Raw genomic sequence first — 72089 nt, forward strand, 5'->3', positions numbered from 1 at the left:
GACATACATTATCTGGAGCAGCAGTTTTTATCCTAACTTCACTGAGATAACAAGGAAGCAGCACACACTGAAGTGTAAGGACTTACTTGGAGATGGGTTCTGAAAGAAATTTGTTCCCATTTTCAAGTGGATTTATCTAGCAGTGAAAAGCAGTTTCATTTTGAACTTCCAAAGATAAGAGGTATATCTACTGATTCAAGTAGAAGACACTCAACTGAGAGATGTTATAATTGGAGTTGAATTCAATTTAGTACTAAAGATTTTTTTCCCCCAATACTGTAATACTTTCTATTACACCATGATATTAGATTTATTTCCTTTTGGTTGCTGTCTAGTAGAGGCCCATTCCTGAAAACCCTTACTCTGAAGGACCTGGCACTGGCCACTGTCAAAAGACAGGATACTGGGCTAGATGGAACTTTAGTCTGATCCAGTATGGCCATTCTTATGTAACCTTTACTTGCCTGAGTAGTCAGTCACTTCACAAAGGGAGGTCAATCTCATTATCTCCATTTTACAGATGGAGAAACTGAGGCACAGCACGGTGAAATGACTTTCCTGAGATCACCCAGCAGGTCAATGACACAGGCAGGAATGGATCCCACTTCCTGTCACTCTCAAGTCCAGTGTTCTAGCCATCCAAGAACATGGCTTCCCATGTAATCTAGCATCTCTGCATATGCTAAACTGACTGTGTAACTCAGGGCTAGCCCTAGACATGTATGGCTGCACTCACTCTACCCTTCTCCAATGAGCTGCATCTCCCAGATTTTGTGGCCTTTCATGACAGTCACAACTCACCATCTGTGATGCAGCACAGGACTATCTGGTCCAGAACGGGGCTGTTTGAAAAAGCGATAGTTTATTGCAGTGCCATAGCTGAAAGTGAAAGATATTTACATCTGCGGTGCTAATCCCAGCAAAAATATCAAATTTACAGTTAGTTATAGGATTTGGGGTTTGTTTGGTGGTTTTGGGTTTTTTTTTTCAGCCTCTACCAGTGCAGGTGAAAATACAGCAAATGAAGTGGAAGCAAGGTTTATTTCAATGCATTAATTTTTGGGCCCAATTCTCATCTACACTGAGACCTACCCTAGCAGTGTAAAAAGGCCATAAAGTTGATATAAATGTAATTGACACTTTCAGTTGCAGTGAAGGGGTTTAGTATATACACCGCTTGTGGGGGATTTCTGCACCACTGCGCGCATGCAGAATTCATCTCCCCTGAAGATTTCTTCATTTCCCCACAGAAAATCACAGGGAAGCTACAAGAGAGATCACGTGCTCCTCCCGAGCACTGTGGGTGCATGGTTTCTGGCGCCTGGAGCAGCTGGCGGAGGAGTAAATCATTGGGTGGGGGGCTGGGGATGTCCGTGGGTGCAGGAGGGGCACTGTCCCACCTCAAACAAAAATGAGGCATGTGGGGGCATGCAGAGTCATATGCCACTGTTCACCTCCACCCATTTCTGCAAGCACAGAGCTACGTAAGAGAGGGAGGGTGCCGCTTTGGCTAGCTGACTCTGCAGCTGGATGCTGCCTCCTGGGTCCTAGTGCCGCTTGTGCTCTCCTTCTGTGTGTGCTGGGAACCAGCCTGTTTTTACCAGGGATGGGGTAGGGCAAGGAGGGTGGGGGCATTAGGGGAAGAAGCAGTGGAGAAGGAAGGGGCATGAGATAAGGCAGGGGAAGTGGAATGTAGGAGTGAGAAGAGGGGGATGGGGCAGAGGGAGGGGGATGTGGGAGTGAGGAGAGGGGGTCTGGGCAGGGGACAGTGATTAGAGGAAGGGGGTGGGGCAGGATGGCGATGGGGAACAGGAGGGGATAGGAGAATGGGGGGAGCAGGAGCCCAGAATGTGGTGTCCCTTTGGCAGCAGCTGGAGCTCCCCCATTAAGTAGGTCCATTGAACCTCCACGCCAATGAGCCCCCCCACACTGGACCACCCTGATGAGCCCCCCCAACCCAGAACTCCACCCTACTGAGCCCCAACCAGCTGTACCCGGACCTCCACCCCACCAAGCCCAGTCCCCCCCAAACCAGATCACCCAACGCCAAGCCTCATCCCCCCACAGCCAGACCCCACACACACACTGAGACCCAACCACCTTCAACTGGACTCCCTGAAGGGTCCCGTTGCCCTTGGGCCTGGAACCCCACAATGAGTCCATGTGCATCCAGATCCTGCACTGAGCCACCTGCACCCAGACTGCCCCACACAGAAACCTCTCACCCCACACCTGGATCCCCCACACTAAGCCCCTCCATGCTTGGCTCCTGCTAGGCTGAGCCTGCCTGCCCACACCTGGTGTGCCGGGAACAGAGGGGCAGGGCCCCGGGGTGGTTCTGTGGCAGGCCCATCCCTTGTGCTGTGTCAGGGTTGGGTGCAGCCCCACCGCCAAGTCCGTCCCGGTGGAGGGGGGGTCTGCAGAGTGATCTCCTACCTCTGTGCAGCCAATGGCCTGTGCTCCCAAGTGCCATGCTAGAGCTACTTATTTATTGACAAATAAAATTTGCAGAATTTTAAAATATTGTGCACAGAATTTTTTATTGTATGTATTTATTTATTTATTTTTGGCACAGAATTCTCTCAGGAGTAATATGCCTACCCAGCCCTTATTGTCAGTTTCACAGAAACTGTCTTATCAGACTTTTGGCAGAATATCTACTTCTCTCCCATTGTCAACACAAGTGCTCCACTGCTGAAGGTGCACCTCAGGCAAATATCATTTAGAGTGAGCATCCTATACAGGAACTAAAATTAACAGAACATATCATATATCTTCATTAGAAAGCCACAGATTCTATTAAATGCAGAGATTCACCAAAACCAGAACCTTTGCTCTGAATCCTCTTTCTTCCTGAACTTCACTAGCTGAAATAAAACGGAATCCAAGACCCAAATCTTACCAGGTTTTGGTTTAGGTTTTGCAAAACCAAAACCTGACTGGCAAGGTTTTTCAAAACCAAAACTCATCCTCCTCAGCCCATTTCTAATTAAATGTAATTACATCCCCTGCAGCTTGAAATGAAGGGTTGCTCAAAATGAAAGCAGCTTCTGTTAAATGGAATTACTTTCCCCTCCAGCTTGTATGGTAAAAGTGCAGGGAATCAAGGGAAGCTTCTAAACAAACACAAAGGTAGTTTGTTTTATACTTTGCACTTCTGTAGTGTTTTTCATCCAACATTCCTAAAGAGCAGTACAAATACCAATTAATCAAGGCTCTTGACACACCCATGATGGAGGTAGTATTAATTATTATGCTACAGCTGAAGAACCTGAGGCATAGGGAAGTTGAGGCCAACACTTTCAAAAATGGCCATTGAGTTTAGCTGCCTCTGTTTATGGTTGCCCGTCTTGTTCCCTCTGGCACCTGATTTTCAGAAGTGCTGAACACCTGCAATTCCAGGTAAGTTAGCGGAAGCTTCAGGTATTCAGCATGTCTAAAAAACTAGGACCAAGATATCACAGCTGAGCACCCAGATCCAAATTTAGAAGCTACATTTGAAAGTGTTGTGTGACCTTGACCAAGTTGCTTAGGCAAACAATTTTGTGATAGAGTCAGGAAAAGCCTGCAGTCCTCTGGACTTCATCGTATGCTTTAATCATGTGACTAGGACATGTTTTCTCTCTTGTAGGTTTCTGTTTTAATCTACCGTACTTTCATCATGCAGGGAACATTCTTCATGCCAAAAGGGCCAAATCTCAGTCCCATTGAATTAAATGGGAGTTTTGTCATGGACTACAATGAGGTTAAGACTTAGGCCTCAATGAAGAAAACAAACTGGCTTTTTTTTACTATTCTTCAGGTAATGTAATAGTATTTGTCAGATTTCCCTGCAAGGCATCACCCGTATATATAAGTAATTTTATAACGAATGCTGCATCGTTGTTGAGCTGGACAGGGATAGTGATTAGTGGTTTTGTAAGTGTTTTGTTTAAGATTTGTGTCACACACACTCAGCTTCTTTTAGGTGTGAGGGACCGTTCTGGAGATCCCTTAATTGTATCTAGAAAAGTAGGAAATACATTAAACCACAAAAACTTTTATAACCTAACACACAGGTTCTAACTTCAGCCCACAAGAACTTGGAAATGGATTTCGCTATGGAAAAATATTCTGGATTGACAAAACACTATGTTCTGAAACTTATAGATCACTGGCAGTTCTTTAAAAATAATACCAGGACAGCGAGTGCAGCATGAGATCCAACTGGGAATTTTAGCCTCAACTCTAAATTCCTGACTTTTGTGAGATGACATGAAAATCTTGTTTCTTGCTTTAAACTCTTTCATAGTTTAAATCTCCCTTTTGGTATGGTTTAAGCAGAGGTCTTCTGGAGGTATGTTAACTCATCTAGGTATTTGTTTAGTTTTACATCAGGCTACATGAAAAGCACTAGTGAAGTCAGTACAAACTAAAATTTCATACAGACAATGACTTGTTTATCCTGCTCTATATACTATATTATAGGGTAACGTAACGTGTGTGTGTGTGTATATACACACGGTATTAGACATGCTTTTTATGTAATTTATTGATGCATGCAAGCATGTTAATGAGATTGAAGTTGTCATGGTATGTATGCGGTTGCGATTAAAAATGGATAGGTTTTTAAAACAAGAAGTTGGAAGCGGCAGTAACGGCGACAGTGAAAATTGTAAGAAATTCAGAATGACTGGCAAAAAAGCCATCATCGGTTCTGTGAGGAATATATTGCTTTTGGATTCACATCTATAAATAGCGATCCACCCCAAGCTGTGTGTTTCCTTTGCGGAGAAACTGTCGAATAACAGTATGAAACCAGAGCATTTGCAATGATATTTGAAGACAAAACAACTTGTGCATGCGAGTAAGCCAGTAGACTTTTTTCAAAGAAAGCTTTGCGTTCCAGACTTGCTAGTTTAAAATGAAAAAAAAAAACTTTTGTAAGCACTATACCATCTGCAAGTAGTTTTTAAGTGAAGTGAACCTTGCGGTACACAAGACAAATCAGACTCCTGAAAGGGGTACAATAGTCTGGAAAGGTTGAGAACCACTGCTTTAAGCAACCTGTCATCAGAACCTGTGCTATATAACCAGAGTTGTGAGACAGCCCTGGATTATGTGGAAAACTAATGAGGGTTGATCACTCCTTTCCCACTGGTTGCAACCCTCTTTTGTTTCCAAATTACTGATATTGACCTCCCACCCTCTTGCCCAGAGTGCATTGCTACCACACTTGCAGCAAAAATCATGTTTCAGTTGATTCTTCCCATTGGCAGTTTTGACAGAATTTCTGCAGCATTTGTCCTTTCTGGATTGTATAATTTGGGGAACTACTACAGGTCTTCCCTGAACTCATGGTTTTTGTGAAAGCAGCCATTTCAATTGCTAGTTATCAGATTGCTTCATTGTTCTGTTCCACCTGAGTAACAGACAAATTTGGCCTTGGCAGTTTATGGCTGACAGTGATGAGATCTTTCATTTCTCCTTCTTTCAAAACAGATTGCAAAGCATTTATTTGTAATGGTCTTGGATGCCCTGAGGCTCTTAATTTTTGCTTGTGCTCCATTTGAATGCTACAGGCAGTATTCAATTTTTCCCAACAAAATTTCATCAGCTACATTTAAATCCTCTAAGTACAGATTTTAGGTCAGTTTTAATATTCTCATTGTGCAACCCAGTCCCGATAGACTATAGAAACTGACTTTGGACCAATTCAGGATGATATTTTAATGCAGACTGTCTTCTCTGCCACAAAGATAATTTTTTGATGAAGGTCTACTGCACACACGAGGAACTCTGCCTTAGTTAATTTTTGATAGAGATCAATGGCATTTGCTTCAAAATAATGTGTTTGTGGGATCTGCCTTAGTTTGGGCAATGTGAGATCACTCTTGCCCTCCAGGTAACTTCAGAGTTTTAATCCTGGGCTGCCTGCACCAATCACACGGTCTATAATGTTTTTCTCCGGCTAACTCTTCTTTAATCCATTTTCAGCTTTGTGTTCCAGATTACTACATTTAACTTGTTCTTTTGTGTGACATCACCAGTTTGCTCGCTAATTGTGACATCTTTCCTAACTACTGATAGCAGGTGTGGATGGAGCTGAGGCAGTGTTCCATTATTACTTTCAGTCATTGCTCTGATTCCTTTTTCAGCAGCTTAGCTCTAAATTGCCCTTTTTTTTGTTGTTGTTGTTGTTGCTGCAGCACTATCAATTCCATGTTCTTACAAAGTAGCAAAGCTTGTGTTCACGCCAGAGTGAGGTTTTCCTGTTTAGCCTTTTCTGTCTCTGGTTTGACCTTCCCTTTCTGAATCAGATCCTAGATTTGATCATTCAGATGGAGTAATAGGCACATGCCTTCATCCTCCATTGAACAGATATATTCTCTAAATGCTGCAGAATATACTTGATCAACCCTCTGCTGCTTGTGCGCCTTACATTTGCTTGATTGTACTCTGCAATTTGCATCCATTCTGTCCCGCTCAGGAGATCCTGCTCTGCTAGGAGGCACAGACAGCTTTCAGTCTCACACAGTAAATTTTCACTCTCTGCTATTTTGTAGCCAGCTCAACAGCACTCCTGCAAAAGGGCTCTGAACAAACCGATTCAGAAGGACCTTCTAATCTGTTCCACCCTTCATCATGAGCCTCAGCGTTTCAAAAAGACCATTGGTTATACTGGGATTCAAACCTCTGGCTTTAGGAGCTTCTTGCGGACAGAGACCTCCTTGGTGCACAGCTGCAGGCCAACCTTTACCTGCAGCAGCCGCCTCACTTTAAACACCCTACCCCCTGCAATGGCTCACTCACTGGGCCCCCACCCTATTCTTAAAGGGGAAGCTCCCATTTCTTTTATTACGGCATTTTTTCTGGGAAAGTCCCCTTCTTCACCTCTGTCCTGGACGTCACAACTTTTTTGGCAAAACTGGGCATTTGTCCCATTTGCTCTAGCCCTAGGGGGGCACAGAGGAATGTTCAGGCAAGAGCAAATGGGACAAATGCCCAGTTTTGCCAAAAAAAAGTTGTGATGTCCATGACGTCAGCTCAGACAAGCTGCAACGCCAGGTGTCGCTGACTGTCAGCCCCACACCGCAGGGCTCGAGCAAGCAGCCATGCCCGACCCACCTGAGATCGCTGCTTAACCAGTGTCCTGTTTTCAATGTAGAGAAATACGGTTACCCTATTTATATCTTTAACAACAACAGATACAATAAACAAATATTCAAAATTACTACTAAATATAAACAATATGAATCTACTTCTGCAATGCCTATTTCAAGGACCTCCCATTTACACAGCTCTTTGACTGTCTTCATGATACTATGACACACGTGTCCCTTTGAAAGAGCACTAGTAGTTAATTTTTATAAGACAAACAGGGCCAGCTTTACGAGCCAGCATGCCTAGCTGTGTAAATCTAATCACCCATCACATCCTTTGTATGTACTTTTATTTAAACTGTTTTTAAATATGCACTGTGTACTCCACAGATTATAAAAGTGGTTTGAAACTAATGGACCCTGACTACCAATTATTCGGAGTGAATTTCATTGCAAGTGTTATGAGGGTGAAAGAGCTGTTATGGCTCAGGAAGCAGGTGTGCACGTAAGACAAACAATCCTGAGTTACAAAATCTGGATGTAGATTTCTCCAGGGATAGCGTTGGATGTGGGTGAGGTTGGCTCAGGCCTGTTGCTAATATAGGCACATAAAAATCATTAGGCAATATCTACCTTTGTAGAAACCAGTGTTTATATTTCATTATTGATGACATTAATAAATTATTCAGCAAACCCACCAATTAAACAATAGTATGGATTTATTTTCTCTGTGAATGTAGTAGCACTTATGAAAGATACTGGACTGATGGCCCTGGAGAATGAAGTCCTCTGTGATAGATATGGCATGAGTAGCAAGGTTGCTTCTCCAGGCCCACCAACACACATCAGCCCTTATTCTCAGAGCCTAGGGGATGGCTCAGGATTATGGTTCTTCAGTACTTGGTCTCTCTGCTGAGACTGCTAACACAGGTGTCAATTGGAGCCAAGTGTGATAGTAATTTTGTGGAGTGGATACCTGTCCAATAGGAAGAGGAATGACATGACAAACTCATTCCACTGCATAGCTGTGAGCTAATAATGATGTTCACACTGACCTGTGACTTGAACCACATTGGAACCAGTGACTTAGAGCTCCATATTCCATTAGTTTATCTATCCATTACCTTTATCTATTATTCCATCCTTGACTTGAGCCCAGCATTTTATTTCACATAGATCAGTAAACAGACGGTTAGATGGTACTTTCTGTTGATATGTGCTAGATTTGAACTGGTAAATGGATTAAGTTTCTGGAAAGGTGGAAAAAGTAAATGGTAGGACACTTACCTCCAGAAGGCAAAAACATGACCATGAAGCGAGCACTAGATAGAAGCCAACTTCCCCAGCAACTGCACTGGAATATACAGACAAGCAACCATAGGTCCAGTCTCCAGGGTGAATTCCCAAAACTCTCCTTCTTGCAGGACAAATATTGTGGAAACTCCATGTGGACTCATGTGCACTTTATCCCCAACAGGAGATCACGGAGTCTCAATTTATGGATCAGATAAACATTATTTAGATGAATGCCATGTGTAAGGCAGGAAAAGATTGTACCGAATTGTTACCCAACTGCTAAGAATTTATTGTTGTGACACTCTCCCTCCCACCTTTCGATAAATGACCAAATGTCTTTTGTAACTGCTCTATTAAAATTAAGAGCCTGAGTCAAAGTCTATTGAAGGGAATGAAAAGAATCCCATTGGACTTTAATCGGCTTCGGATCGGGCCCTTAGTGTCAGAGGGATTGAGGGCTTGCATGCCAAATTCCAGCCTCAAGCTCTTTGTTCAAGTTGAGTCATTCTAATCATGTCACTGATAATAACAGGTTTCTAGAGCTGTGAGAAAAATGGAGCCCCGTCAGCAACACCACAAGGACTTATTTTGAATGGCTTCACAAAAAGCAAAGTATTTTACAGCTTCTGTTCAAGGATTCAACCCTGCAGCCCTTATGCTTAGCAGTGCTTACCCACAGGAGTCAATGGAGCTAATCACATAACTGAGACTGAGCAGGAAGGAGGCCCCTCCTGCAGAGGCAGGTCCCAAATGGTTTGCTGCTTTTCCACACCCAGGAGCTCTTACGTTGTAGTCATTCACATTGCAGGGTTTAACTATAACAGTTAGATCTCTACTGTCAGAGACCAAAATACACAGTAAGGAGTCTGAATACTCAAAAGTGACCAGAACATTTATGAGTTCTAGAAGAGATACTGGATCAAGATACAATTGTATTTAGCAAGAATAACTAATATGTCATCCACATTTTATTATATTATCTAAAATGTATTTCATGAAAAAAACAGATACCAAATGACTAACATGCAATATCTGTTTTATTGAAGCCAACATAATGGCATATTTGAGAACATTGTTCGAAGTGTTCACTCCGGAACAAGATCATCTCTGAAGCTGTGCAGTGAAGCTGTGAGCATATAGGTTTCAATCCTCTTCCTACTGGTTTAGCCTGCTGTGGCTGGCATTTCTGGACCAATTTTGTATTTGTCCATGTGGAAAAGGAGATGGAATTAAGGAAATGTGTTCTGATCCCCCTTCCTTATATTTAAATAGCCTCTTTTAAAGTGCAAAGAACATTTTGTTCAATTTCTTTTTGAGTATCATTGCTTTACTAATTCTAAGAAGGTTATGCGAGGAGATGGGGATGCTTTTAAGTACTGTTTTGCAGAATCCACTGTTGTGCACCTTGTCATTTTCTGTTCTCTCTTAGGACTAGGACTTTGTACTGCCCCCCTGAGGTCTTGCACAGAGTACAGCTAGGACAGGTTGGCCATTGACTTCAGTGGAACTTCTCACAGCAATAGGTGCTTAGGGCCAGACCTGCAGTCAGATCAGAGTGAGTGGACCTACACCCCCATGCAAATCACATGGAAATCAATGGAGCTCAGCGGGGATGCAAAGGATTTGATTATAAAACTGGGATCTAAACCAAAGATAAAAAGTTTGCAGGCTCAGGCCAGGTGTACAGGTATTGCAGTTAATGGATTTGGGTGCAGCTTCAAAATTACTATAGATTATTTTCTTCTTTAAATTAAATGGGAATTCCAATAGGGGTGTTAAGGATATTAACATTAGGGCCTGATCTAAAGGAATTACAAACCAGTTAGTTGAACTTCAGTACCCGGAAAGATAATGGAGCAAATAGTCAAGCAATCATTTTGCAAACACCTAGAAGATAAGGTGATAAGTAACAGTCAACATGGATTTGTCAAGAACAAATCATGTTAAATCAACCTAATAGCTTTCTTTGACAGGATAACAAGCCTGGTGGATAGGGAGGAAGCCATAGATGTGGTTTATTTTAACTTTAGTAAAGGCTTTCGATACTGTCTTACATGACCTTATCATAAACTAACTAAGGAAATGTAGCCACCCTAGATGGAGCTACTATAAGGTGAGTGCATTACTGGTTGGAAAACCATTCGCAGAGAGTAATTATCAGTGATTCACAGTCAAGCTGGAAGGGCATATTGAGTGGGGTCCTGCAGGGGTCGGTCCTGGGTCCAGTTGTGTTCAATATCTTCAGAAGTGATTTAGCTACTGGCATAGAGAGTACAGTTACAAAGTTTGTGGATGATACCAAGCTGTGAGGGGTTGCAAGTGCTTTGGAGGATAGAATTAAAATTCAAAATGTTCTGGACAAGGTGGAGAAATGGTCTGAAGGAAATAAGATGAAATTCAATAAAGACAAATGCAAAGTACTATACTTAGGAAGGAACAATCAGTTGCACACATACAAAATGGGAAATGACTGCCTAGGAAGGAGTACTGTGGAAAGGGATCTGGGGCTTACAGTGGATCACAAGCTAAATATGACTCAACATTGTGACACTGTTGCAAAAAAGCAAACATCATTCTGGGATGTATCAGCAGGAGTGTTGTAAACTGGACACAACAAGTAATTCTTCCAATCCGTTCTGATAAGGCCTCAACTGGAGTATTGTGTCCAGTTCTGGTCGCCATATTTCAGGAAAGATGTGGACAAATTCGAGACAGTCTAGAGGAGAGCAACAAAAATGATTAAAGGTCTCGAAAACATGGCCTATGAGGGAAGATTGAAAAAAAATGGGCTTGTTTAGTCTGCAGAAGGAAAGACTGAGTGGGGACATAATTTTCAAGCACATAAAAGGTTGTTACAAGGAGGAGGGAAAAAATTGTTCTCTTTAACCTCTGAGGATAGCACAAGAAACAATGGGCTTAAACTGCAGCAAGGAAGGTTTAGACTGGACATTAGGATAAAATTTCCTAACTGTCAGAGTGGTTAAGCACGGGAATAAATTACCTTGGGAGGTTGTGGAATCACCATCATTGTCTAACCTGCTCTTAAAAATCACCAAACACCTGTCAGGGATGGTCTACTTACTCCTACCTTGAGTGCAGGGGACTGGACTAGATGACCTATTGAGGTCCCTTCCAGTCCTATAATTCTATGATAAGTGTGTTTGAAATATTCATAGATTGCTTGTACCAGACATGTATTCCTTTTACTGTTTTTCTGATGATTTTTTTCCATGAAAAGCTCTAACATGATACTGCCAAATTATGCCTTCATTCCAAACCTGTTTTCTCTCTGGATTCTATGATCAATTTTAAATCATGGAGTTGGACAAACTCAAAGTTAATTAACTGATTTGGAAAACTGACCTGGACCAGGAACCAAATTTGATCCTTGAGAAGAAAGTGCCTTTTGTCCATATGGAAGGAAAATACCATCATTAATTAGAGCTACAATCAAGGTGAATTGCATGTACCTGTTTACAGATGACCCACACAAGTATTTGAAAACCCTATCCCAGACTTTTAAAGCTCTTGTGAGTACATAATAGGCATCTGGTATACCTGAAGTAAAAGTGGCCCCAAAAAGTCTTGAGCTTTTCAGAGACTTTAACAAGCTGCTTGTACTTTTTACTGACTTACTGAAGGAAATAGAATGTAGAGGAAAATTCCAGTAAAACTGTATGTAAACCAAAGGTTTGTTTTTGTTTGTGTGGATTAGCATTCACACACTTCCTGATACGAGACTTCCTATTAGTGATGTCTAACTTTAACCACAGATCCAGAGTTGAGGAATAACTCCCAAAGTCAATTTCCTGATTAAGCTGGGAAAGATCAAAGGTTAATTTCACAGCCTTATGGTTAGAAAGCCAACAGCTACCACATAGCCATGTTTTAACTGTAACATATAAATTTATTACAAATATTAGTTAAGGGAGACAGTGTGGTCTAGCAATTACACCAAAATGTTGGAAAACAAGGTCTGTGGGGTTCAAATGTGGCTTCAGTTGCCTACTCACGCTGGGTAAAATGCATCTACATATAGCCTGTGTGAATAGACAGGATCACCCACTAGTGTGGTATATGGCAGCCTTGAAGCCAGGGTCCCTGACATCTCCTTACACAAGGGTTTGTGACCACTGGTTTTGCATAGTCACAAGCCAAATATCCAGGACACCCTCCTCTACACCCGATATCCTGTTGTAGACCTCTCCTGTGCACTCACTCCATGGGAATAGGAGCAGGCAGTGAGACAGACAGGTAAGACTACATGTACTAGAAAACCCACTGTCTCAAACTCAAAATATTTTTGAACATATTGTTTGGCTCATTCTTTTAGTTGGTAGTTAACATGGAGGATGGATGAATATGCAAATAGTACTGAACTAGATACTACTACAGTACCACAATCAGCATACATAGACAGCTCTGTCTTTCCATTTAGCTGTCATAAAGGACAATCCTCAGGACCGATGCTGTATTGTAAATAAAATAATAGATAGCTGAAAGGTATCAGTGGGCTTGTTGTTAGGAGGAGTATTTGTTTTTAAAAGTAAAAAATAATGTAAACAAGAGTGACACATACCAAAAATTGCTAGGAAACCCAAACTTAAGGCTGACACTCCATGTTCAATTTACACTACTCTACCTTTTCCTCCCTACCATCAAGCCTTGTCTACACTTTCAGGTTGCACTGATTAATTTCAGCTAAACTAACTAATTCAGAAACTGGATTCCCTAAATCAGTGCAACCCTGTAGTATGGCTCTTCTTAAATCGGTTCAAGAATAGAGCTGGTTGGAACCAGCTAAAGTTTGGGTATTTTTGAAATTGCTTTTATTCTATTCGGATTTACCAACATTTCTCAGCAAAACTAAGAATCCTCAAATGTTTCTGAAATGAAATGGAAATTGACATTCTTGTCAATTGCTATTCAGTGATTAGCAACTGTGAAACTGACAAGAATGTCAGTTGCAAAGTTATTGCCACTGTGTTGGTCCCCGTATAAGAGAGAGATGAGGTAGGTGAGTTATATTTTATTGGACCAACTTCCTTCTGTTGGTGGAAGATACAAGCTTTCAAACTGTGTATCTCGAGGTGTGTAGCTCGAAAGCTTATACCATCCACCACCAGAAGCTGGTCCAGTAAAAGATTCCTCACCTATCCTGTCTCTCTCAAAAATATCAATAGCACTTAGCTGCTCTACAGCAGGGAGCCTACCAGCTCCAGGAGAACCAGCTCCAGCCAGGATTCCCAGGGCTGCTGCTGTGGTGTGGGGAGCATGGTAGCCAACACAACCCCAGATAATGGCTTGTGTAAGTAGAGAAGGAGAACAGATGATTAGAGAGAATTCTGCTTAGGATGAAAATATTCTTTTTATTACTCTTCAGGCTTGTCTACAATTGCCAATTTATACTTTGGAGTTGACCCTTGCTTCTGTTCTGCAAAGAGGTGATGATTTCATGTGAGCATTATTCATACTTGTTTAATGAATAGTGTTTACAAACATATTTGAGACAGATGATCATCAACTGTTTATCATGTGTTCATTTGAATACCTGATAGTTGGAATTCACTTTTCAGCCTCTGTGATTGGTCACTGTCACAGGGTGCTCCACTCACCACTTGTCTGGCACCTCCTCCTGGTCACTCTGGGAATTCTCTGAAGACTGACACCCCTTCCTGGGGTCGCACGCCATCACACCATCTTTCTCAGGCAGGGGTAGGCAACCTATGGCACGTGTACTGAAGGTGGCACACGAGCTGATTTTCAGTGGCACTCACACTGCCTGGGTCCTGGCCATCAGTCCGGAGGGCTCTGCATTTTAATTTAATTTTAAATGAAGCTTCTTAAACATTTTAAAAACCTTATTTACTTTACATACAACAATAGTTTAGTTATATATTATAGACTTATAGAAAGAGACCTTCCAAAAACATTAAAATGTATGACTGGCACGCGAAACCTTAAATTAGAGTGAATAAATGAAGACTTGGCACACCACTTCTGAAAGGTTGCCGACCCCTGCTCTCAGGTCTCCAGCTCCTCTCTCATTCCAGGAACCACAGCATCTTCTTTGTGACTCAGCCCTCCAGCTAGGTCACTCAGTGTTCCCACCACTTCTGGGGTATATCCAAGTCTTTCCATTCAGAACCACTCCTTCAGGGCTGGTAGGGGAACCCAGGCCCATCCTCCACTTCCAGTCTAGGGACCCTCACCCCAGAAGCTCTTGACTTTACTGTCCTGGCCCTCACTACTCCTTCCCCAGACTGCTTCCTACTCTTCTAGCTTCCCCCTCTCTGGGAGTACCAGCTCCAAACCCTCTTCCCAGGGAGCGAGTGCTGCCCCAGTCTGTGGCCAGCTTCCTTGCTTTATAGGCCCTGCCTCTTCCTTCCCAGCTGAGCCTGCTTGCAATCAATCCTTACTCCCTGGCTCTTTCTCCAGGTGCATAGGGTTACCATACATCCGGATTTTCCCGGACATGCCCGGCTTTTTGGTAATCAAACACCCGTCTGGGGGAAATTGCCAAAAAGCCGAACATGTCCGGGAAAATGCCAGCATTACTGAAGCGGCTGGGGAGGGGAGTGTTTGTTCCTTCATTCCCCAGGGGACATGTTTGTGTGTCTGCATTTTCAGAGGAGTTGCGGGAGGATCGGAACTTTCAACAGGATGCAGGTCTGGGGAGGTGGCATATGATCATGGGAAAGCCAGGCGTGGGCAAAGGCAGAGATCGTGTATGCTCTGCTCGCCGGGACCTGGCTTGTCCAATTCCTCTGCACCTTTGGCACCAGCGGAGCCAAGATAATGTGCCGCGCCTGCCTGGCCCCAGGGAAGCCGCCTCAGCCGCAGTGGGGATTATTATGCCCGGGTGACCGGGCCGCGGGGGAAGAGGCGAGGTGGTTCCTGGCGGGGAAGTTCTCTCCCCGGCTGCTCCCAGCCAGGAGAAACCGACCAGCCAGCCTGACCCCAGCGCATCCCCAGCATGCTCCCCTGGCCCCGGCCTGCCCCGAGCTCCCCCCCCCGGGGGACTGTGCCCGCCCTGCTGGGCCGACGAGGCAAAAAGCGGACCCCGGCTGGGCATGTGCCCCGTGGCAGCCGGCTGAGAAGGAGCCAGGCGGAGCGGAGGAGAGCCAGGGGGGTCCCGGCGGAGCGGGACCAGCAGGGCAGGGAGGCGGCAGGAGCATCCCCCGAGCAGCCGCAGGGCAAAGCCACCCGCTTCATGCTGGAGGAGCCGAAGATAAGCAGCAGCACTTTTGCGCTGACCGGGGACTCGGCGCACAACCAAGCCATGGTGCACTGGTCGGGCCACAACAGCAGCATGAGTAGACCCAACACCGCGACGGGGGGCGGGATGCAGACCGGGGGGTGCTGCAGTGCCGGGTCTTGGACAACATGCAGGAAGCGGGGCTGGGCTGGTGGATCTGGCTGGTCTCTGGCCCTTCACATCGGGTGTCACTCGGCAGTTTGCAGCCAGCCGAAAGTGCTCCCAGTGCCTTTCTGCTGCAGCAAAAGTTTTCTTCCCCCAGCCCCAACAGCCACCTGCGTTGCACTCTTGTTGCTCTTAACTGGGTGAGGCCACCGGGAGGTTTGGAGAGAGGGCAGGGGTGTGACTGGAGAGGAGAGAGCAGTATCCTCCGGGCTCCGGCTGCGCTGGGGAAGCGCCCGGCCGGGGGCGCAGGGTCTGGAGGTCTGGGGGCTGCCCGGCCAACCGTGAAGCTGGTAGCACTCAGGCAGCTGTTTCGCATGGCTGGGAGGGAGGAGGAGGAATGCGGGGTGCTCAGGGGAGGGGGCGGAGTTGGGGCGGGGACTTTGGGGAAGGGGCGGAGTTGGGGTGGGGTTGGGTGGGGAAGGGGCAGAGCCGGGGCGGGGGAAGGAGCAGGGCCAGGACCCGTGGATGTCCTCTTTTTGTAATGCTTAAATATAGTAACCCTACAGGTGCAGCCTGTGGAGTTAATAGGCCTACCTGTCCACCTTAACCCCTTTCAGTCATGTGTGGGGTGGACACCCCATCACCGTTATCCAAGCTACATTCTGTTCCCTGATTTGATGCTCTAACCTTTATAAATAGGTGCAATGTTTGAAAAACTCACCAAGGCATTGAATCCCTCAGACCACTTCAGGCAGAGAAATGCACTAGGATACAAAAAAAAGAGTCTAATCAATTTTCAGACATTTAAAAATCTCTTCCTTTACTCTTTTTCCACAGAAAGATATTTGTATTTGATTATGGTTGTGGACCCCTGGTTTAAAAATACTTTGTTTCCTTCCTGCCTCAGGAAGAGAGGAAGATATCAAACAGATTGATGGGCTGCTAGCAGGCTTTACATTTAGTTTTCTCTTGTCACATTCATGGCCTATGCCTGTGCAATGTGTAGTGATGGCTCAATAAGGCAGTTATCCCCTGGTGCTCATCCTCATGCCTTGGCATCTGGCTGCACAGCAGATATCTTCCTCCATGTTCTAGAGCTGGAAGATTATCAAAGTGTCTCCTTTCTGCTGCTGAAGTATCCCTCCTCCTATGTGCTTTTGCCCTCTCTTTCATCTCTGCTGCTAATGCTGATGATCAGGTATCAGACAATGCTGTTGTATTTTTGAAAATCACTCAATTTCTCATGCTCTTTCTGCCTTACTGCTCCCGAAACCCACACACAAAACCAGTATATATAGGGGGCTGGATGAATACTTCTGATACAAATACACAAATCTGGGCACAATAAAGTGTAACACACTAATAGAGCGTGTGTGTGCCAAATCTCCCTCTAGCGCGCCACAGAGAGGATTACAGCCTACTACCACGATCCGCTAACGGAGTTGCTCCTATAGCCCAAGTGATATCACTCTATGCTTTGCTCATGAAGGTCCTGGATTTGAGTCATGCCAACGTTCTGGGCTGGGAGGTCACAGCATGTGCTCATTCATGTGTAAGCCAGTGGTGTAAGGGCTGGAGGTGAACACACCTGAATGTGCCTGTGGATTCTGGGACTTTGCTGATCTCTAAAAATAAACCGTGAGTAGGGCGCGGCCAGGGGAGGAGTGTGAAGGGACATTTGTCCATTAGACTTTCACACTGCAAGTTGGGAAAACAAGGCAAAGGACACTAGTCAAGATACTGTGGGATGGGTGTCTTACTTATGGGTGTCTTACCCCCCGACACTTTACTTATTATTTGCATGTTTTTGAGTTATTACTGTGGTCCCAAATTAATGCTGTGGTCCCTCTCCCCTCAATAAAAAAAAGTTTTTTCTTCTGTTATAAACAGAGTCAGTGCTTGAGAGTGGAGAATCGTTGCCTATTACGAACATTCAGGGGAGGTATTTTGTTTTCCTAGGTTTCTGAGTGGGTGTTCGAGACGGTTTTGTTTTGAGGAACCCTTAGATATTGAATCTGGCTTTTACTTCTGCAGGCATCAGCTGGCAGAAGAGTTACACATGCATATCTGAGTGCTTCCCTAAATATTCATGCAAACAAAATCCTGTCATCAGAGTACTCACCAGAGAGCAAATGAGTATGAACACGGTCAGATCATATCACAATTTGGAATTCCCTAACAGGTTTGTTTGATCAGATCAGAATTCCCTAATGTGTTTGTGCATCATTTTCCCCACTGTTTCTCCATCTCTAGCTACACCTGGATAAACCCAGAGTTACTCCAGGGAAGCCAGTGACATTATTCCACATTTACAGTAGGGCATTGATAGAAAATATCTGGCCAAGTTTTGCTAATGAGTGGCTATTTTATCTGTTTAGTGCATGCTGTCCTTTTAATGAGAATAAAACAGAAAAACAAAAGTCCTCCTAAAGAGACTAAAAAAAAACATATGTATTTCTTTCTAAGCATTATGAATATTTTTGATCTATGGATTTCCATAGTGCTTATTTACTTCGTTCAATATTTTGAGTTGCTAGATTACACAATAAACAGTGCAACAAAAAGAAATGGAAAGTAAGTTATCAGTGAATATAGCTTTTGTCATTTTCCCCATACAACACAGAGCCTATGACTATACCTACTATCAATTCGCTGCAAAGAAATTTGGTCCTCAGCACCATAATGTCCATTTGGATTGATCCCAAAGCCAAGGTTTCAGACAGTACGAGCTTGATATGAATTCAGAGAGAAAAAACAACAGCGAGACCCAACATTCATGGTCAACAGCTAGCCACATTGTGGATATTCCTGGACTAAGAAGTAAATAGTCTGTATTCAGTAAACTCAGCTCATCTAACTAGCATGTATGTTAAGGGGATCACATTGCTGGCACCGCCTAGTGCTCATGCATGGCATAGCAGGCTCTCTTCCTTCCTGGTGGCCCCTGTTGACAGCTGCTCTAGTCCTGCAACAGTCGGCACTTTCCTGCGACTCAGACTCTGGCCAGGCCATGAATCGCATCCACCCTTTTCAGGGTATACAGAGAATCCAAGAAAGGAAAACCCTGCTGTCAGGCAAGGGGTCCCAGGCCTCACCAGGCCAAGGTGCCAGAGGCATGGCCCTCCAAATTATATGATCTTCCAATCCAGATTCCCCTGTATCTGAGGAAGGTTTTCACCTTCAGCCCCATCCAGATATTGTAGGAGAATCTTGGCTCACCCTCTCTGCTAGGTGCCAATCCAAGGCTCTGTGGTGGGCAGCAAGTTTCTGCACCCCCAAAGAGTGCTGCGTCTCTGCTCCTCTAGATTGCTTTCCCCCAGTCTCCTTACAGAAAAGGGCAAAAACATAGAAACAAAATAAATCAAAGGACAGCCCCCAGACCATGCAAGCATACAGAGTCCTTCTTCCCCTGAGCAGATCAGGTCAATTCTCAATAGTCAGGAACCCAAGGCAGCTGAAACTCCCGTAAAGCTCCCTCTGAATCAGGAGGCCCATCGGTCTATTCACCTTCACAGGCTGCCTGCTAGTGAGCTCCTCCTCCAGCCCATGTATGCTTTTCAGATGTGCTGGGGTGGGGTTGCCTTGGCCCAAAGTATCTCTTTAACCCCTTCCTTTCCAGGATGGGGTTTGTACTCCCCATCGCAAGGTGGGTTTCTTTTTTCTAGTGTCTGAAGTCACTGCATTATTAATACAGTCTCTTTAAGTTCTAAGGTTTTTTTTTAACCCTCCATATTAATATTTAGCATGGAATCTTGACATGTCACCTCCCTGTTTTTTCTTCTTGGTTCAACAGTGCTAGATTTTTATTTGCATTTAGGTTATTTGTTGTTTACCAATACCAGTCTTCTTCTTTCAGATGCCGGTAGACTAGGAGATACACTGAGCAGCACAGCACGGGGAGGAGGTGACCAGCCCTCTGTGGAGAAAGAAGTGGTTCAGGACTATTTAGAAAAACTGGACAAGCACAAGTTCATGGGGCCAGATGTGCTGCATCCGAGAGTGCTAAAGGAGTTGGCGGATGTGATTGCAGAGCCATTGGCCATTATCTTTGAAAACTCATGGTGATCGGAGGAGGTCCCAGATGACTGGGAAAAGGCTAATGTAGTGCCCGTCTTTAAAAAAGGGAAGAAGGAGGATCCGGGGAACTACAGGCCAGTCAGCCTCACCTCAGTCCCCAGAAAAATAATGGAGCAGGTCCTCAAGGAATCAATTCTGAAGCACTTAGAGGAGAGGAAAGTGATCAGGAACAGTCAGCATGGATTCACCAAGGGCAAGTCATGCCTGACTAACCTAATTGCCTTCTATGAGGAGATAACTGGGTCTGTGGATGAGGGGAAAGCAGTGGATGTGTTATTCCTTGACTTTAGCAAAGCTTCTGATACAGTCTCCCACAGTATTCTTGCCAGCAAGTTAAAGAAGTATGGGCTGGATGAATGGACTATAAGGTGGATAGAAAGCTGGCTAGATCATCGGGCTCAACGGGTAGTGATCAACGGCTCCATGTCTAGTTGGCAGCCGGTTTCAAGCAGAGTGCCCCAAGGGTCAGTCCTGGGGCCGGTTTTGTTCAATACCTTCATTAATGATCTGGAGCAGGAGTCGGCAACGTTCGGCACGCGGCTCGCCAGGGTAAGCACCCTGGCGGGCCAGGCCAGTTTATTTACCTGCTGACATGGCAGGTTCGGCCGATCGCAGCCCCCACTGGCCACGGTTCACCGTCCCGGGCCAATGGGGGCGGCGGGAAGCCGTGGTCAGCACATCGCTCACCCGCGCCACTTCTCGCCGCCCCCATTGGCCCGGGACAGCGAACCGCGGCAAGTGGGGGCCGTGATTGGCCGAACCTGCCGCATCAGCAAGTAAATAAACTAGCCCAGCCCGCTAGGGTGCTTACCCTGGTGAGCCGCATGCCGAACGTTGCCGACCCCTGATCTGGAGGATGGTGTGGACTGCACTCTCAGCAAGTTTGCAGATGACACTAAACTGGGAGGAGTGGTAGATACGCTGGAGGGTAGGGATAGGATACAGAGGGACAAATTAGAGGATTGGGCCAAAAGAAACCCAATGAGGTTCAACAAGGTCAAGTGCAGTGTCCTGCACTTAGGATGGAAGAATCCCATTCACTGTTACAGACTAGGGACTGAATGGCTAGGAAGCAGTTCTGCAGAAAAGGACCTAGGGGTTACAGTGGATGAGAAGCTGGATGTGAGTCAACAGTGTGCCCTTGTTGCCAAGAAGGCTAATGGTATTTTGGGCTGTATAAGTAGGGGCATTGCCAGCAGATCGAGGGACATGGTCATTCCCCTCTATTCGACATTGGAGTACTCATCTGGAGTACTGTGTCCAGTTTTGGGCCCCACACTACAAGAAGGATGTGGAAAAATTGGAAAGAGTCCAGCGGAGGGCAACAAAATGATTAGGGGGCTGGAACACATGACTTATGAGGAGAGGGTGAAGGAACTGGGATTGTTTAATCTGCAGAAGAGAAGAATGAGGGGGGATTTGATAGCTGCTTTCAACTACCTGAAAGGGGGTTCCAAAGAGGATGGATCTACTCTGTTCTCAGTGATACCTGATGACAGAACAAGGAGTAATGGTCTCAAGTTGCAGTGGGGGAGGTTTAGGTTGGATATTAGAAAAAACTTTTTTACTAGGAGGGTGATGAAGCACTGGAATGGGTTACCTAGGGAGCTGGTGGAGTCTCCTTCCTTAGAGGTTTTTAAGGTGAGGCTTGACAAAGCCCTGGCTGGGATGATTTAGTTGGGAATTGGTCCTGCTTTGAGCAGGGGGTTGGACTAGATGACCTCCTGAGGTCCCTTCCAACCCTGATATTCTATGATTCTATTGGTGATGAGCCGTTTGCTTAGGAAAGGTGTAGCGTGCTTGACTGTTCCCTCATCAATCTCTGTTGTGCTCTTCAGCACAAAATAAACAGGAGTATAAATCATATTACTCTGGAGGCCATGCCTAAACGCTTCTGGTGGGCCTGCTCTCCACTTTCAATGGGCCTCCGTAATAAGGCAAAGTGAAAGCTCTCTTTGTTACCATAGTCTATGGGACCCGAATAGTGACCAAAAAAACCCAACAGATTATTGATTTGGAGCACTTGAGGAATGGAATTCTTCCTCAGACTTCTCCATGCCATCCAACAATGAAAAATAAAGTTCTTTTTATCAGTCTTCACTAACAGCTAAGACAAGATTTCACACACACCCCTAATTTGCATTCAGGCAATTTCCATGTTTTCCCCTAAACTTCTGAGTTTTTTTGTTTCAACATGAAACCTCACCACTTTCCATTTGATTTCTCAGAGTTGTTAATTGCCTCCAGGGGGGTGTTACCTCTTAAGGTCTTAAGTGGCTTTACTTGGTATCCTTATCATTCAGCAACTCAAGACTGGGCCAAAATGTGTTATCTAATAATGCAGTGGTTTTAAAATTTACAAATACTTATTTCCGAGGGAAATATAATTTCTCTTTTTACTACAACAACCACATAAACTCATCAGGAAGATTTTGAGTTTAGGATATTCATTATACACTAAATATTTTACACTTTTCCAAAAGACTTTGCAAACATTAGGAGCCAGATCCTGCCGCCTTTGCTCACAATGAATGGTACTGAATAGTGAAGTAAATGGAACTACTCAGAGAGCAAGTTATTACTCAACACAAATAAGGGTAGGAAAATCTGGTTCTAAGTCATTAACCGTCACAACATCTCATCAAAGCTGTTTTCATATATATTTTACAGATGGAGAAACCAAAGCACAACCATTAAGAAACTTCTCCAAGGTCACACAACAAAATGGCAGGGCCAAGACAAAAAGCCCAAGAGTCCTGGTCCCCCTGATCCCTCATTAGTTAGAGATTTTCAGTGGCACAAAGGGCTTTCAGCCACCAAGCAACCATTGAAAAATCAATGGGAGTTGGGCACTTAACTCCTATTTTTTCCTTTGAAAAATTTCCCTTTTACCCTCTTAGGAATAGTTTGGACAGGACAGTGTTTTATTCATGCATTGGTCAAATATCTGAGGACACACTTGTCTGCAGAAGACACAAAAATTAGTTAAGAACGAATGCATTCGCAACATCCAAAAGCTTGAAATATTTCAGCTGTACCCTTCACACAGCAAAAGAGCTCGGTATTTACTCAAACTACGCACTTTGCAAAGGCATCAAATAGCACTCAATGTAATTAGTCTCTTCTATATTAAACTTTTACCCTACAGAAGAGCAGATACTGAATATGGTACATCTACTTAAATTAGCTAAAGTATTTGCAGAAATACTAGCCAAGCCGCTGTGACTGTAGACTTAAGGTTGAGTTGTAAACTCAAAATGCATTAGCTGTTTACAGAAACTACATACTCACCAAAGCAGTGATCAAATATAAAAACTCAAAATATATTTTGATTCCATTCAGAAACCCTCAGTTAGGTTGTTGGAATAGTGTCAAATCATATTTTAGTAGTTTTGAAAGAACAGCATAGATTCATGATTTCCACAAACTAAGCAAGTGCTTAAAATATTGGTCTTGCCTGAATTTCCACAGGAAAGTAATTCTCAGAGGAAATGATTTGTCATGTTACTTCCAATCTGGAGATCTAAACAAAGTCTTTCCTCTAGCCTATGGCACAACCCATAGTAATTGGACCATAGGAGAGAGCAATAAAAAAAAGTGAAAAAGATGCATGCCAAACATCACTGTTTGCTATATGACTTGCTTTATCATACTCTCCCCTCAGGTAAAAAACACCAGGTATAACCAGCATCCTAAGTATAAGATGACATGTGTATAAAGGTACAAATGTGTATTTGGTCTCCCAATGACTAGAATAGTCATGCAGATGCACTGTAATAAGAAGGAGCCACCCACCTGCATGCACTCATTATGATTCAGATTATAGTTATTGATCATGCCCTCGGAGAAGATGACAACCAGATCTAGCTAATAATAACTTGGAAATATTTCATGCAACCTGGAACTTTTATGAATATCTTACTTCAGAACCTTCTAAGTGCAATCAGTCTGGGTTGGGTTTTGACCCACTGTAGGATAAGCATGATATAGGTCTTGAGAGTAACTGCTTTATTTTAGATGTGCAAGCTTGATTGCTATTGATTATCTACTCTCATCTATGATAATTTCCCTTTAACAGTAACACTCTGTATGGTTTTCTGATGGGCTGCAGCTTTTGAGAGTTGTTTTTCTGTTTTGAGAGATGAGGATGTATTCCAATTACCCTGCATCATTAGGGCAGAGGAATGGATGCATGCCTGATATTGGGGCAGAGGATTCATTCCAAAACTCATTACACTAGAGTAACCATGAAGCAAATTCTTCTTGAAAAGCCTATGGGGAGGGGGTTTTAATTGAGGGAGTTATTGTTTTCACCTATGAAGGGAAAAAAATATTTAAAATAAATAGATAAAATACTACCATCTATTGATATCCTGTCTGGCTAGTGTCAGGCTAGAGTGAATTTTTATGGTTCAATTACTAGCTGCTAAAAAAATGAATTTAGAACCAAAATATCACCAGTTCAGCCTTAAATATGATGACATGGTGTAGCTGACCTTACAAATAGTAAAGCCATGTTTCTTCAGTGTAGTGTTGTCATTAGCAATATTGTCTGACTTTTAAAAGTGCCTTTCTAATGAAGTTTAACCCCACATAAAAACCCTGTTCCCTTTTTATGTTTTCATTGAACAATGAATGGCAGGTTTATTGCATTATTATGCATGAACTCTGCAATAGCTTCACAACTAGCTCTGGTGAAAAAAATTCCATCAAAACTGGTTTCCAATGGAAAATTGGGTTTTTGATTAATATTTTTCACAAAAACTGTCTGCTTTCTGCAGAAAATATTGCCTATTCAGTGGAAAAACCAATACCTAAAAAATAAAAATTGGAAATATTAACACTGACTCATGGAAGCTGTAGTTTGGATGCTTCATGCCCATGTTTCCAATATGGATCAGGTTCTCCAGCCAGACTATATCTCCCATGATGCATCACAGCAGTTCAGCAAGAGGGGCGATCATGGAAGATGTAGTCCTGCCAACAAACTCAGTTTATAAATGAGAATGGAGGCGTGAGGCACCTGAACTATAGTTCCCATGGGGCACCACAGCAGCAGTTCAAAATCAAAATGTTCCATTTTACAATTTTCCCAGAAAGGTCAGAATTTCTGCAGAAAATTTTTTTCCAACTAGCTTAGGGTGACCAGATAGCAAGTGTGAAAAATCAGGACAGAGGATGGAGGGTAATAGGCGCCTATATGAGAAAAAGCCCTGAATATCGGGACTGTCCCTATAAAATCAGGACATCTGGTCACTCTAAACTAGCTGTATTCACAGTGTTCCTTTGAAGTCCCAGACACCACGGGGCTCATGCTAGTCATAATCAAGACAGAAACCAACACACCAAACCAGTGTCCATGAATGATTTAATCCATCAGATACTGAGCATTTTGTAAAGTTACTACAATAGCTTCTCCTGGAAAATGGCCACAGTTAAGATCTAACGTTTTGTTTTGTTTTAAATGGAGAAGTCCTTTGGTTGGATTTGTGTATCTCTCTTGTATTATATTAAAATAGATTATAAAACATTTTTTCTTAAGGCAAAGTACCCTAATTCTCCAAAGAGAAGATGAAGCTTTTGTTTTATTTTCTTGACAGTAAATTTCTTAACAGCCAAATAGCAAAAACAAAGAAATCTTCAGTCAAAATGAATTATGTAGCAGCAGGTTAATGTTATATTAATTACAGAATGGAAATAAGAGCAGAACTAATGATTTCAAAACTCTACACCAATCTGTTGCCCACGGATGTTTTCAAAATAGAGATGGCTAATTTTGGATTTCTTGGTATTAGAGAATGAAGTGGTCTTTTAAAAAAAAAAAAAGAAAGAAAAGAACTGAATGTAGTGATTTTGATAGGTGCTATATAGGCAGTCCTGGAAACTAAGGCCAAACTGGAGTGCCTTATGTTAGGCTGCAAAACCCATATTTATGTCCACTTAATAACAGGCCTCATTTTCACAGGTGATGAGCTCCTATGATTGCCCTTGAAGTTAATGGAAGCTGCAGGTGCTCTGTACCTTTTTAAAAAAATCAGGCCATTTATTTAGGGTGCCTAATTAGAGATGACGGGAACTAACTCTAGGAACTCACATTTGAAAAGATTTTGTAGAGGTTTTAATTATTTTTAAAAATGTATTTTTTATAATTAAACTCTTTCTGTCCTTTGTCACCCGACTGATTTAAATGCATCTATGACCCATAGTTCCCATGTCACAACTGGAGTCTGATACTCATCTTTACCTATTTCATTTTAATGCACAAGTTTTCAGCATGCTTTTGTGGGGCTCGCCTCCTACATGGAAAGAAGGAAATGCCAGAGATACTCTTGCAGATCACAGCTGTACTAGCTTTAAAGCAGCCATTTCATGGACCAAACAAACAAAGTCATATTCTGCCCTCAGTTACCCCCATGCATCAGTGGAGCTGCATGTCCATGAATCAAAGGATAATTTGACCTCCTACTAGGGTGACCAGACAGCAAGTGTTAAAAATCGGGACAGGGGTGGGGGGGTAATAGGAGCCTATATAAGAAAAAGCCCCAAATATCGGGACTGTCCTTATAAAATCAGGACATCTGGTCACCCTACCTCCTACTGCTTGAGCATTAATGCTAAAATGTTAGTTTTGGTCAGTTATTCTAGTATTTTGGTAGCTTTTTTGTTAAATCTCAGTTGATCCACAGGGCATTGTCATTATGTTGCTGTCTCACCTTTCAGTTGATAGACACACTTCCTGCTGGAGAGACATAATTATTTAACCGGATCCACTCATCCTGCCACTGATTTGTTTTACTTTTGTTCTTGGCAACAAGCAGCAACTTCAGGTAATTGTTTCTTTTCTCATTTGGCTAATTCTTTCAAAACACTTTAGCAAATTAACCCATGTAGTTCACTTCTAGTAAACACAGGATCTCCTGAAAGGATTTACAAAACCAAAGTACCTCAGATTTTTCAGACAACCTTTGTTTTGCTTTGGTTTTGTCCTGTGCACACTTATAGAAAAGGCTCAGGAAACAAGCTGGATTTTGTAATTTCTCATCAGCCAGGAATTGTAAGCAGATAATGAGAGAATCAAAGTTGAGGGGTTTCTTTTGTACAAGACACAGATTAAGACAAACAATATTGTACCTCTGTCTCTGGACTACATAATAAAAGTAAAATGTGTCAGGCAATGACCTATTTTTACTACAACTGTCTCCTCGCATTAAAGGTTTCCTGTTGGACACTGATCCATCTGGAAATTGTCTCCCCTCTGACAGACTCCATTTTAGCTCTAACTGGGTTAGTTTAAACTATCTTTATTTAAACCACAGTATCACCTGCACCGTGGGATTTCAATAGTATACCTTAGACTAGAGCCCTCTCCACAATAGCACTAGTTGAGTTTATACTAAGGTACACTACACGACATGCTATTGTTCAAGCAGAAGTTATGAGCTTGAGGCAGGAATCACTGGGTAAAAACCTATGGCCTTTGTTATGCAGGTCATCAGATTAGATGATCACAAGGGTTCCTTCTGAACTTAAAATCTATGATTGAAGTGTATTCAACAAGAAAGAGTTCAAGGGATACCTTCCCTCAGTTAAGCAGGATTCAAAAACTACCCTGTAAAGTGGCAGTAAAACAGCTTTAAAACTCTGTGAGACCCAAACCACATTAATCAATTTGATATTGCATTAAGGGCCCAGTCTAAAGTTCCTTGTAATCAGTGGACAGACTCTCATTGATTTCAATGGGTTTTTGATCAGGCTCTAAATTGTAGAGTGACAAGTCAGCTAATAACTCTCTTCACAAATACATATTTTCAGTGTTCTAACTGGAACTGAAACTTATTTTTTTCCAATTATTTCTATGCTCCACATACAATATGGGTTGGGTTATCTACTAATGTGCTAAACAATCTGTTCTACCTTGTATTTAGCTGTGACACTCTGACTACCTTTCCCAGACCTGAAAAGATCTCTGTGTAGCTGAAAAGTTTGTCTCTCTCACCAACAGAAGCAGGTCTAATAAAAGATATTACCTCCCCACTTTGGCCCCGTCTACACTGGCAAGTTTCTGCGCAGTAAAGCAGCTTTCTGCGCTGTAACTCCCGAGGTGTCTCTCTATGTGTCTCTGTATGTTCCACATGAGAAATCTTTGTTACCCTTTAATAAGATGTGCCAATTGTATCTCCATAATACAATCAAGTCGGTAGGATATCATTACATACAACACAACATCCTTCCAATGGTAAAGAAATAACTACATCTGTGTGAATACTGCAATAACTAACTATTTGTGATTATTCACTCAAATAAAAATTACAGATATCCTTCTAAACTGTGATTCTTTTTATTCATTTTCTGCAATCATTTTTACAAATATGTTCATGGAACTAAAAGTCACACAAAGTTTCATGCTGGAAGTGTTTGCACAACCATCTTGAATTTCCTTTGGTTTCCTGTGTATAGATATTTCAGTCATCTTGAGAGAAAGAAGAAATAATACCATATGCTTTAGGCGGGTAATCATAGAATCATAGAACTGGAAGAGACCTCGAGAGGTCATCTAGTCCAATCTCCTGCATTCATGGCAGGACTAATTATCTAGACCAGGGGTTGGCAACGTTTGGCACGCGGCTCGCCAGGGTAAGCACCCTGGCGGGCTGGGCCAATTTATTTACCTGCTGACGCGGCAGGTTCGGCCAATCGCGGCCCCCACTGGCCGCAGTTCGCCGTCCCGGGCCAATGGGGGTGGCGGGAAGCCGCGGCCAGCACATCGCTCGCCAGCGCTGCTTCTCGCCGCCCCCATTGGCCCGGGACGGCAAACCGCAGCCAGTGGGGGCCGCGATTGGCCGAACCTGTCGCGTCAGCAGGTAAATAAACTGGCCCGCCCCACCAGGGTGCTTACCCTGGCGAGCTGCGTGCCAAACGTTGCCGACCCCTGATCTAGACCATTCCTGACAGGTGTTTGTCTAACCTGCTCTTAAAAATCTCCAATGATGGAAATTCCACAACCTCAGTAGGCAATTTATTCCAATGCTTAACCACCCTGACAGTTAGGAAGTTTTTCCTAATGTTCAACCTATACTGCCCTTGCTGCAATTTAAGCCCATTGCTTCTTGTCCTATCCTTAGAGGTTAAGAAAAATAATTTTTCTTCCTCCTCCTTGTAACCATCTTTTATGTACTTGAAAACTGTTATCATGTCCCCTCTCAGTCTTCTCTTTTCCAGACTAAACAACCCCATTTTTTTCAATCTTTCCTCACAAGTCATGTTTTCTAGATGTTTAATCATTTTTGTTGCTCTCCTCTGGACTCTCTCCAATTTGTCCACATGCCTCCTGAAATGTGGCGCCCAGAACTGAACACAATACTCCAGTTGAGGCCTAATCGGAGTGGAGTAGAGTAGAAAAATTACTTCTCATGTCTTACATACAACATTCCTGCTAATACATCCCAGAATGATGTTTGCTTTTTTTACAACAGCATTACACTGTTGACTCATATTTAGCTTGTGATCCACTATGACCCCCAGATCCCTTTCCACAGTACACCTTCCTAGGCAGTCATTTCCGATTTTGTATGTGTGCAACTGATTGTTCCTTCCTAAATGGAGTACTTTGCATTTGTCCTTATTGAATTTCATCTTATTTACTTCAGACCATTTCTCCAGTTTGTCCAGATCATTTTGAATTTTAATCCTATCCTCCAAAGCACTTGCAACCCCTCACAGCTTGGTATCGTCCGCAAACTTTATAAGTGTACTCTCTATGCCATTATCTAAATCACTGATGAAGATATTGAACAGAACCGGACCCAGAACTGATCTTTGCAGGACCCCACTCTTTATGCCCTTCCAGCCTGACTGTGAACTACTGATAACTACTCTCTGGGAATGGTTTTCCAACCAGTTTTGCACCCACCTTATAGTAGCTCCATCTAGTTTTTATTTCCCTAGTTTGTTTATGAGAAGGTCATGTGAGACAATATCAAAAGCTTTATTAAAGTCAAGATAAACCACGTCTACCACTTCCCCCCTATCCACAAGGCTTATTACCCTATCAAAGAAAGCTATCAGGTTGGTTTGACACAATTTGTTTTTGACAAATCCATGCTGACTGTAACTTATCACCTTATTATCTTCTAGATGTTTGCAAATTGCTTAATTATTTGCTCCATTATCTTTCTGGGTACAGAAGTTAAGCTGACTGGTCTGTAATTCCCTGGGTTGTCTTTATTTCCCTTTTTATAGTTGGCACTATATTTGCCCTTTTCCAGTCTTCTGGAATCTCTCCCGTTTCCCGTGACTTCTCAAAGATAATCGCTAATGGCTCAGATATCTCCTCAGTCAGCTCCTTGAGTATTCTAGGATGCATTTCATCAGGCCCTGGTGACTTGAAAACATCTAATTTGTCCAAGTAATTTTTAACTTGTTCTTTCCCTAATTTAGCCTCTTCTGATCCTACCTCATTTTCACTGGCATTCGCTATGTTAGATGTCCAAATACCACCAACCTTTTTGGTGAAATCAGAAACAAAGAAGTTATTAACCACCTCTGCCATTTCCACATTTTCTGTTATTATTTCCTTCCCCCTCCTCCCCATTGAGTAACAGGCCTACTACCCTGTCCTTGGTCTTCCTCTTGCTTCTAGTGTATTTGTAGAATGTTTTCTTGTTACCCTTTATGTCTCTGGCTAGTTTGATCTCATTTTGTGCCTTGGCCTTTCTAATTTTGTCCCTACATATTGTGTTATTTGTTTATATTCATCCTTTGTAATTTGACCTAGGTTCCACTTTTTGTAGGACCCTTTTTTGATTTTTAGATCATTGAAGATCTCCTGGTTAAGCCAAGGTGGTCTCTTGCCATACTTCTTATCTTTCCTACGCAGTTTCCTCTTGTGCCCTTAATAACGTCTCTTTGAAAAACTGCCAACTGTCTTCTATTGTCTTTCCCCTTAGACTTGCTTCCCATGGGATCTTACCTACCAACTCCCTGAGTTTGCTAAAGTCTGCCTTCTTTAAATCCATTGTCTTTATTTTGCTGTTTATTTGCTGATAATCACATATCTAAAATGATGAATGGTTAGTAGCCAAAAACATAGCCAAAGAGAATACTTTCTGAACACCCACAGAGTGAAATATATTGACATAAAAAGTGTTTGGACAATTTCAGATAACTAAATAGTTCATAAAAATCAGCATGTGTTTGCAGGCTATTTATGAACTGAATAAAGTGCTAAATAAGTGGAATACATGATTTGCTATTAATCATTTGTCCAGCTCTAAAGGTCCTTAGCTGTTTGCCAGAAGCTGGAAATGGGCAACAGAGGATGGATCACTTGATAATTACCTGTTCTGCTCATTCCCTCTGAAGCACCTGGCATTGGTGACTATTTGGAAGACAGGATACTGAGCTAGATGGACCATTTGTCTGACCCAGTATGGCCATTCTCATGTGATAGCCTTGCACACTAGTACAGTGGAGACTTGTGAACTTGTTACTCTCTGAACAGGTCATCACCAGATCTTGAAAAATGAACTGTTTAGCCACTGGGGAGAGTTTATGAGAAGTCATAGAAGTGCAGTGCTCATATTTCACCTTTATTATACCCTCTTCGTCTTGTCCCCACCTCAAATACTTCAAGTATCATACACAGTGACCTTGGATGAGACTACATTATCTACCATGCTGATAAATCAAGTAATTACGTTCAGTGTTGTGCTTGCTAGAAGAAAATAGAAGCAATAACCCCAGAATAGAAAAGGGAAGGGACAAACCTTCACATGTAGATCAGAACTAATTGTTACTCTCATTTCTGGAGACTTAGTAATTTTCAACATGTTTATCCAGAACCTAGAACAACGGGGCCCTGGCCTAGCTGGCTACACAATATAAGTGTTAAATAAGTTTGGCATAAGTCACAAATAAAAATGAGTTTGATGGCCTCACCCTAAAATATATCACATGTCCACCCCCGTTGAGTGGGTGTAATAGGGAACAACTGGCAGCCTTTATTCAGAAAGGACTCAGTCCTCCGGTGGGATAGAAGAGGACGATAAGTTGTTGGAAGGTACATAGAACATGGTGTTTTGGAACTAGAGTTGGTCAAACAATGCGGGGAAATATTCCACCAAAAAAGCGTTAATGTGTTTCTGTCAGACTTTGTCAGGAATTACTCACACAGCTCTCTACTTTGCTCCTTGTGGTCCAGTAATATGAAGTGTGGGCAGATGGGAGGAAGCACATCATATTAACAGGCTAGCAGGAACATTGTGGCCAGCAGGCCTGGAGCCGATGGCTGAGGGAGACAGAACATTTCACAGGAGCCTTCAGAGACAGATCAGTCAGTGACTGCTGCTGCTATCAGTTTCTTCTAAACATGATCAAATAAGCCCCAACCCCACGATAGCAGAGGAACAATTGCAAATCCTAAAAGCAATCACTGCATAGACCCTTTGCATTCACTGGATTGTACTTAAGCAACTATTCTCAGCTCCCTGGTTGTGCCACACATACTCACCAGTGCTCTGTTCTGTGTGGACAGAGGTTGCTCACATTGCTTAGCAATGTATATGTTTCTCTGAACTATGCTCAGGCTCTCTTCACAGACCCTGAGCAAACCCAGCATGAGGAGCACCAGCACTTTGGCAAATCCAAGCCAAAATATGCAGGATTGAAACACATCCAGGCTTCAGGCCAAGGCTGGTACATAGGTAACGCTGTGCAGGGGAGTCTGCACAATAATGGCCTACACTCTCTAAGTAGTTCAACCCAGTGCCAATTGCCCCTTACTTTATAGAGCCACTAAAGTCACACAGGTTTTTCCCCCCCTTTTAACTTTGTCAGTGTATTAAAAATGTGAACATGTGAGGTGAATAACTTTTAACTTCGACTCACAGATGCAGTAGGATCAATTTCCTAATTATGTATATATATAAAATCATTTTCCCCTCAGCAAGAAAACAAGTTAATGAGCTGAGCACAGCCATTATAACAGCACCACCTCCCAGACACTTATTTATAATGAAGTCAGGATACCAGAACCAGAACGGTTTGCAGTAACAGTTTTCAAGGAAGTATAAACTTGAATTCCCTCCACTTTCAGTCTTCCTGCACAGTTAACAATTACTGTACTTCCAGCCAAAGCTGCCCTGAAGGAGAAAAAGAGCTGAATTGCCAGCACAGAGGCTTAGAAAGCCAGTTAATAATTTAGTAGCAGCAAGCGATCAGGCTATTCCAGTATGAAATCCTCCCTCTCCTCACAGAAATATCTTCCTCGTGAGGGACTTTCTTGCGGAGATTTCTACTAGAGAGGAACGCAGACAGTTCTGTCTGTAAGCAAATGCAGATTCCAGACTCCAAGAATGAATCTGGAAACAGGGCAGGGTTTTTGATTTTTTTGTTTTGTTTTTCAAATTAATGGTGCTTACATTTTTCTTTAGGGATATGAAATCTTCTGTGCAGCCCCTCTTTAAAAGGTCCCTTTCCTGCTACACTGTAGCATTTTATTTATTGTCTCTTTCATTTGAAAATAATCTAGTTCTTGCACCTGTGCAAGTCCATCAAGTATGCTTGGTAAAACACTTAAAGAAAAAAAGTGTAATGAATCTCTTCAGAACCTACAATTTTAGGTTTAGATGGAGAGAGAGAAAGTGAGCAACTTGTGCACCCAAATCTTAACCGCACACTTTGGATATAATCTGATCTAAGAAAAATACACTGGCACTCCTTGTCATGATTGTGTGTATTACTGTGCATTATTATTGCCTGCTGGTTATTCCTGAAATCATTCAGATCTACATAGCTGCCAATAAATGTACGTACAATGGTATTATTCTTTATTTCCCTGTAAGAAGGGGAATACAAAGCAGATGGAGTTTTGTCAGGGTTTTCTACAGAGGACATCTATTACAGTACATGCTTAACAATATATTTATTGAAAATTCCAAATGCACCTCTCCAGAGTTTAAGTACATGTTCAAAAATAGTTATGTTACAAATCAAAATAGACCAAAAGGAAAAATTAGACTCTGCCTTTTGACTAATCAATTCAGCAGCATCATTGCCAGCAGAATTTGGCCAGATGTGAGGTGAAACTCATATAAAATCATGATTTTAACCACTGACTCGCATCTAGGATGACCAGACGTCCCAATTTTATCGGGACTGTCCTGATATTTGCTTCTTTGTCCCGCGTCAAACAAGAAATTTTGCCCTCCCAGAGGGACTCTCCTCCCACCCCCCGCCCCGGCTCCGCCCCCTCCTTCCCCCATTGACTCCCTCCTCAAATCCCCGCCCTGGCCCCGCCTCTTCTCCAACCACGCAGCATTCCTCCTCCCTCCCAGGCTTGCAGCTGCATGGCAGCACAAGCCTGGAGGGAGGGGTTGGTGGCGGTGCCTGGATCCTGGAGCTGGTGAGTCAGCTCTGGCACCCAGGCACCGGGCGGGCAAAGGGGGGCTGGCAAGGGAGGGAGACAGGGGAGCTCAGCTCTGAGCCCCCCCTCCGCGCCAGAGGGCTCCTGCCCGGGCCGCTGCACAGGGGGACCGGGAGCGCAGCTTGGAGGCAGTGCGGTGGGTCCTGGCGGGACGCGCCCCCCGGCCCGCCCCGGGCACATGTGGTGCGCGTCCAGCAGCTCCTTCCCGGTGGGAGGGAGACTAGGCGCGAGGGACGCGCACTGCATGTGGCTGGGGCGGTGGGAGGCGCGTCCCCCCAGGAAGGAGCCGCAGCCGTGAGCGGGAAGGAGAGACGCGGGGCTCCCCAGCAGCAGCGGGGATTCGGCCCGTGCCGCCCACCCAGCCTCTGCCCGCTCTGCGCTGCCCCCGCCCGGACCCACCGCGTGCCGCATATGCCCATGGCGGGCTGGGGGGAGGGCAGCGCACGCGGCTGGGGCCTGCTAATGCCCCCGGCCCCTTTGAAACTCCCTTTTTCTTTTCTTTTCTTTTTTTTTTTTTTGCTCCGCTCCTCTCCTCCCTCCCCCTGCGTCCCGATATTTTATGGCGCTGATCTGGTCACCCTACTCGCATCATTAAGAATATTACACCTTTCTCTTAATCTTACAAAGGCCTTAGTGTAACCAGACAGGAGAGGTGGGGGTTTCGGGTGCCACAGACAGGACAGCCTGACCCCGCATCCTTCCTGCTAAAAGTGTTAAAATTGCTGATGCATGTATTGTAAAAAAAACAAGAAGTCTGTTTATATGTGCTCCTGGGAATGTTTGTCAGGGCCCAAAGGCATGGACACTCTGAAAAAAAAATATATCTGGTTAATTGGCAATCATAAGGTGTCTGACCTTTTAATTCTGCTTGCTAGCAAGTTTTCTTTAAGGGATATGTCATTGTATTACTAATGTATAAATAAAGGGGAAAAGTTTGAGGTATTGGACTTCTCAGGAGGGGCATTTCAGGGACGCTCCCTCTGGACTTCAGTCTGCCATCTCCACACTCCTCCCTCCATTTCCACATCACTGGAATACCATGGGAAGAGCATGGAGCAATGTGGTGGCAAAGGATCACACTTGGTATCAGAGACATAAATATTCATATAACCAGTACATTGGAGTACACATTTACTATGCTCCACCTTCAAATTACACAAATACAGCAGCCTTGCAAACCACCATCATGAGTCTCGTGAACTCAGTCAAGTCATATATTCTTTTTCAAAGTAGATACAAAGGATTCACTAAGGGCAAGTCTACACTGCAGTGCTACATAGGCTGCAACTGCGCTGCTGTAGCACGTCTGGTGAAGACGCACTATGCCGACAAGAGAGCCCTCTCCCGTCAGCATAACTACCTTGGCGAGAAGCGGAAGCTATGTTGGCAGGAGAGTGTCTCTTGCCAACATAGCGCCTTTGTGAACAGCACAAAATTTGCATCACTCAGGGGCCAGGGGGACTTTTTCACACCCCTGAGTGACTTAAATTAGATCAACTTGGGCTGTAGTGTAGACCTGCCCTGAGAGGAACATGGAAAGTTGGCAGTGATACAGCTGCAGAGTTAAGATGGTTTAGGAAATATTAACCATGAATTTTTGGATTTCTAAAGATAGTTTTTGAACAAACTATATTCGATTAAGGGTCTTTTCCCAAAGTAACAGAATGTTTTGACTCTAAAAGTGACCCGCAAAGGGGGGGGAAATGGATGTCTTGCTACTTTATGCTATACACAAATGACCTACAAGGATTTTGTTTTTTTAAATCAAAAAAGGAGGTTGGTTTTTTGTTTTTTGGGGGTTTTTTTGGTGGGGGGTGAGGAGAGAGGGGTTGTTGTTTTTTAATCACATTCAGAATTCAAGTCTTTTCTACACCACAACGTTCTATAGTGACTGGAACACTTGAGAAAGTAAAATATAAGAATATAAGACTGAAAAAGAGAGCAACTGAAGAGATTTTTATTCAGATTATCTAAAGCTTTTTGATCAAGATTTTCAAAATTGACCAGTGACCTTGACTGCCAATCTTGAGTTACCTTAAGGAGGACTGATTTCCAAAAGGTACTGAGCACCTTGCCTCTAAAAATCAGACCTCTATAAGGCATATCTAGGGAACCTAAAAATCACTAGTAATCACCTATTGAACTCCAGTGACAGAAGAACTCTTGGTTGAAATAAGATCGTTGTTAAAGGTTCAGAACTGACACCAATTCAATTAAGATGTAACAGCTCACAATAAGTATCCCTGAGATCGTCCAGAGGTCTTTGATCAAAATTAAGGAAGACTAAACTTGACATTTCTGATATTTCTGTAGGGTTAAAAAAACAAAAACAAAAAACCCATTCGGGCTTCTTTCTACAGCATAAAGAAGTCAAAAAAACTACAATTTAAAAAATTCCTTTGTGGGTCACCTTTTACTCAATATTAATGAAGGTTTTTTCCTGCAATTTACTATCAGTTTAATTTACTATATTAACGTTGCTACAAATAAATTACATTATTTTACAACAGCATTTTTGCAGAAACAATAGGATTATTTGTGCTACTAGGGTTTCCAACAGTCTCTTATTACAAGGGATGTCCCTTATTTCCTCATCTCTGTACAACAAGATTGGGAGTTGCTGAGTGCTGCAAAAAGCAGCAAGAAATACTCATGGCAAATGTAGGTGAGTACTGCTTTTTATTTTGCTTTTATTTATTTATTTATGATGATAATAATTAATAATAATATCAAGAGGTGGTGTGGGGCTGGGGTGCTAAGAAAACAGTCCCTTATTTTTGAAATACAAAGTTGGCAACCCTACAGAAGTCAACAGGTCTGATAGTCATTTACACTACGGCCCCTCTACAGCAATGAAAATCAGGCCCAGCTGACTACTCACATGAATACAAAAATCAGCAAATGCATAAATCTTTACACGATAAGTATCTTACACATGTAGTGTCGTATTCACTATAGGTCAAGTATCACAATATTTATTATAGGCCCCTGAAATATGTTCTGTAGTGCACACTGGCTATTGCTATAGTTTATATAGCAGTTTTTATCATCACTATGGTTTTGAGTTCACTGGGAATTGAGGGCACTCAGCAATTTACCAGGCAAATACAGCCCCTTAAAGCAGCAATTCTCAGCCGGAGGCATGTGTATCTCTGGGGGTACTCAAAGGTCTTCCAGGGGGTACATCAACTCATCTAGATATTTGCCTAGTTTTACAATAGGCTATTTAAAAAGCACTAGCAAAGTCAGTACAAACTAAAATTTCATACAAACAATGACTTGTTTATACTGCTCTATATACTATATACTGAAATGTAAGTATAATATTTATATTCCAATTGATTTATCTTATAATTATATGGTAAAAAAGAGAAAGTAAGCAATTTTTCAGTAAAAGTGCGCTGTGACACATTTGTATTTTTATGTCTGATTTTGTAAAGAAGCAGTTTTTAAGTGAGGTGAAACTTGGGGTATGCAAGACAAATCAAACTCCTCAAAGGGGTACAGTAGTCTGAAAAGGTTGAGAGCCACTGCCTTATAGGATCAATCCTCTAAATAAGGATACTACATAAGTTGTTTGACACAGGTTGTTCACACTATAGCTCCATTACACAATGTGAAGTGCCCACCTGTCAAATTACTGTGAATGGTGCCATACCAGTCATCTGTTTGGAAGATAAGAAAATATGCTGTATATATGAATTAAGTCATTAAAAATTGCACCCTTGAATTCCTTTTTCAGATTAAAAAAGTGTGAGGATACTGGTTTATCACTTTAACTACGTGTTTCTGTGAACATACCAGTGCTTTAAAGTAAACACCAATGCCAGTTTGTTATGACTACTAAAAGCAAAACATCTCTCCAAACTAATCTGTACAATGGTGGGAATAGCCTTCGATTCAGTATCGTAATTAGTAATGGATACTGAAGAAAAAAAAACTAGAAGAATATTTCAAATGGAGTTAACAGTTTGGTTAATCAAACCCCAAGGCTGTCAGACAATACATTCGGTGGCTTTGTTCAGATCACTAAGGGGGTTTTTCTTCAAGTGCCACAAATTCCATCAGCCACCCAAAATTCACAAGATTAAAAAAAAGAGCAAAGACTCCAGCTCCTGTATGTTTTGGTTGCTGATGTGGAAAGATAGGTGCAGTTTTACTAACAATGGAAGAGCTTTGCTTTCCTATAGCCAAGTTCTTTAGTACTAAAAGGGAAGATGCTTAATAAGAGCCAGATTCTGCCTGGCTTTTATGTGGGTGCACAGTAGAAGTGGGGAGAGTGCAAGGAAATTTCCTGCTCTTGTGAGGCCCACAGCAGGATCAGGCAGGACATGTAGTGATCATCTTGTACCTGTTGACCTGGATGCACAAGGGGAGGTGGGCCAAAGTTCTGAATGACACAAGAGGCAGCAAAAAACTATAAGGTCTATTCTTTATTCTCTTGGCTTTCAGAGACACTTACCCCTCACTGCTCCCACTGAAATTAATGAGGGCTGCAGGTGCTCAGACCATAAATGTCCACAATTGAATCACTTTCCCTGTTTCCTCAAAAGTACCTTCAGGTCAGCATTTTATTTTTCTAGTATATAGCAGGGAGTTTGGAGATCTCCTGCTGCTCTGTAATTTGTGTCACGGGAGGACAGATGCTTTGCTGTGAGATTTTTGGATTAGAAGCACTGTGTAATGTGCTTTGTAAACAATTAATTAAGCCTCTTAACATCCCTATGAGGTAAGGAAGTGCAGCTGAATCCCCTTCATCCTTTTGATAAACTGAGGGTTGTAGAAGATAAGTGATTTGCTCAAGTTCACATAGAAAGTCTGTGGAAGAGGAAAAAACAGAATCCAGGTATCCAAACTCTGAATTGCCTGTTCTAAACATTAGACCTCACTACAGACAACGCAGCCAGCTTAATCCTCAGGAGGTTAAAAAAGCAAGTTGCATATGAAAGGCCATATGAGTGTTTTAATATTATACCATAGTAACAAAATATATGAAGGAACTGTGATATCATCATGCTATAAAAGCCGTTCATCTCTAGAATCGCTGTGGAGAATATCAGCATCATGCCACAACACATAGCATCGTTTTGTGCTGGTGGGTGCAACCAAAATGGAGAAACTGAAACTAAGGATTGTCTTTTAAAATAAAGTGCTTCTGCATGGATCCAGCATACAACATGTATTTAGCAGGGGGTGTGGCAATAGAGATCATGTGACATCACTAGATTACAAAATGTTCCCTAGATTATAGTTTATAAATTGTGAAGAGAAGGAATTTGGGTTACCAGTGAATAGCAGAAGGCTCTGCCATGAACCTCAAATGACTGGGGAGTTCTCAGATGGAAGCTCAAAGAGATGGAAAGATCTCCTTGTTTCTACAATGCTAACTACTCCTGATGAGGATTAGAGGCAATTAGGCGAAGTTGTGCATGCTTCAGAATCAAAGTTTTCATCCTTTGGATTTCACAGCTGTTATGCATCCTGATGTCTGTAAAACATAAAAGTAAAGCAACAGAGATTTTTTCTCACCCGTTATTATTAGACACAGAAAGATTTTACCTATGACAAATTCAGCTATTTTGAATTTGTTAAACAATATCAAGAAGCAGCTGTGTGCTTCTGGGAATATGCCCATTTTCAAAAGACTGATACTAAATGCATGTCCTTTTCAGTGTCTCTGATCTGGAGCCCACTTCCAGCATGGTGAGGAAGGATAAAATGGAATTATGCCAAATGTACCAACATAAACCCTCTGAATTCACAGCAGACAATTAAAATGAATGGGGAAAGGGACCATTTCCATCTTAAATGGCAGTAAAGGAAAAGCTTGAAGAAACAAAACCCCCCACCTCATACACCAAAGATCTTTCAATCACAAGTCAGTGCGCAGCCTGCATAATATCTAGGGACGTGTGACCAAACCAAAATCAAAAATATGCCTTGTAAATGGTGTTTTGAAAAATTGATACGTTCTTGGCTCCATTCCAACTCTTGTTTTTGATAGTCATTCATTTAGGATTAAAATGAAAGTTATAATGCCTTCAGTCATAAAACACTTTCAACCTAAAATACACATTATTCAATACCAACATTCTAAATTACATTATTTATCAGGGATGGTTTTGTTTATGAGTCCATTGCAGGTCTGAAGATTCTGCAGGAGGTTTTGATTCAATTTTCGTGCATTTTAATTTTTGACATTGACACGTGAAAAGGTTGAGATTGAGAAGGATGAGGATATGGCCTTCCCTGCCTTCAAAATGCATAAAAGCTGAAAAGTAAGTCAATGTAAGAACAAGAAAATCATTATCTGTGTGCACGTTAAGAATGAAGCAAAGATTATGGGATTTAGGAAGCTACAGGCTCATGGTAAATGTATTTTTGTTGGTTATAGTGGCATTTAGACAAAAGGTTTCAGAAAAAATTCACAGGATTTTGTTACACTATTTCTAGAAGAAATACAGCTAGAAGAATTACCAATTCAGGTCAAAAACTAGTCAGAGACAAACCAAACTGATTCCTACATTTGGATCAAATAAATCATGAGAAGTATGGCTGCTTATCCAACCCTTGAAGTCTCTCTCCTCTTTTCTTCCACAGTCTTTGTCTCTCAATCTTCCATCTCATTCATACATCCCTTTGCCCTCCCAGTACCTTTCTTTCTTTCTAAAACATGCACCAGAAATTCCACAACACCTTTTTCTCCTGACCATAAATAGGTGTCACATATTGGGTCTTTGGAAGAGGGATGTGGCATTGCATTCAGGAGAGTGGTATCCCTCTAAACTCTCGAACCTTGTCTATGCTGGAATGAATACTAGTTTAACATGCATTAGAGTTTCTGCAAGCCAGAGATGCTCTAGAATTAACCCAGCCCCAGCCTTTGGAGATGCTCTAGAATCAAAGAAGGACCCAGTCCACAAAAATTCAGATTCACCTCTGAATCTGAACTTTCTCAAATGTTTAAGTTGCTTGGCTCTGGAGTTTTGTTTCAAGCTGGAATTCTACCTGGAATTCACATGATTTGAGGGTAGAATTGACAACAGATATCTATCATACTGATTCATTTGCAGCTGGTATTTCTTAATGTGGAAGAGTAGCTACTTCCTCCTACCAAAGCAATTATCTGTTTTGCAGGATAGATGGTTCAGCAGATAATAATGAGCTGTTGCGGGATCCTTTCATCACTTTGCATTTAGTCCATGTGGGTTGTAACTTGGGTCCTGTTTTCAAAATTGGGCACCAAATAATAGGCACCTAAATCCATAAGACACTTTAAATGTTTGAGACACTTAGTAGGCTGATTTAAGCATCTGGATACTGGAGTTGGTCAAAAAGATCTCACTGGAACAGTTTTCTGTCCAAAAATACAATTTCATCCTAATTTAAATGTTTCATGGGAAGGTGTCAATTTAGACAAAATTTTAGACAGGAAAGTATCAAAATGAATCATTTCAACTTTCTCATTTTGTTTTGATAAGGTGATATTTCATTTCTACTTTATCATGTTGTCTTAAATTATATTAACTATAACATTAAATTTAATAGTTGAATCATTTGTGTATTATATTTAATAATATATTTTGACATAAAAAACAAAACAATATAATGGCTTCAGAATTTCCATTCTGCATGAAATTTGACTTTTCATTCAGATTAAAAATAAAAACAAATTTCAAATGTCATAATTTCCCACAGAATGGAAATTCTATTTTTTGACCAGCTGTACTGCATACCTACTTAGAAGTGTAATTGAGCAGATCTAATTTGACGCAAAGATACCTAACAGTAGATTTAGGCCACATTTGGGGAAGAGCTCAGCATGCATTAGCTCCATTGAAAATAAGGGGAGATGTTGGGTACTGAACTCTGGCCACCTGATTTGAGCCAAGCATGAGCTCAGTTCTTTTTGAAAATCTGACCCCAGTTGAGAATGCTGAGGTCTTTGGAAAATCTGTCTCATTAGGAACAGAGTTTTGAATCTGGTACCTGTTTAGTGGCTTACATAACATGAGGAGGCCTTCTCAATGCAGTTCCTAATGGAAAGTTATCCCTACCACAGAAGCATAATCAAAATTAGCATTCTTGTTAGGAAATCTCATCATGGAACCCCAGGGATGAAAAAGACATGAAAATTGACCTATCCTATTATCCTTGGGCCTTGTCTACACAGGTAGACTGACCTGAATAACTATAGTAGAATAAACTCACACAGTGCAGTAAATATTCCAGAATAAAATCATTTTTACTCCAGAATAAAAAGAATCCACATTGGAAGCTATTCTAGAATAGCTACAGTGAAATAGCTTATTCCGCTATAGCTATGCCTGTCAATTTCCCAGTGTACACAAAGCCTTACAGGTGATCCCTTCCAGCCAAGTGGAGGCAACTTTGTAGACCAGTGCACTGTCACTAGCCATGGTGCACCTGACCCTGCTGTCAGCCCAGCTCCGTGCATCAGCACAAAATTCACTTAAGCTAAAAAGAAAAAAAAAATGCTTGTCACCTTCCATACTTGTCTAAAGCACTGTCGTTGACTAGGCAAGTGCCTGAAGTGAAGGTCAGTATGGAGACTATTCAGTGACCCAAGACCTAGTATTTGCTGTGGAAGAAGTTTACTGGGTTAAAATTTGCTCCTGATCTGATGTAGCACAGCTTAATCATTACTTCTCAGTAATTTGATTGATGAAACAGATTCCAAATGCCTTTGAAAAGACTATTTATTTATCCTGAAGCCCAGCTCCACTTAAATCTGCTTTAAAAGCTCATTTTTTATCTTGTGCATTAAAATATATTTTCCTCACCATTTGCAAGAATTTGTAGGAGTCTTGCCCATTTCCTTCAGAAGTCATCAGGGTGCAATAAACGGAAACCATACACAGTGTGTCATTGTGATTCTAATTCCATTAACAACTTTATTTCAACAGAATCTCTGGCCCTCCATATATGTGTTTTTAGATTCTGGGTTTTTCTGCCTGGCATTACTATTAAATATGTGCTCTTATAGCAGTTCAGAATTATTGCACTCAAAGGGGAAAAACTTCAGTGGAAGGAGTTGCAATCAGCAACATTCCAGAAAAAAGGGAGAAGGCAGGAGTATTTAATAGCTTTTTCATATTGGTACTTGCTGTATCTTCAGAACAAACATATATGGAAATTTAATCAAGACTTTTTCAGACTTCCTGCTTCCTTTGCAACATTTTCTCCTTTTAAGGCCTGTGTACTGGAGAATACATTTAGCTCCCTGTTAATTTTCCATCTTAGATCACGCTATCCAAAGGGCATTTGAAGGACAACTGTGCCAGTTTAGCTCAGCCCAGCAGTACAAAATTGTATGGAGTAAGAAGCTCAGTGAATAAACTGTGACAGGTATTCTTACACTTTTAATTATAGCTGGCATTTCTGAGTTTAGAGCTGGAGGCACCAATTGAAGGGCAACTGTGCCATCTTGATGAAAAGTAATGTTATTTGTGATGTCACCATGAAAGGCCAATACCAATGGAAGTCTGTGTCTACAATTAAAAAGTTGCTGTGTTTGATGCCAACTTTCCCCTCTACCTATTTTAGTGTCTGGCTACCTATCCCAGCCCGACCTAAAACTAATGTTAGAAGTGTTGTTCCATTGTGCAGACAGGACCAACAATGTTCACCCTCCATTGTATTATATAATAGTGTTGTCAACCCCTCCTAGAACTAGGGTTTGACCATGCTTGCTTACAATCAGATTTGAACTCACCTGGCCCTTTCTCCAAGTGGAACAACCATTTTCCAACAGTGACTGGAGCCATGAGACAGCTGTACCCGACAATGAGTGTCAAAAAGGGCACTGTTTCCTAGTGCAGTCATGGCCAAAGAGACAATAAGCCAGTGTCAACCTTGATTTAATAATAGTTATGAATCATAAACTGAGTGCTAATTTTTAAACAAAAGTGTTAGCTTCTTCTCTCTGTAAAGCAGCTTGGAATCTAGTTGACGCACACTTCTGCGAATAATGTCACCAGCTATTCAGATATGACTGGATATAAATAGCTATGATGACTGGGTAGTTTAGACAGATTAGATAAACTTTCAGAAAAATCGCTACTTCCACCTAGACTCAATCATTATTGTTCTTTGTATTACAGCAGCACCTACAGGCCTCAACCAAGATCAGGGCTTCATTGTACTAGGGGCTTTACCCGTCATGTTAAGAGACAGTTTCTGGTCCATAGAATTTACAATATAAATAAACAAGACAGACAAAGTGGAAAGACAGACAGACAGAAAAGAAGTATGACTATCACTAGTTTACTGATGCAGAACTGAGGTACAAAACGATTGAGTCACATAGGAAGCAGGGGTGCCAGAACAGGGGGTGGAGAGGAGGAACAAGGGGCCATGGCCCTCCCACTTTTGAAAGTGGACAGGCCTGATCTGTCTACTTTTTGCCACAGGCCCGGCACCCTGCCCCTCCTATTCAGCCCTCGAGACCCCATCCCCCCGGCCAGGCTGAAAACTGGAGCCCGCCCCAGGTAAGAGCTGCCTGGGGAGCCCAGGCAGCTATGGGGAGCCATGGGCCCTCTACTTGGCCCCAGGTGGAGGGGCCTGAGAGCAGCCCCTGGCCCATGTCCTCGCCCCCTGGTTGCCCCTTCCCAGGGCAGGTGGAAGGTCTGCGGCTCCCCACTGTTGCCTGCGTGGTTCTTACCATTGCCCAGCTGCAGCTCTTTGTCCCCGAGGCCCCACCCTCAGGCCAGAAGCCAGAGCAGGGTCAGAGTAAAAGACACATGGGCAGCTGTGGGGAGCTGTGGACCCTCCACCTGCCCTGGGCAGGGAGTTGGGGGGCAGTGACAATGGCCAGGGGCTGCTCTTGGCTTCCCCCACCCTGGGCAGGTGGAGGGGCCCAGGCTCCACAGCCCAGCTCTGGCTTCTGGCCTGGACGGGGGCAGGGCCTCGTGGGGAACAGGGCGGGCAGGGGCGGGGCCTCATGGCCTCCCTACTTTTAGGAAGAATCCATCACCCCATAGGAAGTCTGTGGCATAGCAGAGACTTGTACCCAGACCTGGAATCTCCTGTGCCTTAGCTACAAAAAACTAAGTCCTTTTAATAATGCCAATTAATCACATGTTTAATGCATTATACATTTTACTCCTGCTGAGAAGTGCTTATTTTGTTGTGAACTTCCATATTTCTGGCCTGAATAATATGCTTTTAAAAAAGTAGCCTAACCCTGAAAAATAGACCTTTAAAATTAACCCCAGTCCTAGTTTTCATTTATCCTCATTCAGGGTTCAATCCTACAAGGTCCTGAGCATCTCTTGAGGGTTCACAGCACCTCCCATCACCAGACCTTCCTTGCAGTGTGGGTGGCTGGGTTTGCTAAATTAAAGGATTCAGACCATCCAAAGTCCCGTTTCTAGACAGTGTGTATAAGGGTGAGAGGAAGATACATTTTGTAATTCATTAAATTCATTTGATAAATTATGTTCAACCTAAAAAGCATATCTTGCTTAAGTGTTCATGCTGCCGAGTGACATTTGTACAGGCACATTTTCAAGAAATAAATCTCCATGTCACAAATCTAGCCAAGGATGGCATTGATATTTTAATTTTACTTGCTGTTTGAAGCTGCAAACACCCCGGCAGTTTGTCCATAACAGATGCCAAAAGAATAGAAACTTTTTACACTATGTGCACAGTGTGGGTGCAGCTACATTATCAGCAAAAAAAGAAAAAGGCAAATTAGACCATAGCAGGAGAACACATTTTTTAATATTACAGTCACAATGAGCTAAATTGTCACAACTGGCTGGGCAGTGAGGTTAGTCTGTGCACTTGATGAATTACGATGATAGCTTCTGGGCACAAAGCACACAAGATATTTTTGAACAACTATTCACACGTTCAAGTTGAGAGAAACTAGGTACAAATACACTCATTAATTTACCAGGTTCACATGTGCATTTTTAGTGCCCTTTTCCAAAAGAAACAAACTGTGCAAACTCTCAGCACTTCTAAGCACAATCCATATTTGCTGTTCATTCTGTAGATATTCTCCCCCAGTGGTTTTCAACATTTTTCATTGCGGACCCCTAAAAAATTTCAAATGGAGTGTGGACCCCTCTGGAAATTTTAGACATAGTCTGTGGACTCCCAGGGGTCCATGGGTCACAGGTTGAAAACCACTGGGGGAGAATATCATTATGGTAATGACAACCTTTCGAGGACCCCCTAGACATAGTCCACGTCCCACAGGTTGAAAACCACTGTTCTATCCAGTTGGTCATATGTGTCCAATGTCACAAAATGGCATATCTCGGAGAATGTCAACACACACACACAAGAAATTAAATACCACCTAGAGGACTCTGCTATTGCCATTATGCGCACACCACTGCCGCTTGGTACGTCAGGGCAGCAGTAAGATAGAACTCAGATCTTTAGCGTGCAAAATCATAGGACCCTCTCACTGGAGCTAGAGGATAATGCTGGGTTGCTCTCTGCAGCATATTCTCCATTGTTTTTGTTCAGCCATACCCCCCAGGATTAAAGTGAGCCACCAAGGAAAAGAAGGGATGCAACAGTCACCAGGGCAAGCAGAAAGAAAGAAGAAAGGAAACCACCAAGGAAAGGATTGTAGCAAATAGGGTAGGAGTAAAGTTATACCACAGTCCCACTGCAGAGTACTGTGCTGGAGGGCACGCTGCTACTTTTTGGATGAGATGCAAGACTAACTTTGTGGTTATATAATGTATCTTTTTCAGTGGCCTGGCCAAATTCTACCCTGGGTAATTGTGTTTTGCTTACTTAAAATTTCCCCAGGAATTTCAACTGAAGAATTTCCTGATTTAGAAACTTCTATTCAGTACTCATGGCACAAAATGGCATCCCAAGAGGTGACTACATGCAAATTAAGCTATACATTTATTTGTTCAGAAAAAATACAAGGCTACTGATATACACACAGGATGGTCTGATCTGGCTAGGTGGAAATGAACAGTTCACTATAGGGCAAGAAGTGTAGAGTATATTGATAGAGGCCTTCAGTATTCACAAGTTCACCCAACTTCGACAGGTTCAATATCCTGTCATTTTGTAATAGTTTCCAGAAGAGACAAGCTTATCATGGCTCACTTGGTAGACTTGCTGCCTAAGGATAAAGAGTTCCTGGCTCACGTGCTTGCTTTGTTAATGTGCCTGGGGAAGACAGAGAGAGAGACCTTTCACATCCAGTCACCAACGGACACGTCTGCTCTAGTGTCTGGCTACCAATTGGCAGACACAGTAGCATATGATTCAGAATTGTAACTAATCTCCTGATTATTAAGCCAATGTCTCATTTAAAATGCTAAAAGTGGATCATTGTCCAAAGTAAGCAGCCTGCTGCCATTAAATATTTCCTTTATGCAAACTAAAGAATTTGTACTACAGAAAGAATTCAAAAGGGCATCATAATAATCAATTTAAAAGTCAGCAAATTGTTATTTAAAAAAGCAAAAGGCTAGCTGCTGTTCACGATCGATATTCAACGTGTTTGGGCCTCTCCTGCATTTCTGGGCTTGTTCCAGGAAATAAACTATTTGAGACCTTTCAGTCTCTATTCTAGTCCAAAGTATTGCATTACATGAGCAAACAAATGAAACACAGCAATTAAAGTGGGGAAGAGGTGTTTGTGATTCTTGGTATCCTGAAATGGAATTAAGTTAGCAGTGGCACTCACGTATCCAACATATTATCATCGCTGGATATTTACTTAGCAACAGTGTGGGGCCTCAAATCCCTTAAATTTAATTTCTGTGGCTGTTTTGAAATATTGAATCAGTGGTGTACACACCAGGGTTGTTTGAAATGAGTCTAGTTAGCTGGATTGAATGAGCAAACAAGCTGGCACTTATTTTTATGATGAAGGGCAGTGATCTGTTCAGTTATAGATGCAAATCCTATAACAAAATGGGCAAGTTATAAAGATACTGGGCCCAATTCTCCTCTCACACAGGCAGAAGTCAGGAACAACACTACTGAAGCCAATGGAGTTACACTGTGTGAAAACAAGACAGGCAAAAGGAGAATCAGACCCACTCATACTCTGTACAAAAGGGACTCCAAAAAGAAATATATTTTAGAGATGCCAAATTGAGATTATATTAGTGATTTCAGGTTGTTACATGACAGTGTACTGAGAGGGAATGCCACACTCCCAGTAATTTAAGTTTTTTTAAAAATTCTGGTAAACAAAATATTACCACTTGGTAAAGGCCATAAAACTTCTGCACATTAAGGACGCACAATGTGATTCCAGACTAAAGCCAAAGAAGCATTTACTAGACAGATTTTTCTTTTTTCAACATTCTGATAACCCATTGATGCAGCAAAGACTGCACTTGCCCTGCCACTGACTGAAGGAAGAGCCTAGAATATATTAAAGATAGCAGTTTCGGTTATGCAAAAATGTCCGCATGATCCATATTCTGATGGACCAATGGGATTACCAGGTTATGGAGGCATCTACCACTCATTAGATGTCACAAATATAACTGGAAAGTAGATACCTCAAATCAAAAGGATGTTCTAGAGTGAAGTTCAGACAATACATCTATAATGTTATAAGAAAGTGTTTTTTTTAAATGCAGAAAGAATGAAAGCTGGTCAAACTGCCCAGTTATGTTTGCTGTTTTGCTACAGTAATATTCAGAGTCCTTATTTTGAATGTTAATCCACCATAAAAGTTGCTCCATGACTTTTGCATATTAAGTATCTAAATAACTGTAGCTGAACCAAATGCAATCTTCCACTCTTGCTTTCAATATATTCTTTTTAAGGTAACTAATCAGTATCCCTTTATCTGATAGCAATTGATGTTTTTCCATGGTGCAAGAAGATACATACTGTTTGTGAAATGAAAGATTCTGGTACAAGCTGTATTCAGCTTTCAGATCCTTTACATATGATAAAGGAAGATTGCTTACCAGCAACTCTTTGAGAGTGTCACCTCTGCATGTTTTTCTTGAGGCAAAGAAGACATAATGGGCCAGACTCCAGGCTATTTCTCCACACTGAAGTCAATGGAGCTACTCCAGATTTACACCCTCATAATGGAGATCGGAATCTGGCCCATTATATTCAAAGCAGAAAAGCTGCTTAAAAGAATTATAAGAGAATTGCTTTTGTCCATGCAAACACAGACCTCTGGGATGAAACTGATCACTAGGAATTCTTTGAAAAGGAGAAATATGGCTAGGCAAATTAGTTTGGCATGATATAACAACTGACCTTCAGAAGTAATTTAAGGGTAAACATAATCCAATTATCCAAGATGGAATTTGGCCAGGACACTCAAATTAACACTAGAACTAGTTGGGAATTTGTTAGACAAAAAACATTTTTCTGTTGGAAAATGCTGATTTGTCAAAACCGAACCGAAATATATCAGTTTCAACAAAACTTTCATTGGGAAGGTTTCTCAAGTCCAGGATGGAATTTGTGGTCAAAATGAGAGAGATCAATTCCCCAGACTAGTCAATTGTCAGTAGTTAGGGTTCTCACATGGGATACCCAGGTCAAAATCCCTGCTCCAACTCAGGTTATTGGCTATTCCGGGGTGGGTACGGTTTCTCTCTCTGAAAAAATTTGAAAGGTCTTGGTTTTGTTCCACATCCAAAGGGAACAAATTTTGAAACTGACATTTTTTTGCTAAAATGAAATTCCAATGTTGACCAGCTTTTGTTAACACCCAGAATCTTCTGAAAAATTAAGTGGGCTTTCCAACAACCACATACAGTTCAGACATTGGTTTCAGGCCTGATGTACATTTAAAAGTTTTCTTGGCATAGCTATGTCAGTTAGGAGTGTGACCAAAAAAAAAAAAAAAGAATCACATCGCTAACTGCATCTGCCAGCAAAAGCCCTAGTGCATACAAACAGTTATATTCCTTTTGTTGGCATAGTTTATTTTGCCTGGGGAACCAGTATAAGGCACCTAACAGCAAGGTCCTATGTACACTGGGGCAAGCTAAACGTGAATGATAAATATCCATGGATTCTGCAACACTGTAGTGGAACAAATTTGAAATTTTGAGACAGCTTCATCTACATTGAAATATTGAGGTTTTTAATTAATTAGATTGTAAACTCTTTCGCCAAGGGCCATCTTTATATTATGTCCGTGCAGTGCCTACCACAATGGTGTCCTGGTCCATGAGTAGGGCTACTAATTCAGGGATGGCAGAAGCTTCCTAATAGTGGGGGGTCCACTGGCACCTAAACTGTGACTCCACCCCCTGCACCGTCCCTTCCCCCCCAAGGACCTGCCCCTACGCTGCCCCTTCTCCCCAAGTCACTGCTCCACCTCTTCCCCCCAAGACCCTGCCCCCTGCTTGCTCTTATCCCGCCTACCCCCCTCGCTCACCCTTACAGCCGATAAAAAGTGGGAGGGCATAGACTTCCCACTTTTAAAAGTGGGGGGAACATGGCCCCCTGCCTCCCCCCACCCCATTCCAGTGCCCCTGTACTAAGTACAACCAAGGTACAAATAAACAATAATTCTACAATCAGTAGACTAGCCCATGTGTTGTTTATTTCATGTTAAATTCCCCTCCTGGGGAGGTAATTAGGACTGGGATAAAAACATATGCTGGAAGTTTCTGCTAAAATTATCATTATTGAAACAGCTAAGAGGGTTGATATTTGAGGACTAGATTTTCAGAAAAGCTCACTACCAAGAGCTCCCATTTAGGTACTGAAATATATTGGCCAGATTTTCAAGAGCTCAGTTCCATAAGGTGCTGGGCATTCTGACCCTGATCCAGCAATGCAGAATAGTCAGTGACGCTACTCATACGTTTAAAATTATTCACATGCTAAAAGGCTTTGCTAAGGCAGGGCCCAGGGTGCTCACCACATTATAGGACTGAGCCCAAAACAAGTTTTGTCGGGATGAACTCTTTTGAAAATCTGCCCTAGCAACTGCTCAGGAGCCTCCAAACTTGTCTAGATCAGGGAAATTTGCACTAGTGTGATGGGTAAATTCTACCAGCTCAAGCCCTTGTTGACCAGTGCAGTATACCTACATTGGGGGTTTGCATTGCTGTAACTGTGTTAATGAATAGCTCAGTGGTTTGAGCATTGGCCTGCTAAACCCAGGGTTGTGAATTCAATCCTTGAGTGGGGCATTTAGGGATCTGGGGAAAAAATCTGTCTGGGGATTGGTCCTGGTTTGAGCAGCGGGGTTGGACTAGATGACCTCCTGAGGTCCCTTCCAACTCTGATATTCTAAGTTACAACAGGTCCAGTTTCCTTAATCTAGACAACCCCTTCATGAAGTTTGCATACACACATTAATTATTACCGGACCCTCCCCTTACTTCTTTGGCCTGAGCGGTTAGCCAATATTTGGGGCCTTCCCAGGTTCTTTCCACTATAAGAAGAAATTGACTATACAAGTCAATTATTTCTTTGGTGCTATCCCATTTACTTACAAAGAATGCACACAAAAGTTCTGTTTCCCTGAACACAGTAGAAATAAACAGAAGTCTAAGTCTGCCTTTCCAGAGAGTTCTGTGCTTATATGAAGCTCTGACTTTCAGCTTCCTCCTGGGACCACACTCACCGCTGCTTCTCTTGCTCACTCTCCCTCCCTCCCCATCCCTCTCTCTCTTGCTCTCTTACACACACACACCCTTAGTTCCTGTGTTTACAGTCAATCCCAGGAAAATCCCTCAGCCTACATGGCTTGGTTTCTGATTGGCTTTATCACGCAACTCACCCAGAGTGCCTACATTATTCATTCTGTTTGAAGGAAGAAAGAGCTAAACTGAAGAGAGTACAGCATAAGGAAGTTAGGAGACTGTATGTAAGTGCCACACCACCCCATTTAAAGAGAAGCTGAGGGCAGATTGGATTCAGGTGAATTATTTGCATTGACCTATATAGTCCACTAATGTTTTCTGTTTATGAATTATCCATGAACACAGTTCGATACACTGTCTGTTATTTGAAATTATTCCATGCCTGGTCCCTGCAAATATACTTCAGCCCACAGGTTGCCTCACAAACTAGTCATCAGAACATTGCTTGGAGTACTTGCTCTCTGTCGTTTGCTGGGTTCGCTGTGTGCTTTGCCACCTACATCACATGGTGATGTTTTAGTTTCCTGATTTCCAGGTGAAGAGTTCTGGGTGAAATCCTGACCCCATTGAAGTCAATGGGAGTTTCTCCGTGGACTTCAATGAAGTCAGGATTTGACCCTGGCGCCCATTCACATGCAAATACAGAATCACATCATTATTAGCGTCACTTTCTCCTTTCCGAACCATTTTTATAAAACTTCATTCAGATGAATGTTTGTAGAAACTGAATAAAAGGTGACATATACCAAGTAACCAAATATATGGTTCTTATTCAAACAAACTGTCACAGTTACCATACTGAAGATTGGTGAAGGGTACCTGCCAAGGGAGAAAAAAATAGGACTGTGCCCTTTATTGCTTATATATATGCTTAATAAAGATGACCTAAAATATTTTTGCAAAATAAAACTAAAAAATGTTTTCTTATTTATTTTTGACATTAGAAATTCAAGTCTCGTCAATGCTAAAATGCCGCTATAGCAGGGTGTCAAACTAATTTGATGCTAAGGCAAGGATCAGCAACCTTTGGCACACAGCCCATCAGGGAAGCGGCATGGGCTGAGGGATGTGCTGGATGCCGCTTTCCGCAGCCTCCATTGGCCTGGGACGGCGACCCACGGCCAGTGGGAGCTGTGATTGGCCAAACCTGCAGACGCTGCAGGTAAACAAACCATCCTGACCCACCAGTGGATTTCCCTGATGGGCTGTGTGCCAAAGGCTCCTGATCCCTGTGCTAAGGGCTGAATTCAATGTTAATTTAGGTTTTTGTAGGCCAGAGAAAAAAATTAGGACTCCATACTCCCCTCAATCCACAGCAATCTCCTGCTGATATCATTGGGAGGTTTCCAGACAGATCAAGGAGAGAATTATATAGCAATTGAATTTTTAGGTGTTATTTACTCAGTACCTTATTGTCAGATTCAGCAGCACTCTGAGAAAAATATGTTCCCCTTTATCACCACCACTGTGTCTGCTGTTTGCTTCTTTTCCTTCATAGTTTTGTAGAGTTTAAGGCCAGAAAGGACCATTAGATCCTCTTGTCTGACCTCCAGTATATCACAGGCTATTAATTTCCAGTCAATTCCCCTACACTGAGCCCCATAACGTAAGTTAAACCAAAGCATTTTAGTCCTCCCTGCCTCCTTTTTCTATTTTAGTCCTCCCTGCCTGCCTCTTTCTTGTCTGTCTCCTGGGTTCTTTCCTCTTCACTTCCTCCCTGCAGCGACTCCTACCTCCCTGTGGGCTTCACTGACCTGCTCCCCCATTGAATGATCAGCACTCAAATAGCTAGTTGATAATGAAATATCATTGGATCTTAGAGCGGACACCACAAGGAAATCAATAAGGTGCAGGGGAGTTGGTTTGCCTGAGTCATTGTCTCAGACTCTCTGAAGACTCAGGCAAACATTAGATTAGAACATTGATTTTATGAATGCCAATCTTACAACAACAAAAAACCACTTATACAGACCATTTCCCCCCCACACACACACACACACAAATATCCACAAGCAGTGATTCTCAAACTTTTGCACTAGTGACCCCTTTCACATAACAAGTCTCTGAGTGTGACCCCCACATAAATTAAACATTTTTTTTAATATATTTAACACCATTATAAATGCTGGAGGCAAAGTGGGGTTTGGCATGGTGGCTGACAGCTTGCAACCTCCCATGTAATAACCTCATGACCCCCTAAGGGGTCCCAACCCCCAGTTTGAGAACCCCTGCACAAGAGTAATGTAGACGAAGAACAAGTCAACATCCCTTTATGTTCTGATGCCTTCCTGGCAATGGCTTTGCAGTGGTTTGAAAGACAAGAGGAAAGTGATGCAGTGTACCATACTGCAACTTATGCACTGGGCCTACTGTCATTTTGAGATGTTCAGTTTTATGAACTCCTCAGTCCCCAATTAGTTAATGCTATAGGGGTTCTACTGCACTCAGTTCACATTTGGAAGCTTTTCTTCAGAACAACAGGAACTAGAAATGTACCTTTTAAAAAAATAAAGATGAGATTCTGAACAATCTGAATATGTCCTTCAGATCACATACATACATACATACATACATACATCAAGCTGACCATAAAGTGAACAGCACTGCTCTTTGGTGATGAAATCCTTGGTGCAACTGTAGCATCAGGAGGGTAAAAACTGAGCAATTGGGTGGAGAAGGAATGTATAGGTATGCTGTCTAAAACTCTTTGGGCCAAGGTTGTGCTACAGCCTCTTTGCACCAGCTTGGGGTGGTGGGCAGAGAATAACACTGGAACGGATAGCCACTGCAGATGTCCCATAGCTAACACTGCCAGCTCTGCCAGCTCTGTGGCAGCCATGGACACAGGGGTCACGGGAGGTGGGGAAGACAGCCCGGGCATGCTAAAGGAGGGAGGGGCATAGGAGGATGGGAGGAGGTTTAGCTACAACAAACCTGCAACCCAGTGATTCTGTGACTCTGGCAAGCCCTATAGGGACACATTTTGGGGCCTCCCTCCAGGATTACATCATTCAATCTTGTTATCTATTTGAAGTTTATTGACAGGTAAGAACTAGGGAGCATAAAAAGAGAGACCATTTATAAGAAGAACATAAGGACATGCTATTTTACCAAGTGGTAAACTAGTGAACTCAGCTTCCAATTGAAGTGGGGAAATCAAGTGTTGTTAATGTATTTAAGCAAAAATTGGATAGCTAAATGGGACTAAGGGCTTGTCTACACTTACAGCGCTGCGGCACAGCTGCACTGGTGAACTGCAGCGCTTAGTGAAGAAGCTATCCCATTGGCATAGGTATCCACTCCCCTGAGAAGCGATAGCTACGTTGACTGGAGAAGCCCACCCGTCAATATAGCACTCTCTAAGCTCAGGGTTAGGTTGGTACAACAGTGTGAGCGACATCTTTATACTGACATATGTTTGTAGTGTAGACCAGTACTTAGTAAGATCAAGGAGTATTAGTTTTGTGCTTGTAGGAGCCCATCCACCTTTCTGGAAGTCCAAAGGGAATTTTTTGCTGGTCATGGTTTTCTTCCCCCAGACTAGCTATATATTTTGCTTTCTGGTTTTACGGGTGAGCTTTCTTGACCATCTTTGGCACAAATTGTTTTAGAAGTTTACATAATGTAGGTGAAAGATTGTCAAACATTCCCAGACAAGGAAAGCACCTGGACTGTCCCTGGGTCTACAGTCCATTAGGCCAAATGGTGCTGTCCTTATTAGAGACGTGTTCCATTGAAGCTAGTGGGAAATTTGGTCAAGAAAGCACAGCAGAATGTGGCCTTATGTAACTATAGCTCTAAACCTGCAATCAAATCCATACAGTGGCTTCTTATGTCTGCACAGACTTGAAGTAAAAGGGCGCTCTGGACAGGTGCAGAGGTCTGCCTCCATGGATTCATGGCGGGAAGCGGCGCGGGCCGAAGGATGTGCTGGCCGCGGCTTCCCACAGCTCCCATTGGCCTGGAGCGGAGAACCGCGGCCAATGGGAGCTGCGATCAGCCAAACCTGCCGACGTGGCAGGTAAACAAACTGGCTCGGCCCGCCAGAGTGCTTACCCTGGCGAGCCGCATGCCAGAGGTTGCCGACCCCTGCCCTAGCCAGTTTATTTCTCTGAAAATGCAGGATAGTTCCCTACAGTGTATTTTCTACTGCTTCTTCCAGTCAACTTAGAAAGGCCTCAAATGATGGAACTTCCAGCTCTTCTCCTAGAAGACAATGCAGTGTGACAATGAAAATTATGATTTTCTCTAGCCTTGGGAAAGTAAACTTGTTGAATTGCTTATATATAGACACAGCCAGCAATTATTATGGATCAGGAAAACAAACAGAACCAAAGAAAGAAAAATAAAGCTATTTTATTCTTAAAACTGGTCGTATTTTTGTTGTTTTCAGTTTTTTATACCATAAACTTTATGTATAATTTATTAATACTGGCTGAAATGTATCTCTGGCTATTTGGAGAGGGGAGAATGGGAGGTGATGTGATTAATTACAATTAATAAAATATTTGTTAAAAATAGAAAAATTTGGGGTTTTTTTAATGCTGAGGCCAGTATGTGATAGTTCACCCCGCTGCAGCAGGATTTCATTATTCCTACACTATCTCTAATAGACAAGTGTTTTGTCTAGTCTTAAATATTTCCAGGGATATTGGTTACAAAACTTTCCTTGGCAGCTTGTTCTATTGCCTAACTGCTCTGATTAGGGGGTGGGTGAAGTCTGTGGAATTAGATGTTCTATGTTAGTGTCTCAACCAGTTTTGGGGAGATTCACAAAACTAGTCTGAATTTGTGATCCATTTATTGTTTAACTTAAACCAATTGCACCTCTCTATTCTCCACCCAATTGCTGGAAGCTTGTGCTATGTGTTAGGGATAGAAGAAACCCCAAAAAGCTAGACTGCCATAACTTGGTGCCCATTATATGGTACGCATGCTATATTTTTGCTGTGGAAATTCTCCCCCTCTTCCTCAGTCTCTGTGTTTTTAATCTGCCACTCTCTGCTTCTCTTTTGTCCAAAGAGCCTCTCCAATCCAAAATGCAAACAAAGACTGAACCTTCAGTCCTACAATGTGTTCAGAAATTAGGTAAGACAAGTTTGCCTATCCTTACTTCTCAACAATGGAGTTAAAGGCTTGCTGATTCAGGCCTTGAATAATTTTTTTCCTTCTGAAGCTTAAGACCAACTTCCCTTGTTCTACCCTAGCTGAACAATGAAAATAATTGATCACTGTAATTCATATATATTCCTTTACATAGCTGTAGAATTTAGTGACTGTACACATAAAATTCTATTTGGAGCCTCATATTAGTTCAAAATATATAATTTGGGGGAGATATGTTTCACATTACATTTGGAATAAACATTCCTCATACTAGAAAAGGATAGTGCTATCAATGATGTATTTTGTACTGAGACAGTTAGCCAATTAAACAGCAAGGCGCATCAGAGGGTGTGGTTTAAACTACAACATGGTTTGGTTTGGGGCAACATGAGGCATTAGAAACCATTGCCCCCTAGAAACTCCCTGGCTGCTGTTATGAAATTTATTTCAGTTTTACCCATAAGTTATTTCAGTCATTTACTTTGATTGCTGGAAATTGTCAATTAGCGTTATAATGTTTTAACGCCGAGGTTCACAAAAGAAGTACTTAACCACTTTGGAATAAAGAGCCTGACACAGACTCAGCTGCTTTCTGTAATTTATAGAATATGACAGTGGATAAATGTTTTAGAATGTTTTGTTGGCAAGCTTCAGTCAGCATTGTTAACAAGGTGCAGTGGGTAAAGTACCACACAAAGAATATTTCTGTTCCTATGAGCCAACATTATTTCTCCTTATAAATATATGGAAATACCTTCAAATACCTGACTACACAGTCTCCAAAGAAGGCTTTTTACCTTTGCAATTAACACCACCCTTCACTAGTTATTAGAGAAATCTTTCTTCTTCTACATTTTCTAATGGCACAAGCTGTCAATGTGCAATTTAATGCTCTGATCAGCTCTGGTCACATATTGTGTTTTAACAAGAACGATTCAAGGACATTTCTCACAAATTAATACGAAATATATCCTAAATGCTTAAATCTGCTTCAAGGTTTAATGTCAAACACTTGAAGATGTAATTATTCAATCTAAAACCACAACAAAAAATTACCTTTGAATTAATTCCATGCTCCAGTGCAGTGAAAGTCAAACAAACAAGTTACAGTTCAAGGCATTGTTTTTTGAGTGTTTTGGTTTTTTTCCCCCCATCTGATTGAATGCTTAACCAAGGCGCTCACTTTCTCAGTTCAAATGTAGCACAGAGTTCACATACTGACAACTCAGGTTAATATTTAACTTGGACTGGTAGAATGGAGAATTCCCTGCACGTTGGAGGAATCAATGCACAGTGTCAGTGACTGGAAGAACTAGCCCTGACATTACATTCATTTAGAGTAAGGCCAGAACTTTCCAGCATACCGGTCTGCGTATTAAAATGAATGCTGCCGGTTTTCCAGTTTAAACTAAACATTACCCTGACAGTCAGCTACAAGTCAAGCCTTGCTAATAAATGCTGCTCATTCTTGGCACAATTTTTAATCACACACTCCAAGCATGTATATCTACACTGTGATCTGAAGTGGAGTGGTTTCTTTAGACATACCTGTGCTAGCATGGCTAAAAATAGCAGTGTAGATACAGCGGTGGCACAGGCTTCAGCAACACAATTAGACGCGCAGGGTCTCTAGCGTGCTTGTACAGGCTGTGCCAAGGTACAAAAGTGGGAGGGCCGGGGGCCCCTACCCCCGAGGCCCCGCCCCAGCCAAGCCGGAAGCCGGAGGAGGTCGGGGGCTCAAAGCAGCTCCCTGCCCACCCACCCCAGGCCCCCCACCCAGGGCAGGTGGAGGGACCCAGGCTCCCCACAGCTGCCCATGCAGCTCTCCCCAGTCTGACTCTGGCTGGGGGGGCCCTTGGAGCAACAGCCCGGCCATGATAAGAGCCATGCAGGCAGCTGTAGGGACCCACAGTGGACCCTCCACCTGCCTTGGACGGGAGGCCTGAGCAGCCCCCAGCCCATGTCCCTGCCCCCAGGGCAGGGGGAGGGTCTTTGCCGCAGTTCCTCAGAGCTGCCCAGGCAGCTCTTACCTTGGCCGGGCTGTGGCTCCGAGGTGCCCCTTCACCTCCCCAGCTGAAGCCTGGTCAGGGAAAGCCATGCAGACAGCTGTGGGGAGCCAAGCCGGGGTCATGGACCCTCCACCTGCTCTCAGCCGGGCAGGGAGCCCAGGGAGTGGGGACATGGGCTAGGGGCTGCTCTCAGCCGCTCTCCCCCGCACCCTGGGTAGGTGGCGGGTCCACCTCAGCTTCCCACAGCTGCCCGGGCTCCCCAGCTGGGCTGCATGCTGGCCTGGATGGGGGGTGGGGCCTCGGGGAGAAGAGATGGGGAAGGAGTGGATCCACCCTGGTAAAAAGTGGATGGGCCAGGCCCCCCCACCTTTCAAAAAGTGGGAGGGCCTTGGCCCCCTAGCCACCCCCACAGCACAGGCCAGGGTTCCGTCACTCCAGCCCAGAAGAGCGGAGATTAACAAATAAATCAGAAAAAAAATCTAAACAAAAAAACTCCCAAATTTTACAGTTCTAGTAAGTATTTGCAATTAATCCTACCATGTAATTCAAGCTCCCAGCAGTGGGTAAATACAATTTCCAGAAGGGCTGGGCTAGAAAAGGAGTTGTCTCCATTGTTGAACCTTAATAGGAAACTTAATATAGTTTGTCTGCAATTAAAAGTAGATTTCATGTTAATCTGACTATTTGCTGGATTTCTGGCCCCGTCTACAATGGATCTTTGGAACCATGGTTGAAACCTGTTTGGAATTTGGTTACAGGCAAACATGTTTTATACACCATGCCCACACTATTCCTAATCAAAGTTTATAACCATGCTGTAATGCATTGTTCTAGCTCTATTCAAGACTTAAGCTATAAAGTAGCTGTGGCACAATCAATTTACTCCAAAGCCTTCTCTCTACTCTAAAAAATGTTCTAAATTTTCCCCCCGTTGCTAGCATCAGTTCAGCTTTACTAGCATTAGTCACATGAAAGTAGATGGACCACCAATATTTTTAACACTGTTATGTAACCTTGCTCCTCTTGAACCAGATTCTGAGGCCCTTACTCAGGTTGGGTACAGCTTACTTCACAAGTACTGCCATAAGACACTAGTCAGTACTAGCAGGACTGATAGCACCATGTGTTAAGTTTGCCCAACACTTCCCATTATAAAGACCCTCTTTCAGCTGCTCATAACTTTGCCAGACTAACTGTCCAGGCTGAAATTTTCCATGCTGGGTGTTTGCTTCATCCTAAAAAAATTTCGAAAATTTCAGCCTAAATAGTTCAGCCATTTCTGAGAAGGAGGCTGAGAAAATACACAGTTTCTCTGTGTTAAAAAAAATAATTCCTGGTGATCTAGTGCCCCATATTTTGGAACAAGGAGTTCAAATTTGGAAGGAGGGTGGCCTTTGTGTCAAGGATGCTTGAACAATTGCATTTTAATTTGCCCATGCTCAATAGAGACTTGTTAGCACTTAAAAGAGCAACTAAGCATGTTAGAGCTAGGGTGACCAGATGTTCCAATTTTATAGGGACAGTCCCGATTTTTGGGTCTTTTTCTTATACAGGCTCCTACTTATATCTGCAGGCTAAATAGTCTACACTATTTACAATGGCTAGCAGTAGCCAACATGCCACTCACGAAGACCATTGCTGGTGTCCCCTGAAGGTGTAACAGATGGAGCCCAGGGAGAAGAAAGAAGAGCGATGAGACAAGACTCCTCGAGAAAAAGGCTGTAACTCAAACACATGGCAGGCCAAGAGGGGCAGAGGGAAGACAGGATACAGCTTAACTGAGGGAGCCTTTCCTATGCTAGGGCTATGCTGGTGGAACTGCTCTGGTGGTAGCACTAGTGGGAATTTGGTAGGCCTGCCCCTTCTGAAATCAAGGGCGCACGTACAAGAGTCTCACTATGAATTGACAATGACATCTAATGGAATAAATGCCACTGCCAGTTAATTGTGTGAGGGTGTGTAGAATATTGGAATTTCTTCAGGTTATAAATGTTTTAGCGATCACTCTTTACTGCTGTGTATTACTTTTAGATAGCCGATTTTTAAGTGCCCAGAGTTACAAATGTCAGCATTTGATTGATCAGTGTGGTTTTGCTGGCTTACCCGCTCTGTTGATTTGAACAATTCATTCGTTAATATAGTAAAACACATGTTCAAGATTACAAATTGTTTAACAAGTTTTGACAAACAATTCCCTTGGTGGTCTTGAAGTTTCTGAGAAGCAGATGGATGAGGTACAATTTTATAGATTCTCTCTCCTATTTGGGTAAAGCTGTAAGGTCTGAAGTAGGCTTTAGTGTAAACAGGGGACACTGTCAGACAATAAAGAGACAATTGCCGGTGTTAGCACAACAATTAATTTTGTTTGCTGAGCACCAATCTGTCTATTTGTTACCAGGAATGTGCTAATTATTCCTGCTAATTACATGCAAAACATTCATTATCACCTATATGTGGAAGAGGACCCCTCAGGTTTCAGTGACAAATTAATTACTGTGTTTTCCTTCTGAATGTACTTAGACTGTCCCTGTTATTATCTACAAAATAAATTGGCTAGCGGGAAGCTTGTCTCTCAGAGACGTTCTGCAAACTGAAAAGTAGATGTACAAATATTGTTATCTAGTTACTATTCCCTTATTTTTTTTCAGGCAGCTATTTTCTGAAGCTCTCATAACTATAATATTAATTTACAAACTCTTAATTTTCATAAAGTAGACTGTGTACTGTGCTATGTTCCATTATGTAACTGCTTTAAAAAAAAATCAGAGCTTTATAGGCATCTACAGTACAGAACAACGGAGAAAGACAGGATGTATTCAGCCAAAAGAAAGAATATAGCTGACACAAATCTAATGGTCAAATACTCCACAGCCAAATAAAATTCAGACTCAACCTCATTGCCTAAAAGTAACTTAAAATTAAGAATATGTGAAATAAACAGGAGGATGCAAGTGCCTGTAGCTATAAAGATCTCATTACCAAATCTCTAGTTCAACAGTCAAGTCATTTTCCCCATGTCCTTTTTGGAATATCCTGAGTTAGGCCTGGTTTACCTACCTGTATGATTATTTTCAGTTAATTTTAGTTAGATGTGGGATTGGTTTTTTCGGTTGGTTGTCTTCCTCCCACCCCCACCCCAAAAAAGTAAGTAGATCAGTCAACTTCTAATGTGGACACAGTTATACCAGTATTTATAGGGTTGCCAATTTTGGTGGGATGTATTCCTGGAGATTTCGTCACATGACATAATCTTTAATTAAAGATTAATCTTTAAATCCTGGAGACTCCAAATCAATCCTGGAGAGTTGGCAACCCTAAGTATAAATCTGCCCTCTACCATGGTAGCTCATTGCCCTTCCTATATAGGAATAACTATAAGGACTTCTATTCCCTCATATAGCTGCATCCACACTGGGTGGGTGTATCACTTTAATTATGCCAGTATAGTTAAAGTGGTACAAATTCTGTGTATAGACAGGGTCTTAGGGATGGAGAGAGGTTATGATGCCAGGAGCCTTCACAGAGGGTGTACACTACCTGGACACTCAAAACTTAGATCTGTGGGGGTTACTAGCATAGCCATATGCAGTCAATCACTGAGAGAGGAAGGATGAGGAGGGGCAAGCAGGGTCAGAGGATCTACCACTAAACAGATTCTCCAATCCTTAATACATGCAATCCTTAATCCCCATGCACAGAGTGGGATACCAGTCCCATGGTTCCTACTCATTGTCCATTCTGCAGCCTAGGGAGGGAAAATTACTTGCATCCACAGCGATCCCCAGTGCCATTTTTAGTTGCCTGGGCTAGTTTCTGTGGGCAGTTTTTTGGGCCTTGTCTACATGACAAAAATATGCCATGTTTGAACAGGGGTAGGTACACTCAAGTTAGCTAACATGATGCTGAAAACAACATGTAGTTCCTGGGCTACACTGACTAGAAAGTTGTGGACAGCATGATGTGAGCTACCTCAAGTACTTCCAGTTGTAGTCAAACAATAATGTTCGGCAATGTCAACAAACACTGAAAGGTTTAGTAAAATTAACTTGATATAGAAGTATGAAAGAGTTGACAGTGAAAAAATTAAGGACCATAATCAGAGCTAGAAACCTGTATCAGATGACACAGAATTATTCAAACCACTGTAATATACGAATCATTTCTCTTCCAAAAGGGTAGTCATGACCTTTTCTGTCATCACATCCTCCCCTTCGAACCCTTTCTGGTCTACCACTTGAAAAGTATTGGCATTCTAGTTGTATTGCAATTATTATGGCCTCATTTTCCACTGTAGGTTCCTGTGGGTAAGCACCCAAACCTGTTCTGAGGCACCTAAATATAAGTAGCCTGACAGTCAAGGTGCTGAGTACCCACAATCCCTCCTGAAGTCAGCATTGCTATTACTTAGGTCTCCAGATATAGGTTCAGGTGCCAAAGTTTGAAAGTTTTGGCCTAAATCATGAACATAATATTATTGGAATTTATTTTTAAAAGAACCACTATATTTTATATTCACAGTGTAATTCTAGATAATCAAAATCTATATACAGTAAAAGCCAAACTAAGTAACTTTGGAACCATGCAAAGTCTACATTTATCAAAGCTGATTTAAGTCCTACATGTTTCCCTAACATTTACCTTCAAGTTTCTGAATACTCATGCATACAGGACTCCTGGAACAATATTGTATTTGCTCACACCATAGTTCTTAAACACAGATATGTATTTCCTGGCTATAGAGAAAATAAGGCTATAGAGAAAATATTCAGTATCACATAATTTTTCATTCCCAGGCAAGATTTAGAAAGGGACCAGCCCTAACTTGTTGTGCATAATCAGCACTGGAAGCTAAATAAATGACTATATCATTTGATTATCCACATAATTTTAAAACGGTTTGAGTGGTAGTTGGCGTATTTACTGCTAAATGGGATTATGATTGCACAACGAGTATTCTTTTAAACAGAAACAATACGTTTCTGGAGGCACAACGCTCCTGGAATTTTGGTTTAGTTTTTTTTTTTCCTTGGACTATGTACCTACCCCAAGCTCTCGCTGCTCTCTAGAAGAGTGGTTCAAATGAACCATTCCCTGTTGGGGCTTATACGGCCAGCAGCTACCCCGGAGACACACTCCAACCTTTCCTTCCACATAAATGAGCAGTTAACTGATAGGTTAAATACATTAAGAATAAATAGTGAATAAATGAAGGGGAAGCAAATTTGTAGATGACTTAAGCAGATTGTTTCTTGCAGATGTGGAAGAAGTGGATCTTTAGGAGGAATTCAAACAGGGGGCGAGAGAGAGAGAGGCTTTGCAGTCCAGTTCATGGAAAAGAGCTCCATGTACAGGGAGCTGCATGGAAGAAAGTGGAGGCAGCTGTTGTGGGAGAAGTGGACAAATAGGTCATCAAGGCTTGCCCGGCCCCATTAGTCAAGCGAGAGTGGGGGCAGCACAGTAACAGAAAGGTGGATAAGCAGGGAACACAGAATTATGTGGAGCCTTAAAGGCAATCACAAGGATCTTGAAATTGATGCAGTGGAGTGGAGGAGTGAGCCAGTGAAGACATTCAAAGAAACAGGAAGTGGGAGAATATTATGGTTAGGACAACAGGGAAAAAGGGGGATTTTAATTGCTGCCTTATGCATGAACTGAGTTGGAACATAAGACACTGAGTTAGAACATAAGAATGGGGTCAGACCAAAAGTCCATCTAGCCCAGTATCCTGTCTTCTGACAATGGCCAATGCCAGGTGCCCCAGAGCAAGACCGCCCTAGAGATTGTTGTGCCCTACGCAGCTCCCTGGAGGGGGGCCGGCCCCAGGTCTCAAAGGGGGGGTCCCAGGCCTCCGCGGGGGGGCGAGAGGGGGGAGAGGCTGTGCCCAAAGGCTTTGGGAGGCAGGAGCAGCCAGTGCAGGAAGGCTCCACTCTGCTCCCCCGGCTCCCAGGCTTGGAGGAAGGGGGGAAGTGCTCCCCAGGACTCACCGACGGCACGGCTGGGAGCCAGCATAGCGGAGCGGGCTGGGGCTGGGTCACTCCACTTCCCGCCGCCTGGTGAGTGCAGGGAGGGCCCGACCCCTGCTGTAGTCTCCCATGTTCGCATAGCTCAGGGGATGGATTTGGGGGGGAAGGGGTGGAGTGGGGGCGGAGCTGGGGTGAAGCAGGGGCAGGAAGAGGCAGGGTGGGGGAGGAGCAGGGGCAGGGGCTGAGAGGAAGGAGTCGGGCAGGGGCAAAGGCAGCTTTTCTGGGCCCTGCTGTGCACAGCCCAAGAGGGGCCCGCTCAGCCTTCCGGGGGATCGGGCTGGCCGCTGGAGCTGGAGCAATTTGGTGCCCCAAATTTCCTGGTGCCCTATGCAGCTGCATGGTTTGCATATAGCCCTGCCCCAGAGGGAACAAACAGAACAGGTAATCATCAAGTGATGCATCCCCTGTCGCCCATTCCCAACTTCTGGCATAGGCAAGAAACACCATCCCTGCCCATCCTGGCTATTAACCATTGATGGACCTATACTCCATGAACTTATCTAGTTCTTTTTTGAACTCTGTTATAGTCTTGGCCTTCACAACATCCTCTGGCAAGGAGTTCCAAGGTTGTGCATTGTGTGAAAAAATACTTCCTTTTTTGTTTGTTTTAAATCTGCTGCCTATTAATGTAATTTGGTGACCCCTAGTTCTTGTGTTATGAGAAGGAGTAAACAACACTTCCTTATTTACTTTCGCCACACCAGTCATGATTTTATAGACCTCTATCATATCGCAACCTCCCCCACCCCAGTTTTCTCTTTTCCAAGCTGAAAAGTCTCAGTCTTATTAATCAGTCCTCATATGGAAGCCATTCCATACCCCTAATCATTTTTGTTGCCCTTTTCTGAACCTTTTCCAATTCCAATATATCTTTTTTGAAATGGGGCAACCACATCTGCACACAGTATTAAAGATGTGGGCGTACCATGGATTTATATAGAGGCAATATGATATTTTCTGTCTTATCTATCCCTTTCTTAATTATTCCCAACATTTTGTTTACTTTTTTGACTGCCGCTGCACATTGAGTGGATGTTTTCAGAGAACTATCCACAATGACTCCAAGATCTCTTTCTTGAGGGGTAACAGCTAATTTAGACCTCATTATTCTATATGTACAGTTGTGATGTTTTCCAATGTGCATTACTTTGCATTTATCAACATTGAATTTCATCTGTCATTTTGTTGCCCAGTCACCCAGTTTTGAGAGATCCTTTTGTAGCTCTTCGCAGTCTGCTTGGGACTTAACTATCTTGAGCAATTTTGTATCATCTGCAAATTTTGCCACCTCACTGTTTACCCCTTTTTCCAGATCATTTATGAATATGCTGAATAGGACTGGTCCTAGTACAGACACCTGGGGGACACCACTATTTACCTCTCTTCATTCTGAAAATTGACCATTTATTCCTACCCTTTGTTTCCGATCTTTTAAACAGTTACCAATCCATGAGAGGACCTTTCCTCTTATCCCATGACAGCTTACTTAGCTTAAGAGCCTTTGGTGAGGGATCTTGTCAAAGGCTTTCTGAAAATCTAATTACACTATATCCACTGGATCCTCCTTGTCCACATGTTTGTTGACCCCCTCAAAGAATTCTAGTAGGCTTGTGAGGCATGATTTCCCTTTACAAAAACTATGTTGACTCTTCCCCAACAAATTATGTTAATCTATGTGTCTGACCATTTTGTTCTTTACTATAGGTTTCAATCAGTTTGCCCAGTACTGAAGTCTGGTTTACCAGCCTGTAATTGCCGGGATCAGCTCTGGAACCCTTTTTAAAAATTGGAGTGACATTAGCTATCCTCCAGTCATTTGGTACAGAAGTTTATTTAAATGATAGGTTACAAACTAGTTAGTAGTTCTGCAATTTCACATTTGAATTCCTTCAGAACTCTTGGGTAAATACCATCTGGTCCTGGTAACTTATCACTGTTTAGTTTATCAATTTGTTCCAAAACCTCCTCTAATGACACCTCAATCTGTGACAGTTCCTCAGATTTGTCACCTAAAAAGAATGGCTCAGGTTTGGGAATTTTCCCCAAATCCTCAGCCGTGAAAACTGATGTAAAGAATTCATTTAGTTTCTCCACAGTGGCCTTAGCTTCCTTGAGTGCTCCTTTAGCATCTCAATCGTCCAGTGGCCCCACTGGTTGTTTAGCAGGCTTCCTGCTTCTGATGTACTTTAAAAAGTTTTTACTGTTACTTTTTGAGTCTTTGGCTAGTTGTTCCTCAAATTCTTTTTTGGCCTTCCTAATTATATTTTTACACTTCATTTGCCAGAGTTTATGCTCCTATTTTCCTCACTAGGATTTAACTTCCCCTTTTTAAAGGATGCCTTTTTGTCTCTCACTGCTTCTTTTACTTTGTTATTTAGCCACGGGTGGCACTTTTTTGGTTCTCTTACTATGTTTTTTAATTTGGGGTATACATTTAAGTTGAACCTCTATTATGGTATCTTTAAAAAGTTTCCATGCAGTTTGCAGGGATTTCACTTTTGGCACTGTACCCTTTAATTTCTGCATAACTAACTTCCTCTTTTTGTGTAGTTCCCCTTTCTGAAATTAAATGCTACAGTGTTGGGCTGCTGTGGAGTTTTCCCCACCAAAGGGATGTTAAATTTAATTATATTATGGTCACTGTTACCAAGCCGTCCAGCTATTTTCACCTCTTGAACCAGATCCTGTTCTGCACTTAGGATTAAATCAAGAATTTCCTCTCCTCTTGTGGACTAGCTGCTCCAAGAAGCAGTCATTTAAGGTGTCAAGAAACTTTATTTCTGCATCCTGTCCTAAGGTGACATGTACCCAGTCAATATGGGGATAGTTGAAATCCCCCATTATTGCAGCATTTCCCAGTCACTATCACCATCCTGGTCAAGTGGTCAGTAATATATCCCTACTGCTATATTCTTATTATTAGAGCATGAATTACTATCCATAGAGGTTCTGTGGTACAGTTTGATTCATTTAAGACTTTTACTTCATTTGTTTCTATGTTTTCTTTCACTTATAGTGCCACTTACCCACCTGCACAACCTGTTCTGTCCTTCTGATATATTTTGTACCCTAGTATTACTGTGTCCCATTGATTATCCTCATTCCACCAAGTTTCTGTGACGCCTATTATATCAATATCCTCATTTAATATGAGGCACTCTAGTTCATCCAGCTTATTATTTAGACTTCTAGCATTTGTATATAAGCACTTTAAAAACTTGTCACCTTTTAGCTGTCTGCTACTACATGATGTAATCGAATGGGACTCTTTTTCATTTGATTATTTCTCATCAGATCCTACCCATATTTCATCATCTTCCACCCTCTCCTCTTTACTAGGACATAGAGAATCTCCATTAATAGATCCGCCCCTAAGGGATGCCTCTGTCCGAACCATGTGCTCCTCTGCACCTCTCGGCTTTCCCCTAATGCTTAGTTTAAAAACTGCTCTATAACCTTTTTAATGTTAAGTGCCAGCAATCTGGTTCCATTTTGGTTTAGGTGGAGCCCATCCTTCCTGTATAGACTCCCTCTTTCCCAAAAGTTTTCCCAGTTCCTAATAAATCTAAAACCCTCCTCCCTACACCATAGTCTCATCCACGCATTGAGACCCTGCAGTTCTGCCTGTCTAACTGGCCCTGCCCCAGAGTTGGGGGATGAGTCCTATTAGATCCTTCACTGCTCCTAAACATTCAAGTAGCAATGGTGACAAGAAATGCCTTCTTTCAGCACGGATCATGAGAAAGGCTGCCTTTTGCTCTCAGAGGAGGACCTAGGTATGCTGATCCATGCTCTTGTCAACGTCAGGTTGGACTGCTGCCGTGCAAAGTATCCAAAAAGTAACATTTACATAGCAATTGCAGCTAGTAACTATGCAGTGGCCCACATCCTAAGTAGGACATGCTGCAAACACCACATAATACTTCACTGTCCACATCCCACAACTGCTCACCTTACTGATTCTGGATCCAAGTCAAGGCACCCATTCTTACCTTCAAAGAAATCAATAGACTAGACCTGTTCTCTTTCTATAGTGGCCTTTCCTTCCACAGAGCGCTGAAGTAGCTACAATCAACTGGGACAGTGTGGCCAAAAGCACCCATACAAAAAAGTCAGAGAATGGATCAAGGCACTCTTAGTGGAAGTCCCAAGTCAAGTCATTTACCACCAAGGATCAGGCTGAGCTTGTGCTGAATTTTGGACATAATGCAAGATGTATTTCTCTAAGCATGCTTCTTCCCACCAAATAAGAGCAGTAGAAACATCTACCAAGCAATGGTCTCCTCCAAGACAGGCACCAATCAACTAAAATAAGGGTGGTGTAGAGCATTGAGACCCATCTTCAGACAGAAATCATTGTGTACGTTAGTTGTGTAAATGGCACCTAAATAGTATGGAGATGTGTGCAGAAGATGGGTGCATTTTATATCAGTTAATATCAATGCCAATATTATCTTAATATGATCTAACAAAGGTTTTTTTCCATTTCCATAGATCCTCCGAACCATCTCCATTGTTTTACTCTCATACTCTCATGCTGCATGTTATTGAACTAAACAGCAGTATTTAGGAATAATGTGCAAATTCATCTGTCATCATCCATGAATCAACAGACTTACAATGGAATCATAAATAGACCTACACCAAGGATTAATGCTGTTCAGATTTTCTAGAGTCAGGCAAAGTAACTGTCCACTCACAGATAACTAAAATGCTACACTCCTAACAGTAGCAGATGCTCTCATCTTCACTGCCATAAGCCTCATGTAAGCAGGTAAACTGCAGCATCTGCGGGAGGAGAGAGAGATTTTAATTTTTAAAAAAGGACAACTTTTAGCATTCTAAATAGGCAGGGAGAGAATATAGCTCTAAAAACGTTATTCAATCATATGCTGATGACACAAATTGGAGCACACACACACACACACACACACACACACAAAATCTGGTTCTCAGTCAGAGTGAATGCCATCACAGCCAGGGCCAAGAGAGGCCTGCTGGGTTTGGTTCTTATGAGTTATTCTGTTCCATACTATTCCATATAGGTTTTTATACTGCATTCCTCACTGTAGAGTTTGAGCCCTTAGTGCATTAGCAATGTGACTAATATCTGTCACGTGTTTGTTCATTGTTCATGTCTAAATCAATCAATGCCTAGTGGGATTTTCAAAACCACCTAGACACCTATTAGCATCATTATGCACTTAAATACATTTAAAAATCTGTCCCTAAGGTCTTTGGGGAAGGGATTAGGTTTTCATTGTGTGTTTACAGGGCCTAACACAATGGGGACCACCTGATCCCCAAATTGGGGCCTCTAGCCAAAACCGCTATACAAATAAGTGAAAATAAAAGTTTGGAATTACTTTCAGTACATGCCTATGAGAGTCACACTGCTATTACTTTAGCAAGGGAATTGGGGAAGTTTGCAACAGGCATTCTTTGAAACTAATATGACTAGAAGTATAGTGAAAGACAAGGTGGGTGAGGTAATTTATTTTACCAAAACAAATTCTTTTGGTAAGAGAGACAAGCCTAAAGAAGAGCTCTGTGTAAGCTTGAAAGCTTGTCTCTTTCACCAACAGAAGTTGGTCCAGTAAAAGATATTACCTCACCCACCTTGTCTCTCTAATATCTGGACCAACAAGGCTACAACAACACTGCATTCAAATACAGTGAAAGTTACATTTTTAATCATTTGTATATTTTCTCCTCTTTTGGAATCTTACAGTCTTAATTTTCAGCAAAACCACTGGTCTGTGTTCCTGATACCATACATATATCTCTGTCTATATTCTCAGAGAGGAAAAAAAGTCAAACAACCAGCCATCCAGAACCTGCCATCCAGAACCTGGAAAGCAATCTACCCTGATAGATCTAACTATCATTCTGCCTTTGTAGATTGTCAGTCAGACTGCAACACATTGGTTCTAGCTGCTTAAGAAAATCAAGTTTTTTATTTTAAAAATGTTCAAAGAGCTGTGATCTCTCTTTACACATCATATAGTATTACACATTTGTGTTATAATATACAGACATTGTAACATTACACATTTTTTGAAGATTACCCATTAATCTGTTGCCTCCCCAAGTAATATTTCAGTTGGAGTTATTCATGCCCTTCTGCAGATCACTCAACTCATGTGACTGAACCTGTGTTTCAAAAGGTATATCAATATTTTTTAATTGCTTGCCTTGCGTGTAAAGAATACCCTGTTTATTAATAGTGACTGAAGTGGCAACTTCTCTGGTGGCATCAAATACCACGAGAAATCCCAAAATTGCTTGCAAGGCGCTTACGTTTGGATCAAAATGAGAGCTATGTCCGGTTCAGAAATTGGAAGTGGGATTATTTCCTCAATGTACAGAGTGGATCAGTCCTATTTCCTTAATGCAAGGCACAGCAACGGGAAATGTGACCTTGGAGAGATTTCCTGCAGTTTTATGGCCCTCAATCTGAACAGTGATATTCCCAAGATTCAATAGCCCTTAAATGCTGCATAAACATATGCAGAAGAATGAGATTTCAGACTAGTGGCAATGTTTGGCTTGAACAAAGTACCTTGAATTTCACTCAAGGATTTTATATTCAAGGCACAAGTTATGACCCACATATTTCATTAAATCTATTTAATTTATACCAAAATCCATCACCTTTTTGTGTTTCAAAATTAATATTTCTTATGGGAATAAAATCCAAAGAAGAAGAAGAGAGACAGATTTAGGCTTAATCTTTCTTATTATTTGATAAGAAGGATTTTCTGAGTAAAGGTACAAGTCATTTGTAGTTCTGATCACTCTAGTATGCTGTTCCTTACCTCAGAGTAGAAAATGTTTTAAATATTTAACAAATCAGACTAATTATATAGAATAATTGAATCCTTAGTATAAAGCCTGGGAGACTTCATTTTTCTAACGTTATTTGCTGCTGATGTGAATACCAGGCGGAAAGATAAAAACTACAGACCTGTTAATACTAAGAAGACAGAAAAAAATACTTTTAGTTTTGAGAAAAACATTTGACTCAGGATATAAGTTAATTATTAAGTTAAATTCTTCCCCCCGCCCCTGCAAAAGTTTTTTTAATTGCTACTTTATGACAAATGTGTGT

General features: G+C 42.3%; 1 long non-coding RNA gene across 1 annotated transcript; it reads right to left on the reverse strand.

Moving 5' to 3' along the window:
• Positions 1-11102: 11102 nt before the first annotated feature.
• On the reverse strand, positions 11103-58328 carry LOC122174539 (uncharacterized). Its single transcript, XR_006176527.2, has 4 exons — positions 58003-58328; positions 39526-39728; positions 16463-16505; positions 11103-14189 (listed from the first exon to the last, which is right to left on the reverse strand). It is a non-coding gene; the product is annotated as an uncharacterized LOC122174539 (long non-coding RNA).
• Between the last annotated feature and the right edge of the window lie 13761 nt (positions 58329-72089).

Source organism: Chrysemys picta, chromosome 2 (genome assembly GCF_011386835.1).
Source record: "Chrysemys picta bellii isolate R12L10 chromosome 2, ASM1138683v2, whole genome shotgun sequence".
Taxonomy (NCBI): domain Eukaryota; kingdom Metazoa; phylum Chordata; order Testudines; family Emydidae; genus Chrysemys; species Chrysemys picta.